At 39.3% G+C, this 72089-nt stretch overlaps 3 protein-coding genes, 1 long non-coding RNA gene, 1 other non-coding gene and 1 pseudogene across 7 annotated transcripts; 3 read left to right on the forward strand and 3 right to left on the reverse strand.

The window, feature by feature from the left end:
* Window positions 1-15689: 15689 nt before the first annotated feature.
* LOC123722930 (uncharacterized protein K02A2.6-like) lies at window positions 15690-19900 on the reverse strand. Its single transcript, XM_045685487.1, has one exon. The coding sequence runs from the start codon at window positions 19833-19835 to the stop codon at window positions 15690-15692; it is 4146 nt and encodes a 1381-aa protein (XP_045541443.1). The 5' UTR covers window positions 19836-19900.
* A 17281-nt stretch (window positions 19901-37181) lies between these two features.
* LOC123723295 lies at window positions 37182-38284 on the forward strand. Its single transcript, XR_006756711.1, has 3 exons — window positions 37182-37493; window positions 37705-37791; window positions 38038-38284. It is a non-coding gene; the product is annotated as an uncharacterized LOC123723295 (long non-coding RNA).
* A 4-nt stretch (window positions 38285-38288) lies between these two features.
* LOC123723290 (putative nuclease HARBI1) lies at window positions 38289-40004 on the reverse strand. 3 transcript variants are annotated; one of them, XM_045685870.1, is made up of 6 exons: window positions 39859-40004; window positions 39536-39777; window positions 39222-39406; window positions 39006-39138; window positions 38793-38934; window positions 38290-38702 (listed from the first exon to the last, which is right to left on the reverse strand). In XM_045685870.1, exons 2-6 carry the CDS (start codon window positions 39773-39775, stop codon window positions 38572-38574), a joined length of 831 nt encoding a protein of 276 aa, XP_045541826.1. In that variant the 5' UTR covers window positions 39776-39777; window positions 39859-40004; the 3' UTR covers window positions 38290-38571. The 3 variants fall into 3 exon arrangements, with proteins under 3 accessions (XP_045541825.1, XP_045541826.1, XP_045541827.1); XM_045685869.1 differs by having other exon boundaries at window positions 38289-38702; window positions 39536-40004; XM_045685871.1 differs by having other exon boundaries at window positions 38814-38934; window positions 39536-40004.
* An 8324-nt stretch (window positions 40005-48328) lies between these two features.
* On the reverse strand, window positions 48329-49042 carry LOC123722858 (annotated as a pseudogene).
* Window positions 49043-54907: 5865 nt separating this feature from the next.
* Window positions 54908-55014, forward strand: LOC123723420. Its single transcript, XR_006756744.1, has one exon. It is a non-coding gene; the product is annotated as a U6 spliceosomal RNA (small nuclear RNA).
* Window positions 55015-57667: 2653 nt separating this feature from the next.
* LOC123723186 lies at window positions 57668-69635 on the forward strand. The gene is made up of 2 exons (XM_045685749.1): window positions 57668-57832; window positions 67972-69635. The coding sequence occupies exons 1-2, from the start codon at window positions 57712-57714 to the stop codon at window positions 69021-69023; spliced, it is 1173 nt and encodes a 390-aa protein (XP_045541705.1). The 5' UTR covers window positions 57668-57711; the 3' UTR covers window positions 69024-69635.
* Window positions 69636-72089: the final 2454 nt, after the last annotated feature.

A 72089-nucleotide genomic window follows, 5' to 3' on the forward strand; every position in this document is an offset into this window, starting at 1 on the left:
TGCCTTTTCTCGGCTAAACCGCATACGATATTGTAAAGCACGAATGTATTCGTTATAAGTGTTATTATTATTATTTTCATATAATGAATTAGGAATATGTGGTTTATAACCGTATAATAATTCGTATGGGGTAAAACCAGTGGTACAGTGAGGAGTAGTATTGTAGGTTAAAATAGCAGTGAATAGATAACAGTGCCAATCATTTTGATTTTCGTTTGTAAACGACTTGAGATATTCTTTTAAGGTAGCATGAGACCTTTCTAATGCTCCATTAGTTTGAGGATGATAAGGAGACGTAAATAGAGCTTTGATTTTTAAGAGTTCATTTAATTGTTTAAATAAATCTGAGGTAAAACAAGTACCTAAATCCGTTAAAATCATTTTTGGAAAACCGAATAGAGACATAAAATGTACAATGTTACGAGCTATCTCGTCACTAGTAGATGTGACCATGGGATAAGCGCTAGAAAATTTAGTAAGATCATCTTGAAGAGTTAGAATGAATTTGAATTGTTGGGGCCCTGATTCTGGTAAAGGACCTACAACGTCAAGAGCTAACCGCTCAAATGGTCGTGTGGAAGTAGTAGTTATTTCCATTGGAGCTTTGTTTGATCTACGTAAAGGTTTATTAATTTGGCACAATTTACATTTCTTTACATATTGTTCAATGTCAGAGCGCATGCCTTTCCAATAATAGGCTGCTTTAATTCGCTTATACATGCGATTTGATCCTGGGTGACCTGCGATAGGAGAGTCATGATTTTCTTTTAATATCTTTGGAACTTCGACTGGAGTAGGATAAATTAATTGATTTTTGTAAATATGAATTGTAATATTAGTATTATGAAAAATATAAGCAATCATATTATAAATTTTAACATATGATATTTTAGAAAAAGGATCTGAGAAATCTGATACAGCGAGATCAGTAATATCTGCATCTTCGCTTAATATTTGGTTTCTTAATTTTATTAGTAAATTATAAACATCTTTGAATTTGGTTTCTTCGTAATGATGGATTTTAGTAAATAAGAAATAGTATGTTTTGTCTTTGTCATTAATACGTTTTACTGTGAACGGCTCGCGTTCGGAATTTAGTAACTCAGCAGAATTATCGAGTTGCGATAATATTTCTTCACAATGTGGCAAAGAATAATCAAAGTCTAAAGAGACTGGACATGCAATTGTTTTAAACTTGGATAAGTGTAAACCTTGTGAACATTCTTCGATAACAGTGTTAAGACTTGAAATATTTTTTGTAAATTGATCTTTGAAATATTTTTCATAACTTGAATTATTTAAATTATTAATATCAATTGTATTAATTGGATATCGAGATAATGCGTCAGCGTTAGAATTGAGACGACCCTGTTTATAAACGATTTCGTAATCGTATTCTTCGAGCTTTAGGCGCCAACGAATGAGTCTACTGCCTGGATCTTTGACATTAAATAGCCAAACTAAAGGGCGATGATCAGTTACTATTTTAAATTTTTGACCATATAAATAAGGACGGAAAGTTTTAACTGCAAAAAAAATAGCTAAAAGTTCTTTTTCCGTAGTAGAATAATTACCTTCAGGTTTGTTAAGCGTTCTGGACGCATAGGCGATAGGTTTATCTTTACCTATGTCACCTTGTGAAAGAACTGCACCTATGGCGTAGTTAGAGGCATCCGTAGTTAATACAAACGGAGCAGAAAAATCTGGATATTGAAGCAGTGGTGCCGTGGTAAGCTTATCTTTGAGAATTTGAAATGAACTGTCCTGCTCAGAGGTCCAGTTAAAAGGAACATCCTTCTTTAATAAGGCCGTAAGAGGCTTGGTTAACTTAGAAAAATTTTCAATAAAACGTCGATAATATCCGACAAGACCTAGAAATGCTCGAATTTGTTTTACATTGACTGGAGTTGGGAATTCAGAGACAGCTTTTACTTTATCAGGATTTGGAGAGACACCTTTGTCGGTGATGATATGACCTAAATATGCAACTTCGCGACGTAGAAATTCGCATTTATCAGGCTGAAGTTTTAAATTGAATTGTCTGAATCTATCAAACACTAATTTAAGCTTAGACATGTGAGATTCAAGATCATGTGAGTATATGATGCAATCATCTAAATAAACATATGCGTGAAGACCTTGAAGACCGGATAAAACCGTATTCATGAGACGCTGGAAAGTGGCTGGAGCATTCTTTAATCCGAAGGGCATCCTAGTAAATTCGTAGTGCCCAGACATGCTAGAATTAGTACTAACAGTGAATCCTGTCTTTGGCGCATCTTTGGCGCTCATCTTCAATTGATGAAAACCACTTGCTAAATCAAGTGTGCTGAAATATTTGGAATGACCTAATTGGTCTAGAATATCAGTGATAAGAGGCAGTGGATAACTTTCGGAAACAGTGGCATCATTAAGTTTACGATAATCAATAACAATTCTCCATTTCTTTTTGCCAGAGGCGTCCATTTTTTTCGGGACAACCCATACTGGGGCGCTCCAGGGCGAATTAGAAGGGCGAATAATGTTTTGTTCTAACATTTTCTGAATTTGAGTGTCAACTTCGTTTTTGTGACATTCAGGAAATCGATAAGATTTTACGTGAATAGGAGGCGTATCCCCTGTATTGATATTATGCTCGATTGCGTTTGTGAAGGATAATGGTTCACCTTCGATATGGAAAATATCAGTGTATTGAGAGCAACATTCGAGAAGAGACTTTTTCTCTTCTTCATTTAAATGAGAACAGCGAATTAAATTTAGTACTTGATTGAGACGATTTGATTTAGTAGTAGATATAATATTAATATCGCGACATTGATCTGAGTTAAAATTATTGCGATCTAGAAAAGTCAACTCTACGTAATAGTCTTTGACTTCAATATCAGAATCAGTTGTATTTAAAACTGATATATTTATTTTACCATTGGGTTTAATTTTAACAATGGAATTGGCAACGTAAACACCTTTGTGTATGACGTGATGCAATACCAGAGCTTCATTGTCGGGACAATGTTCATAAATGTAATTTGATATGCCGCATTCAATAACCGTTTCAGAGCGCGCGGGAATTATATAAGTTGGTTGTGTATAAATAATAGGTATAGAATATTTTTTTATTAATAAAGACTTTGAGGCGTAATTAATGTTTGCTTTAAAGTAACTGCAAAAGTCGCTACCAATAATGCCGTCGTAGTTATCTAAGTTGACGTCATCGGTAGTAACGTGAAATTTGTAATGTAATGTTTCATGACATAAAATAAATTTTAATTGGAATGTACCTAAGATTTCGACCAACTGCTCTGAGTTATTAATGCCTTTTAATTTTACTTTTTCGGAAGAGAGATTTGGAAATTGTTGTAAACTAGATTTTTTTATTATACTGATACTAGCTCCTGTGTCAATAAGGAAGCATAGCTGCTCTGTGGCATGTTTAGTTTTAATAAAAACATGAGGTAACGATATCTTTTTATTCTTAGCATTTATTTCGCAAATAATTTCAGAGTTAAGATTTGGTAAATTAGAAATAGTAGATATAGTAGAACTCAATTGCTTTGATTGAGATGTATTTGATTTAGTAGAACTCAACTGCTTTGGTTGAGATGCATTTGATTTGGTAGAACTCAACTGCCTTGGTTGAGATGTATTTGATTTAGTAGAACTCAACTGCTTTGGTTGAGATGTATTTGATTTAGTAGAAATAGTAGATTTAGTAGAACTCAACTGCTGTGGTTGAGGTGTATTTGATTTAGTAAAAATAGTAGATTTAGTAGAACTCAACTGCTGTGGTTGAGGTGTATTTGATTTAGTAAATTTAGTAAAATTAGTAAAATGTATCGTGTCTTTGCATATATACGATTTCTTAAGACACGAGTCGGAAATCGCGTTTAGTTTAAATTTTCATTAAAATCGCACAAGTGTACTTTTGCCTTAACGTTTGAGTCACGCGATGTACATTGTTCCGGTTTTGTAAGCGATGCATTTTCGCGACGCTGTTCATTGAATTTGCGCTTGCGACATTCCGCGATCGTGTGACCCAAGTTTTTGCAATAATTGCATGACTTAATGTTAGAGTTTATATTGGAATATGAGTCACGCTTCTTATAATACTTGGCGTTATAATTTGAATTCACATGAAAGAAGCTTTGCGGTTGCTGTTTATTTACATTATTTTTTTTATTTTTGAAACATTCCGAAGAATTATGACCTGTTTTGTTACATATGTGACAATGTTTTTGATGTTTAATTAAGTGTGTTTTTGATAAATTGTATAACTTTTCTTCCTCTATAGCATGTTGTACTGCCTCGTTGAGGTCAGTCGGATTCCTACACCTAACAATGGTTGATATTGTTGAATTTAATCCCAGAAGGAAGGTATTGAGTGCGAGATCTTCCATGGCCGCTATTCGACCCGCAAGTTCGCCCTCATCTTTGCAACTATAATGTATATCTGACTGTATTCGGGTTAAGATTGATTCTAGCCTCAGAGAAAATTTAGTAACGTCTTCTGTGCTAAGTTGTTTGCAGTTTTGTAAGTCTAACAATAAATGCGTAGAATGTTTTTTTTCTCCAAATGTATTTCTAAGGAATAATTTTATTTCTGACCATGTATTAAACGATTTTAGACTACACGCTATTTTAGCTTTTCCGTCTAATTGTGAAATAATGAATTTACATAAAATACTTTGTTGTTCTGCTGTTGCTAAAGACATTGCGTTGTCGCAGTCAGTTAAAAATGCGGGGAGCAGATCTCTGTCCCCATTATAAGGTTTAATGAATTTAGTAAGAACTGAGAGAGTAACTTTTTCCGTCATGATTGCTTTGGAACTTTCTGATCTAGTAGGTGCCATTAGCATTTATGCAATTTGCGGATAGAATAGAAAAATATATGTTTATACACACAAAATTCACAAGAAATGGTAAATCATAAAAATAAACACATCAAAAATGGTAAAATAGCAAACAATAAAAATAGTAAATAATTAAAATCAAAATTGGTAAAATATTGAAAATAGTAGAATGTAGAAATATTATAACATTTGAAATAGTATAATATCAGAAATGGTACAACATTGAAAATAGTATAAAATTTGTAAAACTTGTAAAACTTGCACTTCTGAAAAACTTGTATCAACGTTGTTTCACTGAACACAAAATAAATAATTTAGAATCACTCACTGTATGATGATTAGAAGGTGTGGCTTCATGAGGAGTGATCAGTTGGTGAGTCGAGTTGCTAACTCGCCTGCAGCGGGCTCACGTTGTATAGTGGAGGCTGACCGTCGTGCAGCGGATCGGAGTTGCGTGGAGCGGGCTCACGCTTTAAGCGGAGGCTGACCGTCGTCCTAGTAGTGTGTTGGTAGAGATCAAGACGCAGGCTTGAACTAGTCAAGGCTTACTGTCGATCTTGCAGTGCCGGAGCCGGGATTCAGATGTCAGAGCCTTAAATGTTAAGACTTACCGACATCCCACTTCTGACACCAATTGTTTTGCGGGCGGCGCTGGGGTTCTTTTTAAAAAGAAAACCCAAAACTTTTCCACACACTTTTTAATTGAAAACTTAGATGGTCTCCGAATCCGGGTTGTCACCTCGAGCTCTAGCAATCGACTGAATTATTTGTATAAATTATTTATAAAGAAAGCTAAATCTGCTGATGGCAGATATTGCACAGTAATTACAACAATGGAAAACTTCGTCTTCAATATATTGCTGATTAATCAATACTTCCATATTGTGAAGGGTTATAACAGCACGAATGTGAGCTTTATTCTCACAACGTAACGGCGATATTCCAATCGAATCTATAGCGAAAGAATTTGTTATTAATTCATTAAGCTTCTCGCCGTCAGAGTGAGCGAGATGGAAGATACTACGCGCTGAGGGAGTGTGAGTGCGACCGCTGTAGCCGTGAATAGACCAACCTAACCTGCATCGAGTAGCATAAGGTTCATTTTTGCTCCCACAAATTATTTGTAAAGGTGCAATAATATGATAATTATCTTCGCCTATTAACAATTTCGGAATTACATTCTTTTTACAGACATAACCCTTTATACATGTTAAATGTTTACAATTAATGTTATTTATAACAGACAAATTTTGCATAGGTAAATTGAGCTTTGAAACTTTGCGTAACTGAATTTTACAATTATAAATATTATTACTATCGGTACTGCTAATGTCCACCGTAACCTTAGGCGTGTCCGCCTGATACACTTCTATACCGAACGCGTCGACGAATCTTACCGCACTAGATTCGCTAGCCACTAGGCCTAACTGGTCCGCTAAGTTCGCGTCTATCACTGACACCGAGGCACCATCGTCCAGTAAGGCATGCGATATAAGTTCAATTCCGGACGGACCGCGTAATTTCACTCTCACCACTTTTAACAACACTTCGTCGCGCGGAGCACTGGAACCAGCGGCTAGATGGGCCACCGTGCCCACCGCGGCGGGCGACGGCGACTGCGCTGACAGGGACTCCGGCGCCGGCAGCCCGGGCGGTTCGCGCCCAGTAGGCGGCGCGGGCGAACGCGAGCGATCAGCGGCTCGCGCGTCGGACGGCGCGTATACAGCTGCTTTATTAAAATGTAATAAGCGATGATGTTGAAGTCCGCAGTTATCGACGTCGCATGGCGGTGCATTGCATTGCATGGCGGCGGTGTTTCGTCGATGTAAACAAACAAAGCAAAGACCTTGTGATTTTACAAATTTCCATCTGTCCCGCCGTAATGCACGCCGAAATATTCGACAATCCGTTAATTTATGTACAGATTTATTACAAAATTTGCATATCTCATTAGCATTATAGTCTGTAGTACTCAAATTAAATACATTGTGTCTTTTTCGTGTATTGTTTTCTGTCTGTTGACTATTATAATTATCCAATGGAATAGTTCCCACGCTTAGTAATATCTGCGATTCTTGTTTTAAAAATTCGGCTAATAATGTAAGCTTAGGTAAATTATCTAAGTGTTTACTGTAAGCATAATCTGTCCATTTACTAAGCAAAGTGCTGGGCAATTTAAATATAACTGCATTTATTAACTCTGGACTTCTTAGATATTCTTCCTTATTTAATGCTGCTAATTGCAACTGAATTAATTATTTTAGTGGAAAATTCTACTAAGTTGCTTTGATAAAATAAGGGTAATGGTGGTAGCTTCTTTAGCTGTGTTGTGATTGTGTGTACAATAAAATCAGAGCGTCCAAACCTCAGTTCCAGTGTGTCCATCACCTGCGAGGGCACCGTGTTGCCGATGAGCAGGTCTGCCACCGCCTCCTTGGCTGCGCCGCGAAGCGATCTTCTTAGCCGCCACAAGTTTTCACTGTCACTAAATTTACATATTTTCGTGGACTCCTCGTAAGCATTTTTGAAGTGAAGCCACTCAACATAGTCACCGTGAAATTCGGGAAGATCTCGTGGGGTGGCGAGGCGGCATAGGAGCTTGTCCTCTCGCTGTGAACTCGTTTGGGTCATCATCTCCTTCAGTACGTGTGGCAGTTGTTGGACGTCAGATGTAGCCTCCCGTGAAGGCTGATCGGTGGTCAGGAACGTCGGATATGTCCGAGCACGCGGCTCGAGTGCTGCACAAGGTTCCCCTTGGCTATGGTCCAACCATTCCCTTACACTGTCTCTCGTACGTTCGTCTGCAACAAACCGACTTTCGGTGACGTCATCAGCCACCTCCTCCTCTTCCAATTGTGCTAGATCTGCCTCCAGCTGCTTTTCTATGAGCTGCATTCTTATCTCGGCCTTCGCCTGTTCAGCTTTTAGTTCCAATTGCTTCCGTCTAGCGCTAGACGAAGATGAACACGATCTTCTTGCTGTTGCCGACCTGAACGTGTTTGCGCTGGGTGGCCTCTTTGGTGTCTCCTCCTTGGCAGCCTGGGTTCCTCGCGAAATTATATCATCGGCTCCACGAGAAGGCTGATGTGCTGCCTCCGGGGCAGGGTCCGAAGCAGACGCTTGCTGCCGCCGCCGCGTAGTTGGCATCATTTACCGTTTTATCCACGCGAAATTAATAAACAATAAGCTCCACGGGAATCAACCAGTTCAAGATCCGGCTCGAAGGACCAAAATTGTAAAGGATGGCGGCGATGCAGCTAAAATGAAACACAGGTTTTCAACATGGGTGCGCACAGTACGTTCGACGGACGACATTCGACTGCAAAGTGCCGTCCACCCTCCAAAATCAGTTTATTTTTTATATTTAAAAACTACTAACTATTTTTACATCTACCTCGGTAATACTTAGTAGGTTACAGATAACATATAGTATTTTATGGAATTAATGTAGAATACAACAAAAGAACACAATATAAAGAAATTAAACAAAATTATATGTTACAATATCAGTAAGGTCAAATCACAAATAAAAACATTAAGACGGCTTTTAAGTTCCATCGTCAACCCTCCATAAGAAACAGTTCTTATCTTTATTTTTAATATTAATGCAACTTTTTGAATATTTGATTGCTGGTGGTAGATCTAAATAAGATCCACCTCTCATAGGAGAATACTTATTAATGTTAATTTCAACATGACTCATTGATAAAAATGACCATCCAGATTGAGTATGCTGAAATTCAGTAAACTTTTTATTCAATATATTCATAACTTTTTCTAATAATCTATTCAAGTCTGAGTTCTTATAAACAATAATATATTTAGTATTAAATGATTTCAATTGCTTTTCATCTAATTTTGGCAGTAAAAAATAAGCAAACTACTCAAAACATCATGCTCTTTCAATGATATATTGAATAATTTCAATAAATCTGTTTGATTATCATTCAGGATCGCCTATGGACTGAGGTACTCGTCTTCCTGAGTGACGTTCAATCGGTATGTTACTAATCTGTTTTTGAAGGCAGACGCGACAATATTGATATTTTTTTTTTTATAAGAGAAGGGGGCAAACGAGCAGCGGGAACACCAAGGTGTTCATCGACGCCCATGGACATCTGCAATACCAGAGGAATCGCAAATGCGTTGCCGGCCTTTGAGATGGTGATACGCTCGCTTCTTGAAGGACCCTAAGTCGTACTGGTTTGGAAATACCGCCGAGGACAGACCATTCCACAACGCGGCCGTGCGCGGCAAGAAATTTCGCGAGAACCGCACTGTTGTGGAATGCCAGCCGTCCAGATGGTATGGATGGTACCTGGCGGTCTGTCGGGTCGTCAGATGACGAAACTCGGCGGCAGGACGTTCCAAACAGTTCTTCGGAACACTCCCCGTGGTATAAACGATAAAAAATGCAGAGGGAACTGACGTCCCTCCGCAAGGCCAGAGTATCAAGCCGATCGGTAAGAGCACGGTCGTTGACGATTCGAGTCGCTCTCCGTTGTATGCGGTTAAATGGAAGAAGCTGGTATTGGGGTGCTCCCGCACAGAGGTGCGAGCAGTATTCCATGTGGGGCCGAACTTGCGCCTTGTACAGTTGTAGGCGGTGGCCCGGCTGGAAATACTGCTTCGCCCTACTGAGCACACCCAGCTTTTTGGAGGCCAGCTTTGCCTTGTCTTCCAAGTGACCGCGAAACTGAACGTCACTCGATATGTCAACGCCGAGAATACCGATGCTGGCTGAGGCAACCAGGGGAGTGCCCTCAAAACAAAGATTTACGACAAAGGGTTGTTTTTTAGCGGTAATGGCGCACACTTGTGTCTTTTTGGGATTGAATTCAACGAGATTTCGTCGACCCCAATCCGAAACTTCACCCAGTAGGGTCTCCAGTTCAGACACAAGTTTGGTCCGGTTCTCATCGGCAGTAGCCCGAGAAACACACGAGAAAACACACGAGAAAACACACGAGAAACGTGCTATCGTCTGCATAACAATGAATGTTGCTGAATTGCAGCATGTCATTGATATGCAGAAGAAACAAGGTGGGCGACAGTACACAGCCCTGTGGGACACCAGCGTTGATTGGTTTCGGGTCAGAGCACGCACCGTCGACAACGACCTTAGGCAGCCCGTAGGAAGGCAACTTCGCAAGAAGTGCTTTGTGCCACACCCGATCAAAAGCTTTGGCCACGTCCAAACTAACCGCCAGGGCCTCCCCCTTGCCCTCGATTGCCTCCGACCATCGGTGCGTGAGGTACGCAAGAAGATCACCAGCTGAGCGACGTTGTCGGAAACCGTACTGACGATCGCTAATCAGCTGATGCTCCTCTAGGTACCTCATAAGTTGGCAATTGATGGTCGTTTCCATGACTTTCGAGAACAAGGTGGTAATGGTGATCGGCCTGTAGTTGGACGGATCTGAGCCATCGCCTTTTTTTGGGATCGGGTGGATTATGGCATGATTTCGGGACAACGCCTAAGGAGTAGGAGAACCGGAACAGGCGCGTTAAAACCGGTGCCAACACAGGAGCGCAAGTCTTAAGCACGATGGGGGGTATCCCGTCAGGCCCACTCGACTTATGAATATCCAGAGATTGCAGCGATTTCCGCACTGATCTCTGGATAAACTGGATTTCGGACATAGAGGTCTCGCCGCATGGGATTTTCGGCGGCGAGTTACCTTTGTCATCCAGAGTCGAGTTGGCCGCAAAAAGAGAGCCCAGAAGATCGGCCTTCTCTTTTGCGGTGTGGGCCAGCGAGTCATCCCCCCTGCGCAGGGATGGTAAGGACGGCATACAGAAATTCCCCTGCACAGCCTTGGCAAGAGACCAGAACGCACGAGTTCCCGAAGGAAGGTGCACTAGCCTCCTACCAATGCTGGCCACGTGTTCGGACTTTGCCTTGGCAATCACTCTTTTGAAGGACCTGGAGGCAGAGTTATAGTTCTTTTTTAACTGGCTGGTATTTACATCCCTAGCTGCTGACGCCTCAGCCCAGGCTCGATAACAATCCTGCTTGTAGCGCGCGGCTAATTTGCAGGATTTACCAAACCAGGGCCGTGAACTGCCCCCGATGGGCACAACTGAAGACGGAATAAAAAGATCCATCCCCTGAAGCACCACATCAGCGACAGAATCAGCAACAGCGTCGGGATCATCCAGCCTGAAGCAAACTCTCTCCCATGGGTAGGATGCAAAAAAGGACCGCATCTCATCCCAGTCTGCTGACCTATAGTGCCATACTCGGCGAAAGCCTTTCGGTTTAAACCGTGGGCGACGCGAGATGGGCACTCTGGTCCGGATCAGGCAGTGGTCCGACGAGCCTAAAGGGGCTTCGACGGAAACCTTATAGCTGTCCGGATGTGAGGTCAGCAGAAGATCCAACAGGGAAGGTGTATGATCTTCGACATCTGGGATTCGCGTGGGCGATTTGACCAGCTGCGTCAGATCATAAGACAAGGCAAAGCCGTGGACAGATCTCCCCGCATGATCGGTGGTACGAGAGCCAAGCCAATCGGCATGGTGGGCGTTGAAGTCGCCTAGTACCACGATTTCAGCGGAGGGGATCTGTGCCAGAACGGAATCTGTAGCCGTTTGGACTTGCTCCATGAGTCGGTCTGTTTCGGCATTACCGCTATGGGACCTATAAAGGCACGCATAGACCCGCGGATGGTCATCGCCATCTACGCGCAGCCACAAAAGTGATAGGTCCCTACCTTCAAGAAGGCTGAGGCGACGAGAACAGATATCCTCTCTGATGTACACGCATACCCCAGCCCGGGGCAAAAAGGACTGTTCTAATTTGTATCCGGGGCAGGACAGATACGAGGTGTCCGCCGGAGAGGATATCTGCGTCTCGGTTAGAAAAAGCAAGGCCGGCTTGGCCGTCCGGAGATGGTAGTGGACGGCCTCCAAGTTGGAATGGAGCCCCCTGATATTGCAGAGGTCCACGGCGTAGGTGTCAGGGGGAGCTGAAATTGCCTTGCTTCGTTTGCCCCGACCTTTACAAGCGAGCGGAATGGTGCCCCCCCCAGAATACGCGGGGCGGCCCGCGCGCTTACCCCCAGACTCCGAGCGGGAGTTCAAGCGTAAGCGCGCGGAGGGGGATTCTCCAATACCAGGGGTATTGGTACCCCCCTGGGGTATTCTCTCTTCCGATCCCACTGCCATGCTGTATTAAGGGGGGGGGGGGGGGGTGTTAGGCCTCCGGCACCACACTCATCAGACGAAACGCAGAATTGCTTCCACTTCACGCCTGTCTTCTGTGTGGTCGTGGTATTTCACCGGGCGAGCCGGCCAATTCGTGCAACTGATGTTGTTGTTGCTGGCGTCTACCACTGTTAAAACTGCTGTTGCTGCTGTTAAATTTGCGAACTGCGTATTCAATAAACAGTTAGATTTATGTAAATTTGTTCTCTTATGATGTGAAAATAGCCTTTTCTGGAGAAACATATTGCAATTATTACAATGTATAGATCTTGTTAAGTCATCGGGAAACACAACTGTAAAAAAAAGAAACACTTTTGAAATATTTTGATTATGCAAAATACAAAAAGGACACAAAGTTTAAAAGCTATTTTGTTTACAAATATAGATAGTCAAATAAAATACTGATTAAATACAAAGATATAATAATCATACCGGCCTATAAGTGTTATGGGGCTGTTTATGAAATCTTTTTAACATATTAGAAAATAAGGGTACTTACGTTGTTTGAAGTGAGGTGTTCCTTTCCAAGTTGTGACTCTCCTCAGGAAAAAAGCGTAATGTGGATCTGTCTCCCAATGCACGAGTTAAATAGTATGATCACACATTGAATCTCCTTTTAAAGTGTGTGTAAAGGTTTCTATTCATGAAGATTCTTTTCTAAATATGTTCAAAAAGCTAAGCTTGCATATTGTATTACTCACACGTTGAATCCTTATGTGTGTGTAAACAATAATCTTTATCTAAGAAGACATAACGTAGATAAAGGTCTAGAGTACACGTGCCCATGTGTTAGATAATTGTTTAATTTAGATACATACAGTGCATGAGTTATGAATGTCAACATAGACAGATCATCTAAAAACAGGCGCCACATCCATTTTTGGTTAAGAAGCAGTGTCGGAATATATATTTAAATTAAGATATATTTTGAACCTTATTGTTTATGATCAAATTATTATAAAAGACGGTTGGATGTAAATCGTTGTCTTAGTCTTCTTCAAAGCAGTCACCATGGCGGTAAGTTTTTGAAAAATAAAATTTGTAACTCTAATAATATTTTATATTTATAATAATAACATCTGAGAAAATTATTCTTAGTCTACTTACACTTGCTTGCTTGATTAATGAAAAACCCTTAAAAAGATATACTAGCTTCATATATTAAAATGAACACTATGTTGTTTGTTACAGTATCCAAATAACTGGTCTTATACACCATCATATTCACCACTCTCACCACCGGCGTCTGGATCTGGTGGGTTAGCGGATCCAACGACTGTACAGCGAATAACTCACGACATAGAAGATGATAATAGTCGTGGGCAAGATGTTACCACTGATTTCGTGAATAGATAGAAAAAATTTGGCATCCAGCATTAGAACGACATCATCCGGATCCATTTCAATATTAAAACAATAATGGGTTGATTCAGCTGACATTGATCTGCATAGTTTATAACGATGGATGATGTCGGATCATATCTCATTATAAACGTCACCGCTTCGCGCGTCGGTAAAGTTAAACATTAAACACGACACAATTATGCATCTGATTGATGAATGAACAGCTGAATAATGAAAAGAATTAGGGCAATCCAGATACGCTGAATGATGGCGTATCTGGTTGCCCTAATTCTTACCTACTACTGCCGACCTGATTTCGCGGGGAGTAAGTCTCGAGGATTTAGTTTTATCTAAGTTGTGGTGGGAAGGTCCTACATTTTTACACGTATTAAAATTTTAATTAATTTATTTATTTATTTTATTTATTTATTTGTGTGTAAACCTTAACCTTAACCTTTTGTAACAACAAAAGTACATGTGTTCATACATCACTTTTAGACACTATTACAACAGGTTTCAGGTAACATGTAATTTCACTTACAGATAAACACAACTTATATAATGTATCGGTGCATAAACAATCAAATAATGAAACAAAAGACTATCTATGTAAGTAAAGCAATTAAACAAACAACATTAGAGAAATGATCAAAGTTAATTTAAATTAAGTAGTTATTTTTAAATGAAACCACAATTAAAAACGCGTATAACATAATTTAGAAAAAGAAAACAAAACAAAATAAAATGAAATGTTAGGTGTCTGCAACTTTATGAGAATTCAATACTCCGACGATTTTTGATTTAAACTTTGGTAGACTATCGTGGAATATATCGATGGAGCTATCTTTGCTAATAAAATATTTCAATAATCTGCTCAACCTCGGGATTAGAGAATAGTGGCCCAAATTTGATTTATATGTTCTGTGAATGAGGATGGACTTTGCGTGACGTGGTAAGCGAGTTGGGACATCAAAGGAAAAACGACTAAGCAGATCTGAATTATCTAGTAGATTGTTTAATAGCTTGTATAAAAATAGCATGTCCTGTAACGTGCGCCTGTCGGATAACTTCATAAGGTTAAAAACTTCAATTCGGTTGGTATAAGGCATTCGTTTATTTAGTCCATTAAAATAGAAAAAAGTAAATCGTCTTTGTATAGACTCGATACGGTCTTTATGATATATGCCTTATATATATGATATATGCCTGATAATTAGGGTTCCATACTACTGAGCAATATTCAAGCCTGCTTCTTACGAGTGCCGTGAACAAAAGTTTTTTAGTGCCTAGGTTTTTGAACTCCTTGCAGTTTCTAAATACAAAACCCAACATGCACCTTGCAGATTTACATATGTTTTCAATATGCTGATTAAAACTTAATTTGGCATCGAATGTGACACCTAAATCACGGACTACTTCCTGTTTAGTTAGAGGTACACCATGGATTTCGTAAACTGTTTGGAACGATTTGCGATTTCGTGTAAATCTTATATAAGAGCATTTCTGAGGATTCAGAGCCATATCATTTTTACGGGACCATTGAGCTAGTCTATCCAAGTCTTCTTGGAGAGCCCTACTATCACTAGGCGATCTTATTTCTTTCGCAATCTTTAGGTCATCAGCAAAGATATAACATTTCGACTCGTGGATGCATTCTAGGACATCATTGATATAAATATTAAATAAAATTGATCCCAGTATAGATCCCTGAGGGACACCTGATGTAGATCTATAAGGCTGTGATGCATGGCCTTTCACAACAACGAAAGATAACCTGTCTACAACATACGATGAAAGCCACGACAGTACTGACCCTCCAAAACCAAAGTTAGCCAGTTTTTCCAAAAGTAGCGAGTGATTAACTTATCGAAGGCTTTGGAGAAGTCTGTATATACTGTGTCTACTTAGACACGAGAGTCAATTGATTCTGAAAGAAAGGTTACAAAGTTGGATAAATTGGTAGCAGTAGATCTACATTTAGTGAAACCATGTTGTGCATCAGAAATTAATCGCTTAACATGATGTAATATTTACAATGAAACACGAGTGCTCAGTCCAAGATGTTTATTGCCAACTGGCGTATAAAATAATCACATTAAATAAGGTACTTACACAAAGTTGTTCTGTAGCTACCTACATTACACTCCTCTACACTAATTAAGAACTATCTTAAAACTATCTTACAACAATAATTACAACATACTTAATCCTAAGGAATACTAACTAAGAATTACAGAACATAAATAATAAGAGTCTTAACTTAAATAAAATAAAATACAAAAATCTTAATTACTTAGGCTTAACTAATCGGCACTGCCTAATAGGGCGAACTCTAAGTGCGGCAGCCGCGGACACATGTCCTGACCCGCCCGGTGAAGCCGGAGCGGGCTGCGGCTGCGACGCCGGCGGCTCGGCCACGCGCGGCGCCCTCTCTCCCGTCGGCCCCTCCGATTCTTCCTCCTCCTCCGACCCCGCGCCCCCGGGGTCTGATCCTTGAGCGTTCGCACTGTCTACCTGTTCACCCAACACAGACGGGGCAGACGCGAGCGATTGCCTGCTCTCGCTCGGTCTCCTACGCAACTGATCGATATGTCTGTGCACCACCCCACCGTCAGATCCTCTTACCTTAAAATTACTGCTTCCAAGAACCTCTACTACCTGCCCCGGAATCCATTTCTCCCCTTTCAGGTACTGCCTGTACCAAACCGTGTCAGACTTGTCGAAAGTCCGGTTGGCCCCGCCGGCCGCCTCCTGCTGACGTTGTTGTGCGCAACGCACTTTGCCCTCCCGATCCGGTCTAATTACATCGAGGCGGGTACGTATCGGTCTGCCGAGTAAAAGCATCGCCGGGCTCTCGCCAGTCGTACAATGTTCCACGTTTCGGTAGTAAAGTAAAAATGACCACAGAGCCCTGTTTATGTCCCGCTTCTCTTGCAGCGCCTTTTTAATTATCCTCTTAAGTGTTTTAACCGCGTTTTCGGCTAACCCGTTCGATGATGGGTGATAAGGTGGAGTAAAAATGTGTTGTATGCCGTTATACTTGTTAAAATATTCGAACTCCTTCGAAGCGAACTGCGTACCGTTATCAGTGACGATCTGCTTCGGTATACCGAATCGGCTGAATAATTCATTTAAACGATCAATTAAATAGCTCGCCGAAACCCCCGTCATGTGGAAAACTTCGATCCACTTGGACATCGCGTCCACCACCACCAAAAATGTTTTCCCCCCGATTGGGCCCAAGAAATCTAAATGGAGGCGAGTCCAGGGGCGCGATGGCCAGGGCCACATGCGCGGTGTCTGCCGTGGCGGCGCGTCCGCCTGCGCCGCGCACGCCTCGCACTCCCGGCACGCGCGCTCCACCGCTTCGTCGATGCCCGCCCACCATACATAGCTGCGGGCGAGCGCCTTGGACTTTACTATGCCCATGTGGGGTTCGTGAATAATTTTTAAAATTTTACTTTTACATTGTTCTGGCACTACTAACCGGTGCCCCCACATAACGCATCCTAACTCCTCGTATAACTCATTTCGCCTATTCCAGTACGGTTTCATATTCGTTAACTCGCAATGTGCAGGCCAACCGTCCCGTATGTATAGCAATACTTTAGCCAGTATTGGATCCCGTATCGTCTCGTTTTTTATTTCATTGTAGTCTAAACATAAAGAATCTTGAATACAATGTAAGTACGTTTGCTCAGGCGGTGTCGGCTCGCTTTGTTTACAGTCGATCGGCAAACGTGACAGACCGTCCGCTCTATTTTCATCGGTTCGCACATACTCAATGTCGAACGAGTAAGCCGACAGAATAATCGCCCAGCGCTGCATACGACTGGCTACCATAGCAGGGATACCCGTGTTCGGACCGAAAATAGATACCAAGGGCTTGTGGTCTGTCCGCAGCGTGAAATGTCGACCGTATAAATATTGATGAAATTTATTTACGCAAAAAATTATAGCCAACGCCTCGCGATGTATCTGTGAATAGTTCTTTTCGGCATCGGTCAGCGTCCGCGACGCATATGCTACCGGGCGCTCGCCGCCGCTGCCGGCGTCGATCTGCGTCAGCACGCCGCCGATGCCCCGCCCACTCGCGTCGCACGTTACTACTAATGGCTTCTTGGAATCATAATGGGCTAGGGTGTCCACGCTACTTAGAATTTTTTTTATTTTAATAAACGCATTTTCACATTCCGCAGACCAATACCACTCTTTATCTTTCTTTAATAACTCATATAACGGAACCAACCTGCCACTCATATTCTTTATAAATTTCCCATAAAAATTCAGAATTCCTAAAAATGACCTAAGTTCCGAAACATTACTTGGCCTAGGTAGCTTTGCAATAGCCTCGATTTTAGATGGGTCCGTTTTGATCCCGTCTTTACTGATTACGTAACCCAAGTATCGAATTTCGTTGACTAGGAAAACACATTTGCTAGATTTTAACTTGAGACCCGAATTATGTAGTCTACTAAAGACTTCCTGTAATGCCTCCAAATGCTCGCTTATTGTTTTACCGCCTATGATGACGTCATCTAAAAATATCTCCACATTAGAAATTCCCCGTAACAGATTGCACATAATACGCTGAAAAATTCCCGGACTGGACGCCAAGCCGTAAACGAGCCTATTATACCTATATAGCCCCCTGTGCGTATTGATAACGGTGTATTTTTTTGTGTCGTCTAGTTCAATCTGATTGTAAGCCTGCGACAAATCAATCTTGGAAAAGAAGCAAGCCCCGCTTAACCTAACCATTAAATCCTCGATCCGCGGCAAGGGGTACCGATCGATCTGCAAAACCGGATTTAATGTCGCTTTGTAGTCAGCGCAAACCCTCAAGGATCCGTCCGCTTTATTTACCGGTACTAGAGGAGAGGCCCAGTCGGAGCAGTCGACGGGCTCGATGACGCCATCGCGCAGCATGCGATCCAGCTCGGCGTCGACGCGCTCGCGCAGCGCGTACGGCAGTGGCCGCGCGCGGTGGAACACCGGCGTTGCCCCTTCCCGCACGCGCAGCGTCGCCTGGCCACCCGTAAAGCGACCGAGTCCGCCACTGAATAATTCCTTATACCTAGAACATAGTTTATTTAACTCAGTAGACCATGTTATTTTCCCATTATTAACGTCTATCTTATGACAACCACTCAACATTGGAACTCTTATATTTAACTCAGTGAGCCACTGTCGACCGAGTAATGATGTATTACCACCAGTGATAATAAATAATTCCAACCTTTTTTTGTGGTCACCATATCGGACCATTGGTTTGATTAAACCTAACGGCTTTATTTTTGAGCCGTCATAAAAATTTAAAATTAATGCACTGTTTTGTATACGATGATGCTTAAAGTATAGGTTGTATGTGTCAGCACTTATACACGATACAGCCGAGCCAGTATCCACTTCCATATTAATAGTAACCGCGTCAACTACGACGGGGAGACTCACCGGTCTGTAATCGTTGAGGCAGAGGTGGTGGAAGTTCTCCTCCAGGCTCTCCTCACTGAGGTCTTCTGCTCCCGCGTAATTCAGCAAGGCACGGTCGCCGGCCCGCTGTCCGCCGGAGCCACGTCCGCCGCGCTCGGGACACGCGCGCCGTAAATGTCCCTTCCGCCTGCACCAGCTGCACATATAATTACGGAACCGACATACTGCATACCGGTGATCCGACGACCCGCAGCCTGTACAAACTGCATACCGGCTTCCGACCCTCTCGTCTGCGGCCGCACCGCCACGCCACCTCTCCGCACCTAGTGTCCCGCTCTGTCCGCTCGTCGCTCCTCCACGCAAACCAGGTGCGCTGTCCCGCGCTCCCTTGCCTCTTATCACCCTGGGAAGAACACCACGCTCACCGCCATGACTTATCGCATTCACTGCTTGTATTGCGTGACTGCCACCGTCCAGAGGCTTCTCAACTGCCGCCGCATCCCGCTCTGCCGCTTCCAACGTGCTTGCTATTTTAACTGCCTTCGTATAGGACAAAGAGTCGTCTTCGGCGAATAGGCGCTGCCGTATGACATCACTGCGGAGGCCACACACAAATTGATCACGCAGATTCTCGTTGAGGTTGCTTCCAAACACACAGTACCGTGATAATTTCTTAAGTTCCGCCACGTATTCCGATACATTTTCCTCGGTGGTCTGTCTGCGCTGCCTGAACTTATATCGTTCGGCCAGCACGGAAGGCGTCGGTTCCAAGTGTTGTTGCATTAAGTCCACCGCCTCCTTGAACTTGAGCTCAGAAGGTTTCTTGGGACTAGCCAAATTTACTAAGAGCTCATAGGCTTCCTCCCCCATTACTGCGATCAATGTCGGCAGCTGAACCTCCGGCTTGATTCCGTTGGCAACGAAGTACATCTCGAGCCGATCCACGTAGGACGCCCACGCAGCACTCCGCATTTCAAAAGCGCCTATTAGTCCCACCGACATTTCGAATGTAAACAAGTGTAAACACCGTGCAACACCCTAAACGGCTGCACACCGCACAAAATATCACACCCGCACGTCTTCCATCCCATCCTCGTCGCCACTGTAATATTTACAATGAAACACGAGTGCTCAGTCCAAGATGTTTATTGCCAACTGGCGTATAAAATAATCACATTAAATAAGGTACTTACACAAAGTTGTTCTGTAGCTACCTACATTACACATGACAAACAAAAATTGGACGCAACATGGCTTCCAACATTTTCGGCAAAACTGAAATCAGTGAAATTGGTCGATAATTCGTTATATCGCTACGGTCGCCTTTTTTGTAAATTGGCACAATTCTGGCTTGTTTCCAGATGTTCGGATAGGTTCCCGATTTTAAAGACTCATTATATATGATACTAACAGGTAGCGAAAGGGGTTCTGCAAACCTTACCAAAAATATAGGAGGCAAATTATCAGGGCCAGTACCTTTGGTTAAGTCAAGTCTTTTTAGTTTCTTAAACACCTCGAATTGAGTAAATTGGACAGAACAAAGAGAAATGCTAGAAATCTTGCTATTTGCGCCACCACTTGTTGAATAATTAACATCATATACTGAAGAAAAATGTTTCGCAAATAAATTACATATGCCAACTCCATTTGATGCTATTTGGTCACCTAGAACCATTCTAGAAGGGTAGGTGTTCGGAGATTTTTTTAAGTCTTTTAGATGGGTCCAAAAATATTTCGGATTTTTTGAAATATTTGACTCAATCCTTTCAATGTAGCGCTTGTATTCTTTCTTAAGTAGTTTATTACAATGCTCACGTAGGTTGTTAAATTCTATATTATCAAGAGTTTTTGTTCTTTTTATATTTCATTCTAGTTTTATGCTTAAGTCTTAATAAGTTTATAAGGTTTTTAGTAAACCAAGGTGGATATCTACTATTTCTAGGTTTAGATTTGGGTACGTATTTTTTTATTACATTGTCTAATTCAGAATAAAATGTCAATAGCATTGTATTTACGTCGTTGCACTTTGAAAGGACATCTATCCATGCGATTCTGTTTAGGTCGAAAATTATGTTGTCATAGTCAGCTTTATAAAAATTATACCTCTCATTATAGATCTCCTTAACTACTTGCTTTTTGTTGGAAATTACTGTAATATTTAACGGTGGGTGGTGACAATCAACGATACTAATAGGGTTACTGGTTTCTTTAATTAAAAGTTCAGTTGTGTTGCATAAAACGAGATCTAAGATTCGCTGGTTAGAGTTAACAATGCAATTGAACTGGTTGAGGTCATTTTCCGCAATAAAATCAACAAACATTGCATCTAGGCTACTGCTAGGGTTACCAGTGGGTTGCAAATACGATACTCCCGGTTGTTGGGACCACGTAAGGTTAGTAAGATTGAAGTCACCTGCCAGTAGAACATGATCATTTTCTCTCATGACAAAGTTCGCATGGGAGACAAAATCTTCTAATTTATCTTTAGTGACGGGAGGTGGAAGATATACTGCACAGATTGCGATACGAGTAGGTTTACCCGAAATTTTAACATCAATAGTCACCCATAAATCCTCACAACTACTATCCCACACCATCATACGATGCGATGATATGTCATTACTAATTGCTATTAAAACTCCACCCCCGTTCTTCCCTTCCCTATCTCTCCTATAAACGGTGTATCTACTATCAAAAATTTCTCCATCGAAAACACTATTATTCAGCCAACTTTCAGTCAGAATATAAATATCATAATTGTTGTTCAATATATTAAGTTTGACTTCCCGACATTTGCTGCGCAGACCTATAACATTCTGATAATAAATTTTTAAATAGTTCATAATTAACACCTTACAAACAAAAACAATATGTGGTTCCAAATTAACGTAGGAAGCAAATAAAAATAATAAAATGGAACTAAATTAATACAGATAGTTCTTATTAAATACTGTACGCTAAGTCAGTGACTTTAACTGGTCAGCTTCACGGATAGTTCTGTGCTCTGACGTCTCCGTTTTCCTCATGAATATGCGACTATTTTTTACCCAAACGAATTTGTAATTTAGTTTTTTTGCTGCTTCTCTGGTCAGGGCATGTAATTTTTTAAGTTCTGGAGCGAGGTGCTCAAGCACATAAATTGAATTTTTCTCACCTCCGTAACCAATATGGCTGGTGTTCAATTTGTCATTGCGGTTCTTCCTATTGTACTGCATTACACTTGCGAGGAAAGCATCTCGACTCCGAGGACTCGCAAAAGTAACCACTACAGAGCGCGGTCGTTTGCTTTCTGGATTCATTTTGGCAATCCTTGTACACTTGTTTATATCACTTTCGGCGAGCTTATTACCAACCACTTTGGCGATTTGAGTAACGACGTTTATCAAGTTTTCTGCTTTATGTTCCGGTAAGCATTGAATTTCTAAATTGCTTCTTCGGGAGTACTGCTCGAAAATACTTAGTCGATTGCCTAAATCTTTTACTGTACTTCTCAGCTTTTCGTTTTCCTTTTTCAAATCATCATATTCAGTTTTTATATGGGTAATTGATTCCTTCATATCATTGAATTCTTTAAATATTTCTTTGTATTTTTCTTCAATTATTTTGGTCATCCTCATCTCCATATTGCCCAGGAGGTCATCCATCGTTTCTTGCATTATAGCCTTAACATTCTCTAACGTTAGGCTATCAATTGATTTTGCGGCCATATCGTTTTTATTACGTCGCATGGTAACATTAGATGTGGTGCTATCTTGATCAATATCGAAGCCGACAGTCCGTGTCAGGGAGATAGGACCATCAGCTTTCGGCGGCTTAGAACGACATGCTGGGCAAACCCAGGAGTTTTTGTAGTCTAAGGAAACACTTTTGTATTTTTTAGCTGTGGTACTTACACACTCAAAATGATACTTTAAGGAACAGGTATTACATTTGAGTTGCTCCGGAGTGGAAATATCGCGCGCACATCCAGCGCATTTCTTAATGTTTTGTACCTTGGTACTCATATTAGGTTAAAGAAATGTTTTTAGTAAAAAAGATCGTAAGAGACTGATCTTCAACCATAAGCTCTTACAATACCTTATCAATTGTTATTGCTTAGACGAGACGCTGGCACACAACTATCACTTAGTATGCGTCAAGAGAGACTGCACATATTGTAATCGCAGGCACCTCCTTTTAATAACTCCACGCCATCAATAAGCAAATATTGGATAATTCGTATAATTCTTAATGATCACTGTTACATTATGTTTACGTAAAAAACATATGCTTATTATGTTTTAAATCTTAATAGTTCAAAAAATTCTTGTATTTTTCGGGTATATCAATAATTGTTCAGCCTAGTTTAAAAACATTTAAAACTACACAAAACATTTGTTTATAGTAAACACTTTAAAGTCACACCTTCCTTATAACGCACAGAAAAACTATAACTATTACTTTAACTATAACTATTTTTTAAGATAAAATTACGAGCACGGATTTATAGAAGTTGTTTACGCACGGCGGTACGGTTCCGAACGGTTTCATTTTAACTACACATATAAATTCAAATGCTGAGTTATTACCTATTGATTTGCCTGAACTAAAATCTAACGCTACAAATTATACATTTTTAAATCAAAATATTAATACAGACGAAACATTCTTTCCATTCAACAGATTCTCTAACTTCAATCGTATGATTAACGCGACTGCTTATGTACTGCGCTTCACGCACAACAGCCGGCCGCGCCACAGAACCGATCAGCTGACGGGTGCGATCAATGTCGATGAGTTGAGTCGTGCAGTGATTATGCTAGCTAAGTTATCACAAAGGGAGTCATTTTCTTTGGAGTACAATTTGCTAAACAGTGGAAGGAATGTTAAGTCTAGCAACAGACTTTCAAGTCTAAATTTATTTTTTGAAGAAAAGGACCTAATTCGCGTAGGTGGCAGAATAAAAAAATCTTTAGATTTTAATTATAATAAGAAACACCCTATACTTCTTTGTTCTAAGCACTATTTTACTCGCTTGTTATTTATTCATGAACACAATAAAGCTTTACATTGCGGGCCGCAGGCGCTGCTGTACCGCTTACGCGAGCAGTGGTGGCCGCTGTCCGGTAGGAATCTCGCGCGGAAGGTGACTCATCAGTGCGTCGCTTGCACACGGGCTAGGGGAAAAACGCTAAGCCCACTTATGGGCAACCTGCCTAAGGAGCGCTTGACGGCAGATTTTCCTTTTATTCGCACAGGTGTAGACTACGCTGGACCAGTGTACGTTTTAAATCGTAAAGGTAGGGGTGCTAAGTTAGTAAAATCCTATATCTGTCTTTTTATTTGTTTTACTACTCGCGCTATTCACTTAGAGCTTGTCAGCGACCTTTCCACAGATGCATACCTCCTCGCTCTCAAACGATTCACTTCTCGACGTGGAAAACCATGTCAAATTTTCTCAGACAATGGACGAAATTTTGTAGGTTTAAACAATGAGTTTGCTCAGTTTTTATCATCTTGTAGTAAAGACGTTGTAGATTACGCAAATAGTCAAAATATTAAATTCTCGTTTATCCCTCCTTATTCCCCGTATTTTGGTGGCTTGTGGGAAGCGGGGATCAAATCATGTAAGTACCACCTGCGGCGAGTGCTCGGCAATGCTCATCTGACGTTCGAAGAATTCGCTACCGTACTCACACAGATAGAAGCAGTGCTAAACTCACGTCCGCTGGTACCTCTGTCTTCGGATCCCTCTGATGGCTATCCCCTCAGCCCTGGCCATTTCTTTATTGGCCGACCTCTCACGGCACCGGTGTGTGAAAATGACCTGCAACACTTACCTGTACACCGGTAGAGCCGCTACCAGAGAGTGGAACAGCTGCGGCAGCAGTTTTGGATGCGCTGGGCTAGAGAGTATATCTCGGAGCTACAAATCAGAGCTAAGTGGAGGGAAAATACGGCAGAATTGAAGCCTGATACGCTTGTCCTTGTCAAAGACGTGGCTCTTCCGCCGTTGAAATGGCCACTTGGTCGCGTGGTGAAGACAATTCCTGGTGAAGATGGCATCTCCAGAGTGGCGGACATCAAGACAGCATCAGGCGTCATAAGACGGTCTTACACAAAGATCCAATCAAAGTGCGAAACCAATATACGTACTTGTCGCCTATTGGCTAATTACCCCCACCCCGCTATCCTAGATCATTGTATCAAAAACCAGAATACATTTCAAATACGGAAGACTATACGTTGGTTTGATTTCAAAGTTCCAAATCCTCAAACGCCTCAACACTTTTAGTTTTTTCCAAACCTTATGTAGCTACACACACGCCGCTACATAAACTGGTCCTTCGAGCCGGATTTGGATCGTGGATTTGCAATTTTACGAGGATTTGGATTGATCCAGGAGCACATTCCCGTCACCGCCCGGTGAGTACTTTTGTGGTTGTTCCCATTTTCACAAGTCACCATTATGCCTTTAATGGATAGGGACAAGTCTCCATATAAAAATACTACAGATGAGAAAGCTGAGCAGGTCATTCGCGACCTCATCAGGAAAAGAGGTATTCTCAAGGGCAGGTTAACGAAGTTTGTGAATCATCTACATAGTTTAGTAAAACCGCTGGGTCAGGAGTCCAGGATAGAATTAAAATTGCGCATGGATGGGGCAGGCATTCTATTTTCAGAATTCAATTCAATACAATCAAAGCTCGAGGAGACTGTCTCTGAGTGTGATATCGACGAGCAGTTAAATCAGCGTCAGCAATTCGAGGACTGTTACTACAGCACACTTTCAAAAGCTGAATCCCTTCTTGGTGTCGGTAGGGAGGTCGCTGAATGCTCTAAAATGTGTTCTCAAAATCAGTCGTCAATTAAATTACCTGTCATCACTTTACCTACCTTCGACGGTTTATACGAGCACTGGCTAGAATATAGGGACACATATTTATCACTGGTGCATAATTCGACGGATATTACCGACATACAAAAATTTCATTACCTAAAATCGTCACTAAAGGGAAGTGCTGAAATGGTAGTTGTAGTATTGGGAGACTAGTAAAATTAAACAACATCTTATGAATGCATATTAACGACTGACTTTATTAATCTAACGTCTTTACAACTCTCATTATTTATATGCCACATGCCCTTTCTTTATACACAGTGAATTTAGAATGAAAACAAACAAAATTAGTTTACACTGTTTATCACATCAATCCATTAAACACTTACTTAATCAACAGAATATATTATAACAAACCTTATTGACTTCCTTATTACATATATTCATATATATTAGGTCCTTACATATGAAATTGGCGTTTTGTATGGGAGGAACAAAAAGTCGAATATTTTTTAATAAAATATATTTAATTAATCAAAGTATGAACCATTATTTTCTATGCACTTTTGCCATCTCATAGGTAGTTCATTGATCCCTTTACTAAAAAAACCAGTCGGACGGGAATCAATAAAATCTTTGAAGGCGATTTGGACTGCCCCATCGGAGTTGAATTTTTTCCCTTGCAAGAAGTTATCCAAATTTCGAAAAAAATGGTAATCTGTTGGAGCAAGGTCCGGGGAGTACGGAGGATGTCTTAGACTTTCCAATTGAAGCTCTTCTAATTTAGTAGCCGTCTGTTGCGCAGTGTGTGGTCTAGCGTTGTCGTGAAGCAGCAGTGGCGTGGAGCGATTGACCAGCCTAGGTTGTTTAGCCGCTAGCTTTTCCATCATGGTTTGCAATTCCTGACAATAGATATCAGCCGTAATAGTCTGGCCAGATTTGAGAAAACTGTAATGAACAATACCGGCACTAGTCCACTAAACGCTTACAAGTAACTTTTTTGGGGTTAATTTTCGCTTGGGGCAGGATTTGGCTGGCTGGCCAGGATCCAACCATTGCGCTGAGCGCTTCCGATTATCGTAAAGAACCCATTTTTCATCACAGGTAATGATTCAGTTTAAAATACCTTCATTATTGTGCCGGTTTAGTAATGTAACGCAACAGTCAACGCGCGTTTGCCGGTTTGCTTCAGTCAATTCGTGAGGTACCCACCTTTCAAGCTTTTTAATCTTCCCAATTCGCTTCAAGTGAATTAAAACAGTTTTATCACTAACATCGCAGCCTGCAGCTAACTCGGACGTGGTTTGCGATGGATCCGCTTCCACAATAGCCTTCAACTCTTCATTATCAACTTGAGTCTCAGGCCGTCCACGGGGCTTGTTCTGCAGATCGAAATTTCCAGAACGAAAACGTTGGAACCAAAAACGAACTGTGTTTTCTTTTGCAACACGACCGCCATACACATCATTCACCCTTCGAGTCGTTTCCGCAGCACTAGTGCCACGGCGGAACTCGTACTCGTAAATAATGCGATATTTTAAGTTTTCCATTTTGTAAAATGAGTGACGCAAACAGAAAAAAACAGAAGAAAAAAAACAAATGAATGACGGTCATCGAACCACAAATACATGAGTCTATAGCTGTACAAATTTGAATTTGGAATTCCTTACCAAAGAGGAGAAATTCGTGATTAAAGTGGCCAGTACGAAAAACGCCAATTTCATATGTAAGGACCTAATATATTGTATTTCATTTTTTTTTTACTAATTTTTTTTTTTTTAATTTTTGTATTTTTTTTTTTGCACGAGACAAAAAAAAACAAATAGAAAGTAATAAAAATGTACAAACAGTTATGATTACTGATAACACAATAAAAATTATGGAAAACGCTTAGGTGGACGAATCTGCCTTCCCGATCGAGTTACATAGTTACTATCTGATGTATTTTGTGATAGATTTTGTTGTGAAACTGAGTCATCATTTTCGTTATCTAACGGGAATGGTTGTATGTTATTATTGTTATTGTTAGATGTTACAGGTAACGAATACGCGTTGTAATCATTAAATGTATGTTTTTGTCCGCTTGTGTATGTCCTTATGTGTTGTCTGTTACGGCGGTAGTGTCCACCATCCGGCGTGCTTACCCAATATGAGCGCGGCTCAGCCGCTTGATTGAGCACGCGAGCGTGCACCCAGCGAACCCTGCCGCCGGTACTAGGCGCTTCGCGAATCCGTACCTGTTCCCCCGGCTGCAATGACCTAAGTCGTTTAGTGTGTTGATCATAATATTCTTTTGCTTTTTGAATTTTTTGTGTTCTCATTTTCACCACTTGTGATTGTTTGGGGATTGATGGATGTAAGAGTTTTTGTACTATCGGTAACCTGGTATTTAACCTACGATCCATTAAAAGTTGCGCAGGTGAAAACTTTTCCCCTGTAATTGGCGTGTTTCTAAAATTAAGTAATGCTAAATATGGGTCTTTTTTATCATTTAAAGCTTTTTGCAATAGATTCTTGACAGTTTGGACATTACGTTCCGCAAGGCCGTTCGAGCGTGCGTAATACGGTGAGCTAGTCACATGTTCAAATTCCCATTCAGTTTGAAAATTTACAAATTCATTAGAGGTAAATTGTTTAGCGTTGTCAGAGATAAACTTCTTTGGTATGCCGTGCCGAGCGAAAATGCTTTTTAATTGACATATCACCGTGTTACTATTTAAATCATGGAGCGTTACGACCTCGACGAATTTTGAATAGTAGTCTACTACTAACAAGTAGTTTTTATTACCCATGTGAAATATATCAGTGGCGACCACCTGCCACGGTGTTTCGGGCACCTTGTGTGGGACGAGGGGCTCGCGGGGCTGTGCGGGTGCGCGCTCCGAACACGTCTCGCAGCCCGCGACCGCACGTTCGATCTGTGTTGACATGCCCGGCCACCACATTACATCTCTAGCTCGCATTTTACACTTTTCTATGCCCAGATGTCCCTCATGTATGCGATCTAACATCTCTTTTCTTAAACTCTCCGGTATTACAATACGATCACCCCTGAACACGATCCCTTTTTAGCCGACTTCAAAAAGAAGGAGGTTATCAATTCGACTGTATTTTTTTTTTTTTTATGTGTGTTACCGCGAAACTCGGCCCCTGGTGGTCCGATTTTGATAAAAATTATTTTAATCGAAAGGAAGTGCTTGCAGGTGGGTCCCATTTTTTTGTTTTTTTTTTTAAATAACTAGAAGACTAGTAGATTTTGAATATAGCTTCAAAATTTGTTGCGGAAATTAGGGACATTTTTGCTTTCAGCGCTTACGTAGGCTAAACTATAGGACCTACATAAAAATGATGTATGGCGAATTGTAGCTCTTTAAATGTGCTAAATAAAAGTCCGCGATAGCATATATCTATCTTTTATAGTTTTCTCACAATAACCATTTTTTTCTTTAGAAACATTAATTAAATTCATGCCCTATTTCCGACGCTATTATTCAAGTTCAGTATTAACCCTTATGTAAATAAATATGTTCATTATCAAGAGAATTTAATGTAGATTATATTTGCAATTGAAACTATATCATTCTGTCTAATAGTTTAGGAGATATCGTAAGAATAAAATTACGCGGAAACGAAAAATGCTACATCGCGTTACAATGAATAGCACAAATTTGCTTTCTGGGCTTACGTAGGTCAAACTATATGACCTACATTAAAATGATGTATCGAGTAATTATAGATCCTTAAATTTGCTAAATAAAAGTCTCAGGTGGCATATATCTATCATCTATGGATGTCTCACAAAAACCATGTTATTATGAACAAACTTCGATTAAATTGCACACGAAAAACAGCGTCGTAAGCTTACGGCGCTATTATATTATATTCGATATGAATCCTTATCCAAATAAATATGTTTGATGGCTAGAGTATTAAATGCAGATTACATTAGCCTTTAAACTATGTAATTCTGATCAATAGTTTGGAAGATATTAAATTATTAAAAACTACGCGCATTCGAAAAATGCTACTGCGGCGCGCGGCTGGACAAAATTAAAGGCACGCTACGATGTATTAGTTCGTTAATTTTCAATTTGTATACCGATTTTGATAATTATTTCATTGTTTAAAGGATAAGTGGTTATCTGGTGTATTCTAAATTAGTTTTTGAATTGAAGTACACACATATTAAATAGGAAAGTCCTTTTCTTTATTTGTCTTATTTATGTCCTTATACGTATTAAGGAAATTTGTAAAAAAAACTATCTCAAACAAAATGCGCTTAAAAGTAACTTAAAAAAAACAATTTCAAACAAAATGCACTCAAAAGTAACGTAAAAAAACAATTTCAAACAAAATTCACTCAAAAGTAACATAAAAAAACAATTTCAAAAAAAATGCATTCAAAAGTACCATAAAAAACAATCTCAAACAAAATACACTAAAAAGAAACAAAATAATGTCATGAAAACTTCTTTCTTTCTTTCTTCTCTCTTTCAAAAACCCTCTAAACTCTAAAGAAAGTTCTCTTCTTTCTTGTAACATGTCTATATTGTATAATTATTGTTATTTTGGAGTCGGTTTCGGCCTAAGTAGAGACATAAACGTAAGTATGTCTAATACATCTCAAATATAAAATGTCACCTATTTACTTCGGCCGACACCGACTGCGAAATAACAATAATTATACAATATAGACATGTTACAAGAAAGAAGAGAACTTTCTTTAGAGTTTAGAGGGTTTTTGAAAGAGAGAAGAAAGAAAGAAAGAAGTTTTCATGACATTATTTTGTTTCTTTTTAGTGTATTTTGTTTGAGATTGTTTTTTATGGTACTTTTGAATGCATTTTTTTTTTTGAAATTGTTTTTTTTATGTTACTTTTGAGTGAATTTTGTTTGAAATTGTTTTTTTACGTTACTTTTGAGTGCATTTTGTTTGAAATTGTTTTTTTTAAGTTACTTTTAAGCGCATTTTGTTTGAGATAGTTTTTTTTTGTTTTGAAGTCGGCTATTTTTTTATAGTATGTAGCTCATCCTTAACTAACCAAAACTGTTTGCATTTACTGTTAACTAAGTTTTTTGTGTGAGGCCAACCAACGTGGTTATATTCCCTCACTTGTTTCAAAGCAATATCTTTGTCCGTTTCTAATTTAATCTGTTGCAATTTGTCCCCGCTAACGTTACAGTTTTCGTACAATAAGTTAACATGTATGTCTATCTTGGTGTGCATATCATCATCGCTCGACGCAGACTCGTTCGGTGCACGCGACAGCGTGTCCGCTATGAACATTAAAAGTCCCGGCACGTAACAAATTTTTAATACGTATTTTTGTAATTGTTGTGTATGCGTTTGCACAGCGCATGTTTCTGAACTGGCGGCTACGCCCGCCGTCAATGTGACAACATTTTGAATAAAGAGTCTGCGCTAAGCAAGCAATCGTTTCATTACTCCAAATACGTAACAGTGGCGACGAGTGAGCGAAATACCCACTTTTGAAAAAAAAAAAAACCCAAAATGTTAGTAACACATTTTGGTGTTTTATCGTGCTTTGATCATAGTGAGCAAATGTGGAAGACGTATAAAAATCGCATAACGCAGTGGTTTATCGCGAACGACGTGAACCATTTAACCGATGCGACGGGAGTTAAACGACGAGCTATACTGCTTAGTGCGCTCTCCGAGGGGACATACAAGTTAGCAGCAGACCTAGCACTACCCAAAGAACTCAACGAGGTGCCCTACGAAGATATTCTAGGACTCCTAGATGCATCGAAGCGGGGCACAAAGCGGCCGCCTGTGAGGCGCCCTGTAAATGCACAGTGTGTGCCACCACAGGGCGCCCGCACACGCACGTGATGGGGGGCGACAAATGTGTACCCCCCACCGTGAAAGGAAAGATGCCCAAGCTGCGTCCTAGCCCGCCGCAGCCTAGCCCGCCGGCCGAGGAAGCTATGCAGGTGTCTTAATGCCCGGACACCTGCATAGCGAATTCCTGCAGACCAACGCCAACCACTGCGCCCGCGCACAGGACCTGCTCATGCAGGTTCTGGCGGAGTGGAGAATTGCCGTTGCGGTCGTGGCCGAACCCTACGTGATCCCCCCCCACTCCAACTGGGTTGGGGACACGGAGGGTCTGGTCGGCATAGTGGCGCCGCCGGCGGGCCGACAACGCCTCTCCCTCAGGGAGAGGGGTGCCGGCTACGTGGCGGCAAACTGGGGGGAAGTAGTTCTCATCGGAGTCTACTTCTCCCCAAACAGGAACCTCTCGCAGTTCGAGAGGTTCCTGGATGGCCTGGAACCGGTGGTGCAGAGGGCATCGCCGGCCCAGGTCATCGTGATGGGGGACCTCAACGCTAAGTGCGCGGAGTGGGGGTCCTCCATCACCGACGCAAAAGGGGCGCTTCTCCGGGACTGGGCTACAGTAATCGGCCTAGCCCCGGAGAACCAGGGCACCGCCTACACGTGCGTGCGCGGGCGGGGTGGCTCAGTGGTGGACGTAACGTTCGCCACCCCTGCCATCGGTGCACGCATAACGTGTTGGCGTGTCCTGGAGGAGGTGGAGACCCTGTCCGACCATTTGTATATCCGGTTCAGGGTCTCCAACGCGCCCTGCGGGCGTCAAACCCGGGCGGTGGGCGGAAGAGGCGTGGGAGGCTTTCCGAGGTGGCAGCTCTCACGCCTCGACACGGACCTAGCGGAAGAGGAGGCCGTGGTCCGCGCATGGTCGGCGGACCCCCATCAAGGATTGGGGGTCGAAGAAAGGGCCGTCGGGTTCCGCCGGGACCTGACGGCCATCTGCGACGCTGGGATGCCCCGGGCGCGACGCTTTGCGCCCAGGGAAGGCGTTACTGGCAGCACGCAGGACCTTGCGGTCCTGCGCGCTGCCAGTAACGCCGCACGGCGCGCCTTCACCCGGTGCCGAAGACGTCGGCATCGGGTTGATGGCGAACTGGAGCACCTTCAGGCTGAAGTGCGGGCAGCCAAGAAGGTGCTCACCGCCGCCATAGGGGCCGCCAAGGACGCTGCTTATGCGGAGTTCTTGGCGACCCTTGACGCGGACCCGTGGGGGCGCCCGTACCATATGGTACGAGCTAAACTGAAGAGGGCGCCCCCCACGGAGGATATGGAGCCGGCCGTCCTCAGCGCGGTGGTTGAGGGGCTGTTCCCTGACAGCCCCCCATTCGAACCATCGCGCATGGCACCGCCAGATGCGGAGGAGGAGGACACCGCCCTTGACGCTCCTCTGGTAACAGAGGAGGAAATGGATAGGGCGGTTGGCCGGCTCAGGGGCCGGAAGGCTCCGGGACCGGATGGGGTGCCCGGCAAGGTGCTCCCCATCGCCCTCAAACACCTCGGGGCCCGCCTCCGCTGCCTGTTCAGTGATTGTCTGGCAGCGGGGCGCTTCCCTGGGGTGTGGAAGGAGGGACGGCTGGTGCTCATAAGGAAGGAGGGTCGACCCGCACACTCTCCTTCCGGGCACCGGCCACTCGTGATGCTGGATGAGGTCGGGAAGCTGCTTGAAAGAGTGGTGGCTTCCCGCATCATCCAGCATCTGGAGAGGATCGGGCCGCAAATCTCCGAGAACCAATTCGGGTTCCGGTCGGGGCGATCGACCTTAGACGCCCTGACCGCCCTGAAGAGGTTCACGGAGGACGCGGCCCAGAGGGGGCAGGGGGCTATGGCGATATCTCTGGATATTGCCAACGCCTTCGGCTCCCTCCCCTTCGCAGTGATAGAGGAGGCACTCCGATTCCATGGAGTGCCCCTCTATCTCCGGAGGGTTGTAGGACACTACCTGCAGGGGCGGGTAGTGTCCTACATAACAAGGCGAGGAAGGGAGGAAAGGCGGATGGCCTCCGGTGTTCCCCAGGGGTCTGTTCTAGGACCCCTGCTATGGAACATCGGTTTTGACTGGGCCATCCGCGGAGAGGTGCTGCCCCGGATGGCGGTTATCTGCTATGCAGACGATACGATGATCGCCGTCCGGGACACCACCTGGAGGAGATTGAGGCGGAGGGCTGAGGCCGGAGCCTCCCTGGTGACCCGGAGAATCGAAGCGCTGGGCCTCCGGGTGGCGCTCTCCAAGACTGAGGCCCTATGTTTTAAAGGGCCGAGGTGGAGGGTGCCGTCGGGGGCAACACTCCGGGTCAACGGGGACGAGGTCGGGGTCAAGGCCAGTATAAAGTATCTGGGCCTTGTCCTCGACGGGGGGTGGCGTTTTGGGGAGCATTTCCGGTCGCTAACCCCCCGGCTCGTAGGCGCGGCAGCAGCCCTCTCGAGGCTCCTTCCGAACCTGAGGGGTCCGGGTGTACAAGCAAGGCAGCTGTACACCATGGTCGTCCGCAGCATGGCCCTGTACGGCGCGCCGATATGGGCAGAGGCCCTAAACGCGTCGAACAGGGCCCTCCTCCGCAGGCCGCAGCGCGTCATTGCAGGACGTGCCTGCAGGGCCTACCGCACGGTAGGCCACGCGGCGGCCTGCGTCCTGGCCGGTACTCCCCCATGGGAGATAGAAGCGGGAGTGCTGGCTGAGGCATACCGGGCGCGGGTTGAGCGAAGAACCCGGGGAGAATCTCTCGCCCCGGAGGAGCTCGCCCACGCCCGGGAGAGGAGAAAGCGGAGGACCATGGAGCTCTGGGTGGAAGGCCTAGCGGACGTCGAATATGGCGTCCGCACAGTAGAGGCCATCCGCCCACAGCTCCCGGAGTGGTGCGGAAGGGGCCACGGGTCCCTCACCTTCCGACTCACGCAGGTGCTGTCCGGACACGGTTGTTTCGGACAGTATCTGCGTCGGATCGGAAGGGAGGAGACGGCGTCGTGCCATGGGTGCGGCGACGACGAGGATACGGCGCAGCACACACTGGAAGTGTGCTGCGCCTGGACAGAAGAGCGCCGCACCCTGGTGGCGACGATAGGTGGGGACCTCTCACTTCCTGGCGTTATACGCGCCATGTTAGGAAGTGAGAGGTCCTGGGACGCCGTTGCCTCCTTCTGCGAAGAAGAATTGATTTCGCAGAAGGAGGCACAGGAGCGGGAGCGCGAGAGAGACCCTCTGGCGCCCCCGCTCCGACGCCGTAGAGTGGGGCGAAGGAGGCGGCAATTCGCCGCCGCCCTTCACCCCACAAATATGTGAGAGGAGCCCCCCCCCGTGGGCGACAACGCAGGCGGGGTCACGGAAGTAAGCTCACGCGTTCCCGTGGCCCCGCCATAATGCGTCGGAGGGCAGTCAGGTTTTAGTGGGTATTCCGGTCGCCTTCTGCGGCCGGCGAGTCCCACACTCCCTACGCCATTGCACAGCCCGGCGTAGGGGTGCTTAAATGCATTTCCTGACGTTAAAAAAAAAAAAAAAAAAAAAAAAAAAAAGGACTCCTAGATGCATATTTCACTCCGAAACGCGTCGGCTTCGGCGAGCGGTACAATTTTTACGCTGCAGTTCAGCAACCCGCGGAGTCGTTTATACAATGGGCGGCTCGTCTAAGGGGTCTCACGGCTAATTGTGGCTTCAGCAACTTAGAAGAAGTTCTCCGAGACCGCTTCATCATGGGGATGCTGCCGGGGCTCGAGAAAGAAGAAATCTTTGGCAAGGATCTGAGTGGCCTGACCCTGGCTAGAGTGGTGGAGCTGGCCGAGAACATACGATGCGCGCGAGCGGGAGCCGCCTGCGCAGCCGCTGCGACCAGCGTCGTCGTCGCCGCGCCTACAGAAGTATTGTGTAAAACAGGACAGCCGAACAAAAGTGAACTAAGCGTGAGTGAGAATAGGTCGGAAAAAGTACAATGTTCCGTGTGTGGATATTTTAACCACAGGTTGTCAGAGTGTCGTTTTGTTAATTATACGTGCAAAAAGTGTAAACAAACAGGGCACCTCCGACGTATGTGCAAGAAGGTGAACCTGGTGACGTCAGCCGTGACGAGGGGAACGGACGAGAACGATGACGATGGTGAGTTGTATCATATCCGTTCTTTTAGGGGTGAACCTATGGTGGAGTGCGTTAGGTTAAACGGGGTAACTTTAAAATTTGAAATTGACAGCGGGTCCGCTGTAACGGTCATCTCCGATATTACATGGAGACGGCATTTTCATAACGTGTCTTTATCTCCGTCAAATAAAAAGTTAATGGGGTACACAGGCGAAAGAATACATTGTTTAGGTGTTATGCGCGATTCAAAAATGTTATTCGGTGGGGTTAACCGCGCTATAGACGTATATGTAGTACGTGGTGGTGGCCCGGCACTTCTCGGCAGGGATTTTATCTCAAAATTTAATTTAGAACTAGCGCCGGTGAAATATTGTGATTCATCGCTTTCAATAGAACAGCTTCAGGCTCGTTTTTCCAAAACGTTCGCGGACACTTTAGGTTCTTTCAAGAAATATAAAATAACATTATTTTTGAAAGAAAATTCGAAGCCAATTTTCTTTAAGGCGCGACCTATTGCATTCGCTCTAAGGGAAAAAGTTACCGATGAGCTAAATAGGTTAGTCGATCTAGGTGTCCTAAAACCGGTCGACTATTCCGAGTATGCATCCCCTATAGTGCCAGTTTTAAAAAGGAATGGCTCCGTGAGAATATGCGCCGACTACTCGGTTAGTATCAACAAACAGTTAGTAGTCGAGCAATTTCCCCTACCGACGGTGCATGAGTTGTTTTCGAAGCTACACGGCGGCGAACAGTTTACAAAACTAGACTTGTCAAGCGCATATAATCAGCTGTGTCTCGATGAGGAGTCGCAGAAGTTGACGTGCATAAACACGCACCGGGGGCTGTATCAGTATACGCGACTCGTATTCGGTTTGTCCTCGGCCCCGGCGATATTCCAGCGCGCCATGGAAACCGTGTTGGCGGGTTTAGACGGGGTGTTGTGTCTCCTCGATGATATCTTAATTACAGGTAGTAATAGGGAGGAACACTTGACGCGACTTAGTAGCGTATTGCAGAGGCTCGAGGAAGCGGGGCTAACATTACAAAAAGAAAAGTGCGAATTTTTTAAAGACGAAATTAATTATTTAGGCTACGTGATAAATAAGAACGGTCTTAAAAAATCACCGGAAAAAATTAAAGCAATAATAGATGCACCTAGACCAAGTAATGTTAGTCAGTTACAATCATTTTTAGGGCTGGCTAATTACTATAGGAATTTTGTACCCGGTGCATCAATGATGTTAAGTCCATTGTACGAGCTACTGAAAAAGAATACTAAATGGAAGTGGACGAAGATTCACTCGGATGCCTTCTTAGCTATAAAGAAATGTCTAGCGTCGGATTCGGTTTTGGCTCATTTTAACCAAAAGGCCAAACTTATCTTAACGGTCGACGCGTCCCCCACCGGCCTCGGGGCAATATTGTCGCAAGTGGGGGACGACGGCGTCGAGAGACCTGCGGGGTTAGGCAGTAAAAAACTAAAAACGAAACGATCGATCGTTTCGTCTAAGCGATAGCGTCTCTCGTTTTTCCGTGTAAGGCTAGGCAGTAACAGACGACAGTCGCTTTCGTGCAGACGAAGGTGAATCGTCAAAAAAAATAAATTATTGTCTATACTTGACGATCAACATTGTGTCATTTGAATTTGACGTATAAAGGTCAAATATTCTCGCGGTAAAAATACAAAAGTTTAGTGAAGTGTTTGTGTTTCAATTTACGTTTTGTAAAATGAATTCTTAAAACGCAAGCAATGAGCAAATCGCCATAATGGTGGAATTTATGGAAAGGTACGTCAATAACGTATTTAAAATGGTAAACACCCCGCAGGGAAGAGTGAGGCGCCAGGAACTTTGCCAACTATTAAAGATGTTGCTGGGTAAGGCAGGTAGTGATCCTGACAAGTCTATGGAGCAATGGATCAAGGTTGGTTCTAATGTAATAATGATTGTAAACATAAAACAAGACATTCATTCTGAAGCATGTTTGTTATGCTGGCAGACACATCCTTTTTTATTTTACTTATTCTTTGCAAGTGCCCTTGCTATTGAATCATGTATTTAATAACAATAGTTTTGTAGTTTCCATTTTCCTAGCTACGAATATCACATTTCATCACCCAAACTTTATATTTTAGGACTACCAGTAGAGGAACAGTCAAATGAGGAGCCTCCAGTTGAGGAACCATCTATCCAAATACAAATTTTGGAGCAGATCACTGACAGTAATTTATTACAATCCTGTTATTTCATTTAGAAAACAGATATGCAAATCTATTCTTCAGTTGGTAACTGTATTAATAGAAAAATATTTATTTAGTACCTACCTCAATTTATTTGCCCATGTTTCTGTTTAATCATTTGGGTAAAATAAATTAACTAAAATCAATTGATACAATTTAATGTTTAGTTTTATCTTATTATATACAGTTTAAACATTAATATTTACTAACTTTATCATGATATTTCAGATGATGAACAAAATGATATATATGTTGCCTCCTCTTCAAGAGTATAGCTGCCCCATCATCAGTTCAAAGGAGAGGGAAATGGCATCCAGGACCCTCACTCACTGGCTTATTAATGTAATGCTTATGCTTTGAGATGCAGTCTCAAATGCAAAAACATGTAACATTTACATTGGTTTTGGTTGTAACTTGTGTAATTAATGTTTAAGTGAATATTGAAATAAAAAATAATTGTATATAAATAAAGTTTATTTTTAATTTGTAAAACATTCATCTTCATCATATTTCTTCTTAAAAATACACTTTTAGACATTATTGTGTGGGCTTCTTCAACCAAACTAAAAACTGCCAATAATTAGTCTATTCCTAACAGCCCGCCCCACAATCACATCCAGCCCGTTTTCAACAACAGTTGGTTGTGTAAGAGCAGTGGACAAAAGTACTTCTGCATCATCTGTAGGAGTTCCTCTTGAATCTATGAGCATGTTATGCTGATAATAAAGGATACACTGACCTAACAAATATCAAAATCTATATTTAACCAAATGCCCTTTCTATGCAGTTTCGGGCCTTGACATGCACTCTAGTGTATTTCTCTCCTCTAGATCCTGGTTCTGCATTCAGAATAGGTGTCATAAGGTAGATCCTTTGAGGGTAACCACTGTCACCTAAAATGTTATAAGTAATATTAAAGTTACAAATAATATTTAACATAGAACATCACCTGTTGAATATTTTTCTACTAAAAATGCAATTACCCAACAACCAAACTGACTTGCCAGATAGTTGCAGAGCCTCCATATGGCTTTGCAGTCTGCTACTTGCCCAGATATGACTGTTGTGACTTGCACCACCAAACTTGGCATTAACATTAGTGATTCTGAGATCACTGTCACATACCTAAAATATTTAATTGAGATTAATCTTTAATTATCTTATAATTATTATAATAAACATAAAAAGGTTCATACCATTTGGACATTAAGAGAATGAAAGCCTTTTCTGTTATAAAAACAAAGTACATCTGCAGCTGGACGAACTATGGCCACATGGGTGCAATCAATGGCACCAATTACACCAGGAAAATTAAACTTAGTATAAAATCTGTAAAATAATATTTGTAAGTAGTTGTATGTGCTCAAGGTAATAAAAATAAAATGACGGAAGTTATATATAGTAACCCCTACCCTTGCTTAATTTTAGTTCTTTGTGTGCTTGTTTGTGGGAATTGTATCCATTTATTTGAAATCTCATTCAGAGCTTTTGTCACCTCTCTGATACACCGACTTACACTTTTTTGATTCATATGTACCTCATTAGCAACACCTTTCTGATATGAACCCATGGCATAAAAGTTCAATGCTGTCAGCACCTAAAATATAATAATTGTGTCAGTATAAGACTCAAAGTGACTAAAGTTAACATTAATCATATTAAATACATAATCACCTTTTAACACACATATATTAAAAAAAACATATATCATAAGAAATCAATTTACCTTAAGTTCCAGTGAAGTTGTTTTCGAACCTTTTAAACTGGTATTGTGCCTGAGCTCGTCACACAACGAGTGGAACTCTTCCTTATTCAGCCTGTAATGAGCTCTAAACTGCCACTCCGGAATTTTTTGGAGTAACCGTTCGCGATTCTTTAATCTTTGTAGAAGCATACGCTGCCGAGACATCTTTTTAGCTTCGGCATCTGCAGCTTCTAACATCAAGGCGTTCCACATGCGAGACATATCTATAATATGCCAAATCATAAATTGTTTACTTTATTCAACTAACAAATCATTTATAACATAATACCAAATTGATTTCTCACCTTAGAAGTTTTATTTAATATTTAATAATAGTTTAAGATATTTAACTAAAGTTGATTCGGTTGACTTCGCGGCAAAACGAGACACCTTTGTCGATCGTCTCAAAAACGAACGATCGTGTCGCTTTTAAAACGATTGGAAATGTCATTTCGTGTAACTGCCTAAGAATTTCAAAGGAATTGGTCGAAAAACGATAGACGATAGACGACGCTTCGTCTTTCGTCTTTCGTGCGTGTTACTGCCTACGGTTTTAACGCGTGACGTCAGACGTCAGTCTCTCAACCAATCACAATCGAACGACAGTCGCTTTCGTTTCGTTTTTGTTTTTTACTGCCTAACCCCGCTGTCTCTTTTGCGTCGCGCACGCTAACGCCCGCTGAACATAGGTATTCACAAATACAAAAAAACTATCTCAAACAAAATGCGCTCAAAAGTAACTTAAAAAAAACAATTTCAAACAAAATGCACTCAAAAGTAACGTAAAAAAACAATTTCAAACAAAATGCACTCAAAAGTAACGTAAAAAAACAATTTCAAACAAAATTCACTCAAAAGTAACATAAAAAAACAATTTCAAACAAAATGCATTCAAAAGTACCATAAAAAACAATCTCAAACAAAATACACTGAAAAGAAACAAAATAATGTCATGAAAACTTCTTTCTTTCTTTCTTCTCTCTTTCAAAAACCCTCTAAACTCTAAAGAAAGTTCTCTTCTTTCTTGTAACATGTCTATATTGTATAATTATTGTTATTTCGCAGTCGGTGTCGGCCGAAGTAAATAGGTGACATTTTATATTTGAGATGTATTAGACATACTTACGTTTATGTCCCTACTTAGGCCGAAACCGACTCCAAAATAACAATAATTATACAATATAGACATGTTACAAGAAAGAAGAGAACTTTCTTTAGAGTTTAGAGGGTTTTTGAAAGAGAGAAGAAAGAAAGAAAGAAGTTTTCATGACATTATTTTGTTTCTTTTCAGTGTATTTTGTTTGAGATTGTTTTTTATGGTACTTTTGAATGCATTTTGTTTGAAATTGTTTTTTTATGTTACTTTTGAGTGAATTTTGTTTGAAATTGTTTTTTTACGTTACTTTTGAGTGCATTTTGTTTGAAATTGTTTTTTTACGTTACTTTTGAGTGCATTTTGTTTGAAATTGTTTTTTTTAAGTTACTTTTGAGCGCATTTTGTTTGAGATAGTTTTTTTTGTTTTGAAGTCGGCTATTTTTTTTTTCTTAAAATGTTTGTTTTATTTCTCAATTTTTAGTGAATTTGAAGTTTAATTACAAATTTCCTTAATACGTATAAGAACATAAATAAGACAAATAAAGAAAAGGACTTTCCTATTTAATATGTGTGTACTTCAATTCAAAAACTAATTTAGAATACACCAGATAACCACTTATCCTTTAAACAATGAAATAATTATCAAAATCGGTATACAAATTGAAAATTAACGAACTAATACATCGTAGCGTGCCTTTAATTTTGTCCAGCCGCGCGCCGCAGTAGCATTTTTCGAATGCGCGTAGTTTTTAATAATTTAATATCTTCCAAACTATTGATCAGAATTACATAGTTTAAAGGCTAATGTAATCTGCATTTAATACTCTAGCCATCAAACATATTTATTTGGATAAGGATTCATATCGAATATAATATAATAGCGCCGTAAGCTTACGACGCTGTTTTTCGTGTGCAATTTAATCGAAGTTTGTTCATAATAACATGGTTTTTGTGAGACATCCATAGATGATAGATATATGCCACCTGAGACTTTTATTTAGCAAATTTAAGGATCTATAATTACTCGATACATCATTTTAATGTAGGTCATATAGTTTGACCTACGTAAGCCCAGAAAGCAAATTTGTGCTATTCATTGTAACGCGATGTAGCATTTTTCGTTTCCGCGTAATTTTATTCTTACGATATCTCCTAAACTATTAGACAGAATGATATAGTTTCAATTGCAAATATAATCTACATTAAATTCTCTTGATAATGAACATATTTATTTACATAAGGGTTAATACTGAACTTGAATAATAGCGTCGGAAATAGGGCATGAATTTAATTAATGTTTCTAAAGAAAAAAATGGTTATTGTGAGAAAACTATAAAAGATAGATATATGCTATCGCGGACTTTTATTTAGCACATTTAAAGAGCTACAATTCGCCATACATCATTTTTATGTAGGTCCTATAGTTTAGCCTACGTAAGCGCTGAAAGCAAAAATGTCCCTAATTTCCGCAACAAATTTTGAAGCTATATTCAAAATCTACTAGTCTTCTAGTTATTTAAAAAAAAAAAACAAAAAAATGGGACCCACCTGCAAGCACTTCCTTTCGATTAAAATAATTTTTATCAAAATCGGACCACCAGGGGCCGAGTTTCGCGGTAACACACATAAAAAAAAAAAAAAAAAAATACAGTCGAATTGATAACCTCCTTCTTTTTGAAGTCGGCTAAAAAAGAGGCGACGGCGATCATATTCGGAGTGCGTCGGTTTCACCAATACTTGTATGGTCGAGCGGATCCTTTTGTCTTACGAACCGACCACAAACCGCTAATTACTATCTTTGGTCCGCATAAGGGTATCCCGGAAGTGTCGGCAAATAGGCTGCAACGTTATGCAATGTTTTTAAGCGCATATAACTATGTAATAGAATATGTTCGCAGCGCCGATAATACCGCAAATTATCTGTCGCGCGCGAGTCTGCCGGGGGCGGGGGAGCGCGGCGCGAGAACCACAGAGGCGGGGCGCGCGTCGTGCGCAGACGCCGCCGCGGCGCTGTGCGATAGGGCCGCATACGTCTGTTTCGTCGTGGACGGAACGTTGCCTATGACCGTCAGCGAATTACGTCACGAAACAGCTAAAGATGTTATTTTGTCCCGTGTCATGAATCATGTTTTAAACGGCTGGCCGAACAAAGTAGTCGATTTAAAGTTGAAGCCGTATTTTTTGTGTCGAAATCAATTATCGGTAGAAAACGGCTGCTTAATGAGAGGGCACAAGGTTATTATTCCAAGCTCACTACGTAAAAGAGTAATGGACGAATTACATACGTCCCATTTAGGTGTAGTAAAAACCAAGGCCGATGCGAGGTCGAGATTTTGGTTCCCGGGCGTCGATGAAGCGATTGAAAACTTTATCGGGTCGTGCGAGGTGTGCACCCGGCTGAGGCCGTCACCGCCGCGGGCGAAGCTGGTGCCGTGGAGGTTCCCTCCTCAGCCATTTTACAGTGTGCACATCGACTTTTTAGGACCCTTGAACGGTCTTACGTATTTGGTCGTCGTAGACTCGTACACCAAATGGGTCGAGGTATACGACATGAATGCGAACACAACGTCGTGTGCAGTAGTTGAGCGGTTGTACGAGTACATTGCGCGTTATGGGTTACCGAAAACGATAGTGAGCGACAACGGGCCCTCCTTTGCCTCGCAAGAATTTTCAAGGTTTTGCGCAGGCAATGGGATCAGTCATCTTACTACACCGGCGTACCATCCGGCTAGCAACGGCCAGGCAGAAAGTTCGGTAAAGGTTGTAAAAAAGGGTATTAGAAGCAGCATCATGTCTAGTCGTACAGCGAAGGAATGTAAGTTACGTCTCCTAAAGTTCTTGTTCGATTATCGGAACTCGATTCATTCCACCACAGGTTTCTCCCCGGCTGAACTTGTATACGGATGTAAACTCAGGTCGCGGTTGGATTTAATTAATTCCAAAGAGCCGTCGTCCTCGTTCGGCGCCCTTGCCGATGTTGTGCATGATAGGCAGCAGGCACAGATCGTAGCCCATGGTGGGAAAAATAAAATTTCCTTTTCCCCAGGTGAACAGGTATTTTATAAAAAGTTTAGTGGTAATAATAAATTCACCTGGCATAAAGGTACGGTGTTACGGCGACTGGGAAAAGTGTTATATGTTATACAGGATAATGCTACTTTAGTTACCACTAAAAACACAAAAATCAATTGTGGTTATGCAAAGCCGACGTTACTGCTACTAATGTAAACTCGCGGGATGTTGACGATGACGATGATGAAATAGTAGTGAGTATCCCAACATCGCCAACATCCTCCGGACATCCAGGAGTCGCACAGGGCATTAGTGATGGAGAACAGCCTGAGGGGGAAGGTGAGGAGGCGTGCTCGCCGCCGCACACACCGCTTATCAACCATCCTAATGTCACAGTAGCTAGGGGTGTTAGGCGCCCTGCGCAGTCCGAAGAGGATGATTGTTTAGGCTAGCTTAGAAATTAAATTTGTTATATGTGTCATAAGCTCTGCATGTCAGTATTGTGTAATTGTATTGTTATTTTCTTGTTAATTTGTTGTTGTTTATTGTTTATTCTTTATTTTGATTTTTAATTATTTATAAGGTCACATCTAAAGGGGGAGGGATGTTGTGTATGCGTTTGCACAGCGCATGTTTCTGAACTGGCGGCTACGCCCGCCGTCAATGTGACAACATTTTGAATAAAGAGTCTGCGCTAAGCAAGCAATCGTTTCATTACTCCAAATACGTAACAGTAATCTCAATAGCATCCTTTGCAACCTAACGGGAGTTTCGTTGAGCGGCTTTTTAAAGATAGATTCAAGCGGTTTATGATCACTCTCAACTGTGACTAGTCTGTGACCATAAATGTATTGGTGAAATTTTGTACAGCCATAAACGATAGCTAACATTTCTTTCTCGATTTGCGCCCAGCGCGACTCGGGCGCAGTGAGCTATATGTTCTAAAAGTTGACGTTCATTTTTCTGTAGTACATAACATATGTTGCAATGCAACTTAATATGCCTATCGAAGAATGTTTGTGTTTTGTACTTTTTAGAACAATGAGCACATTCTTAATTTCCGCTTACATGTTTAAATCTATAATGAATATTGAAAGCATTAAGATTTTTGAATATCTTCTTGCATTCCCTGCATTTGTGTTGTTTTCTCCTATTTTTTCTTGTCTTAACATTTCTTTTTTTTGGAGTAGAAGACTTTTCAGGGTTCTTGTATATTCTTGGTTTAATCCGCTTTTTCTTCACAGGATCAATTACCAATAAATTATTGGCATCATTTTGGGTTCGACCTTCTTTTATCACACTTTCAACATTCATTGCATCAATTTTCAGCTCACCAACCAGGGGGTGAAACTTCAATACAAAAGTATGAACAAAAATTAATGTATGGAAAGCAGGGCAAATTAGTAATTGTTACTTAGTTTGAGATAGATGGAGACAGTTAGGCCAGTGACAACGAAAGTATTGCCATAATTTAAAAAAATCAAAGAAATGGTAGATTAAATCACCGTTGTTACTGATAAATAAATACGATTATTATGAAAAATAATTTCTTGAAAATGCTGTAATTAAACAGGTATAAAACAGGTATGAATATATAAAAAAAAACAAGTTATAGTATAAGTAATTTAGTTAGTAAGTTTAGTATAATAATAATAATAATAATTCATTTATTGCAAACTGTATTACATTGTTATAAAGTTACAAACATTTATAAACAGCTACAACACAGTTAGATACCCCTTCGGGCGTGCAATATGATGATAATGATGAGGTATATTTTCGTGTAATAGAATGAAGTAAAGAAACAAAAACAGAACAAATACAACAAGAGCAAGAACTTGGGAACGTCTATCAACAATAATAATAATATAGTTAATAAGTGTAAAACACAGTCGCCTTTTTTTTTGATAAGTGAATTGCAATGTTAACAAGAATTTGCTTGCGGGTCGGTCAAGTCCGTATCTATTGCCACTATTTAGTTTTTTTATAGTTAAAAAAAATCGTGCATCGAGTAGAAGGCTTGATCTAACAACCAGTTTTTAGATTTATTTTAAAAACTTTACCGTTCATAGATTTTATTTTAATTGGCAAATGGTTAAAAACTCTTATAGCAGTGACATATGCACTTTTGTAATATATTTGACTTTTTATGTTAGGTAATTTAAGTTCATGTTGGTGAAAAGGACGTAAGTTACGGCTCTCAGCAGATTTAGGTTGAAAATAATGATGATTACTTTTTGTGAACAGACATAACTCCAAAATATAAATGCAAGTCAGCGTTAAAATTCTTTTTTCTTTAAATATACTTCTTAGGCTTTCTCGATTTTCCATACTATATATTATGCGAATACATTGCTTTTGAAGTACAAATGTTTCTTGAATATTAGTTGCATTGCCCCAAAAAACTATGCCGTATAAAAGCAAAGGATACACGTAACCAAAATACGCATTCTTTGTTACACATACTTGTGTTGATCTCGATAGTAACGAGAGTACATAACAGTAGCTAGATATTTTCTTATTAATTTTGTCTACATGTAGTTTCCAACTTAAATGTGGGTCAATTTTTATGCCAAGAAAATTTACGTTGTCTACTTCTTCTACTTTAATATTATCACATGTTATGTTTAAGTTAAGTGGAGAAGTTTTATAATTTCTTAAATGTAGTATTTTAGTTTTAGATAAATTTACCGAAAGATTAATAGACTTGAGAGACGTTATCATTAATTTTAAGGATTTATTAATTTCATTTTCAAAATCTACTTTATTTAAATTTTTACCTGAGAAAAAGACAGTAGCATCATCTGCGAACATTACACACAGATGTTTGGTGACGTTAAACAGATCATTGACATAGATCAAAAAGAGAGCAGGACCTAATATGCTACCTTGTGGTACACCGAGATTTACTTTTTTAAGCTTAGATTGAACAGTTTCAATGCTTTTTGTAGTTTTATTGTAAGTTGTTAAAATAGTTGCTTGATAGCGATCCTCTAAATAAGTCTGAAACAGTTTAAGGGCGATTCCGCGAATTCCCAAATTTTCTAGTTTCATCAGTAATATTTTATGAATTACGCAATCAAATGCCTTAGACATATCCAAGAATAATGCTACGCTTGAGTTTTTATCGTTCATGTTTTTCCAAATGTCATTCATAATTTTAAATATAGCTCCTGATGTATTTTTACCCTTTTGAAATCCGTATTGATTAGTATTTAAAATGTTATTTATTGCGAGAAAGTTCATTAGCTGATTACATATCACCTTCTCAAATATTTTTGAGAAGCCTGGTAAAAGTGCTATAGGTCTATAGTTGTTCAAGTCTTGTTTCGATCCCTTTTTGTATATGGGTTTGATGAGCGCAGTTTTGAGACAACTGGAAAATGTTCCTGTTTCTAGCATCAAGTTGACTATAAAAGTAATAGGTTCAGAAATAAAAGATATACTTTGTTTAATTAGATACATGGGAATATGATCGTATCCATAACTGTTTTTAGGCTTTAAGGTTTAGGCTTAAGGCTTTAATTTAAGAATACTACTTATATCATGAGTGGTTACTGGTGACAAGAACATACTTTTATAGTTAGATACTTTGTCATTAATTTGAAATGAATTTGGATTTACGCTTTTTTGATTTTGCGTAATAAACGTATTGTTAAAAATTTCAGCTACATCCGTTGCATCTCTGTAGATTTGATTTTTATAATGAATGCTTGGTACGGAGGTGTCAATAAGGTTATTTTTATTCTTTATCAAGTCCTAAGTTGCTTTTATTTTATTAACACTTGATTCTATATAATTTATACTGCTTAATTTCTTTGATTGTATAATAACTTTTTTTAATGTTTTTTTTGTAAGTTTTGTACCTATTTGATTTAGTAAATAATTTATTTTTAAGTGTATATCGATATAACCTTCTCTTATTCCTAATGGAAATTTTAATTCCTTTCGTTAAGCAGCTCATTTTCTTTTTTTGGGAAATTTTAATTTTTTCTATGGGGAAACATAACATAAAGATTAAATTATAAATATCAAAGAATGTTTTGTAAGCTGAATTTACATCAGTCTTTTCATATACGTCACTAAAATTTATTTGAGCTAGATAGTTGAGAAAAATTGGTAAATTTGTTTTGATGTTTCTTTTATAGATATAACACGTTTTATTTCTAAAATTAATGTTGCACGGTATTTTAATGATTTGAGCAGTGTGATCAGATAAACCCAGATTTAGAACTTGGGATTTGTATTTGTTCAAATTTGTAATGATATTGTCTATACATGTTGCAGAATAAACTGTAATCCTAGTTGCTTCTTGTATAGTAAAATGTAGGTTATATTTTAGTAATGTATTAGTGAAAATATTTGTTCTAGCGTTTTTTTCCAAGATATTGATATTAAAATCACCCGCTATAACTATTTTATTTTTAACACTGCGTAATCGTATTGTTAGCTTTGAGAGTAAAGTATCCATTTTTTCAATAAACATGTTAAAATCACTATCTGGAGTTCTGTATACGCATATTATAACAAGGTTGATTTCAGTTAGTATTATACCACATATTTCAAAATGGACATCGACTGACAAGTCACAAAGATAATCTAACTTCTTTTTTTTTTTTTTTTTTATAAGAGAAGGGGGCAAACGATCAGCGGGAACACCAAGGTGTTCATCGACGCCCATGGACATCTGCAATACCAGAGGAATCGCAGATGCGTTGCCGGCCTTTGAGAAGATGATACGCTCGCTTCTTGAAGGACCCTAAGTCGTAGCGGTTTGGAAATACCGCCGAGGACAGACCATTCCACAACACGGCGGTACGCGGTAGAAAGCTACGCGAAAACCGCACGGTTGTGGATTGCCAGCCATCGAGGTGGTGTGGATGGAACTTGGCGGTCTGTCGGGTCGTCCGATGACGGAACTCGGCGGCAGGAATTGTTCCAAACAACTCTTCTGAACACTCCCCGTGGTAAATACGGTAGAAAATGCAGAGGGAACTAACGTCCCTCCGCAACGCCAGAGTGTCGAGCCGATCAGTAAGAACTCGGTCGTTGACGATTCGAACCGCTCTCCGTTGTATGCGGTCAAATGGAAGAAGCTGGTACTGGGGTGCTCCCGCCCAGAGATGCGATCAGTATTCCATGTGGGGCCGAACTTGCGCCTTATAGAGCTGAAGGCGATGGCCCGGTAGGAAATACTGCTTCGCTCTACCGAGCACACCCAGTTTTTTGGAGGCCAGCTTGGCCTTGTCTTCCAAATGACCGCGAAACTGAACGTCGTTCGATATGTCAACGCCGAGAATACTGATACTGGCTGAGGCAACCAGGGGAGTGCCCTCGAAACGAAGATCCACGACAAAGGGTTGTTTTTTAGCGGTAATGGCGCATACTTGTGTCTTTTTGGGATTGAAATCAACGAGATTTCGTCGACCCCAATCCGAAACTTCACCCAGTAGGGTCTCCAGTTCAGACACAAGTTTGGTCCGGTTCTCATCGGCAGTAGCCCGAGAAACGTTAGCGCGGGCCGTGTACAATGCATCACCCGTGCTATCGTCTGCATAACAATGGATGTTGCTAATTTGCAGCATGTCATTGATATGCAGAAGAAACAGGGTGGGCGACAGTACACAGCCCTGTGGGACACCAGCATTAATTGGTTTGGGGTCCGAGCATGCACCGTCGACAACGACCTTGATGCTTCGACCCTCCAAAAAGCGGTAGAAGTTTAAGTAAGAAGAAAGTTTCACTAAGACATATTATATCTAACTTAGTGTCTAATGAAAGTGCTTCTAAGTCACATAATTTACTTTTTAAGCTTTGTATATTCGCATGAAAGATACTTAATACATTTTCACTATCGAAAAAACTGGTTGTCAGAATTATTTTTAGTAAGATCTTTACTTATTTTTTTGAAATGAAAAGGAATAGTTCCCTTTTTAGGCGAAGATACGTTGTTCTCGACACAATCAGAATTTTTTAATATTTTTCCCATTGAATCTACTGCTACATTACGTTTTACATTACAGTTCATTTTAGCAAAATAATACGGAATTGTACCTGGCTTGTAAAAATGCTTTTTATTTAGACCCATTCGTAGCAATTTTCGACGCAAGAAGTATTTGTTATATAGTCTTTAGTATCTATTTAATTGTTTAAGGCATAAAGTATATTTTGTTTAATATTTACATTATCTTGATCGGGGACATTAATAAACGAACAATTTTCGCAACAAACACTTAAAGAATTCAACAAATTATTTAATTTACGCTCATTTATAGAACGACTAGAAATAATTTTTGTTATGATTATGTTTTGCTCCATATGTAGTTTCAAAAATGTATATAGTTCCGCGAATACTTTATAGGGGTTAGTATCAGAACTACCCAAAGAGAGAATTATCCAATCATTTTTATTCAATTCTTTAAGTGGTTTTCTTAAAATAATATCTGATGGTGTATCCGGATACGTAAAGGCTGTTATGTCGTAGTTACATGGGTTCTTATAGTTAGATCTTAATTTAATCAAAGCTGCAGCAGTTCCCGAAGCTTGTTGATCACCTAGAATGTATATCTTATTTTTCTTCTCCAGGTCTTCTTGGCCATCCAGATTTGGGTCTTTAAATGCCGGTCGATTTCTGTCTACCCCATCCGTTCTCAATTTAGAAGCGGTATTACTTTCAGTAATATTTCCCTTGTCCTTGGCGTTCAAGTTATTTTGATCATGGTGAATTGGCTCAGTTTGTAAGTGATTAGCGGACACCTGTTTAGTAGGTTCATTGTTGGTTGTTTCATAATTAGGGCTGTCTTTCGAACTATTGGAATGATCAAATTGTTTCGTGAAGAAAGTGACTTTATACACAGCTTTTTTTAATTTGGTGTTTTCTAAGTTAAGTTGGATAATTTTATTTTCGGCACTGACAAGTTGTTGACGAAGTTGATCTATTTCGTACTTTAAGTCCGTTATTTGAGAATTTTCTACCAATGAAGTGTCGATGGAGCTCTTTGGAGAGTCATCAGTTGATGGATTACTGTCACTTTCAGATCTGCTAAGTCTTATTAAAGACAATTTGTTTTTGTGAGATTTATTTCTCAATGTTATATTTTCATTTTCATTGCACGTATTTGAAATTTGTGCTGTTTTAGAAGACGGATTTTGCACATTGGATTGTTCTGGAGAAGAAGTAATTAACAATGTCTTCTTGACTTTTTAGCCGACTTCAAAAAGAAGGAGGTTATCAATTCGACTGTATTTTTTTTTTTTATGTGTGTTACCGCGAAACTCCGCCCCTGGTGGTCCGATTTTGATGAAAAATATTTTAATCGAAAGGAAATGCTTGCAGGTGGGTCCCATTTTTTTGTTTTTTTTTTTAAATAACTAGAAGACTAGTAGATTTTGAATATAGCTTCAAAATTTGTTGCGAAAATTAGGGACATTTTTGCTTTCAGCGCTTACGTAGGCTAAACTATAGGACCTACATAAAAATGATGTATGGCGAATTGTAGCTCTTTAAATGTGCTAAATAAAAGTCAGCGATAGCATATATCTATCTTTTATAGTTTTCTCACAATAACCATTTTTTTCTTCAGAAACATCAATTAAATTCATGCCCTATTTCCGACGCTATTATTCGAGTTCAGTATTAACCCTTATGTAAATAAACATGTTCATTATCAAGAGAATTTAATGTAGATTATATTTGCAATTGAAACTATATCATTCTGTCTAATAGTTTAGGAGATATCGTAAGAATAAAATTACGCGGAAACGAAAAATGCTACACGAAAAGCACAAATTTGCTTTCTGGGCTTACGTAGGTCAAACTATATGACTTACATAAAAATGATGTATGGAGTAATTATAGATCCTTAAATTTGCTAAATAACAGTCTTCGGTAGCATATATCTATCATCTATGGATGTCTCACAAAAACCATGTTATTGTGAACAAACTTCGATTAAAATGCACACGAAAAACAGCGTCGTAAGCTTACGGCGCTATTATATTATATTCGATATGAATCCTTATCCAAATAAATATGTTTGATGGCTAGAGTATTAAATGCAGATTACATTAGCCTTTAAACTATGTAATTCTGATCAATAGTTTGGGAGATATTAAATAATTAAAAACTACGCGCATTCGAAAAATGCTAGTGCGGCGCGCGGCTGGACAAAATTAAAGGCACGCTACGATGTATTAGTTCGTTAATTTTCAATTTGTATACCGATTTTGATAATTATTTCATTGTTTAAAGGATAAGTGGTTATCTGCTGCATTCTAAATTAGTTTTTGAATTGAAGTACACACATATCAAATAGGAAAGTCCTTTTCTTTATTTGTCTTATTTATGTCTTTATATGTATTAAGGAAATTTGTAATTGAACTTCAAATTCACTAAAAATTGTGAAATAAAACAAAAATTTTAAGAAAAAAAAATAGCCGACTTCAAAAAAAAAAAACAATCTCAAACAAAATGCACTCAAAAGTAACTTAAAAAAACCAATTTCAAACAAAATGCACTCAAAAGTAACCTAAAAAAACGAATTTCAAACAAAATGCACTCAAAAGTAACATAAAAAAAACAATTTTAAACAAAATGCATTCAAAAGTACCATAAAAAACAATCTCAAACAAAATGCACTAAAAAGAAACAAAATAATGACATGAAAACTTCTTACTTTCTTTCTTCTCTCTTTCAAAAACCCTCTAAACTCTAAAGAAAGTTCTCTTCTTTCTTGTAACATGTCTATATTGTATAATTATTGTTATTTTGGAGTCGGTTTCGGCCTAAGTAGGGACATAAACGTAAGTATGTCTCATACATCTCAAATATAAAATGTATAATATTATATTTACTTCGGCCGACACCGACTGCGAAATAACAATAATTATACAATATAGACATGTTACAAGAAAGAAGAGAACTTTCTTTAGAGTTTAGAGGGTTTTTGAAAGAGAGAAGAAAGAAAGAAAGAAGTTTTCATGTCATTATTTTGTTTCTTTTTAGTGCATTTTGTTTGAGATTGTTTTTTATGGTACTTTTGAATGCATTTTGTTTAAAATTGTTTTTTTATGTTACTTTTGAGTGCATTTTGTTTGAAATTCGTTTTTTTAGGTTACTTTTGAGAGCATTTTGTTTGAAATTGGTTTTTTTAGGTTACTTTTGAGTGCATTTTGTTTGAGATTGTTTTTTTTTTTTTTTTTTGATGGGTTTTTTATACATAAGGCGCATTTCCATTTTTGTTTATTTTCGGAAGACATCAAATAAAATCTTTTTGTACTAACGTTTGTACATTCAATCTCATAATGTTTTTGACAAACGAAACATGTAAGGTATTCTTTTCCCTTTATACTATTTCGGCATTTTTCACAATAAAATTGGTTACTTTTCCCCTTAGTTGCCATGTTTGCTAATTAGCCTCTTATATTGATTTGTAGAAACGATCCTTCTTAATGTAATTGGTGATAACAAGAATTTTTTGTCTCTTAAAATTTAATTTATCACAAAATCCAAGTGAAAAAACATAGAAAAAAGTGTTACCGTGCGGGGTCTTGAACCTTGATCAATTTCGTTAGAAGTGCTATGCACTAGAAATTGCGCCAAATTTACTTATGATTATTCGATGTAAAATTACTCCTTATTCCAACTCAACATTATTGAATCGAATGATTCAATGGTGTATGATCTCAGGTATTTAGAGTTACCGCCTTTTTCACTATTTAATCTTTTTAACATCACATTTAAAAACACTGCTTATTTACTTATCAGAATACTTCAGATGGTTATATTCTTAAAAATTAAACACATTTGACGTTCAATTTACTCAATTGTAACAGTAACTTTGTTTTTAAATAAGTTTCTTTGTGTTTTACACTCACACGTATTTAAGGTTAAAATTTTATTTATACTTTGATTTAATGCAAGATAACACTGTCACTTCATTTTTGATGGTTTTACTATGTTTTCATTTGATAAGAACGTTTAGAAAAGCACTTAAATATTTTAAAAATTTAAAAATAGACAGAGGTAATTTGCTTGACACCGAACGAACTGAACGAACTCTAACGAACTCAGTACTCAACTATAGTAAATGGTTAAAAAAAAAAATTATAATTAAGTTAAATTATATGTATTTATAAGTAAGTCATATATATATATACATACGTGACTTACTTACAATGTAGCACAGGGATATTAATAAAAAATAAAAAAAAGATAACTAAAACCTGTGCAGAAAAGAGTACGGACCAAGCGTCTGTAGATGTGATTTTATAAAATAAAAAAAAAATAAAAAATGGTAATAATTTTTAGGCAGGCTGGTAATACAAGTGACAGTTGCATTATAAAAATCAACGCAAGTTTTCAAAACTTGACGGTGCGCTGTTGTGTTTGATCAATTTTTGCTTTTTCGGAATACTTGTGCTCTGTTTGGACTATTTGATATTTGCCTTTACGAATTGACCCCGCTATTAACTCTGGACTGATCTTTGCTTATTATTATTGACCTTGGCGCTCTGACTACTTGATTTCCGATTGTTCAACGGTTTAGCTTTGTTGAAAGGTGACTAACAGCATCAAACATGCAAAGAAAGTGTTATTTTGCTTGTGAATTTAATGGTAAGTTCTAAGTTTATATATCCTACTTAGCCTACTTATCTTCTATTTGTTACACTTACTATGAATGTTGGCTATCGAAAAACTTCAAGCATAATCTCAGACTGAAAACGAACTTTTGTTTGTTGGGCTCTTTTAGATGGTGTTAAATGATAACTGCTGCGCATGATCAACCGCAAACCGAAGGGTTGCAATTGCGTTACTGCAATCTTTTAAAGATGGCCCTTGGCTACATAACACACTAGGCAAAACACAAAATTTCAAGGAGGAAATTTGCAAACGTACAAACACAATATGGCACTGTCGCCTCAACAAATACAAACAAGTGTGAAGAACAATTCAAATGAACAAGTAGATAACAGTAATAAATGCAAGACGAAGAAAAATAAAATCCTTACTAATATATTAATACGAGTATTATAAATGCGAAAGTAACTCTGTCTGTCTGTCTGTTTCGCTTTCACGCCAAAACTACTGAACCGATTTAAATGAAATTTGGTACACAGATAGTCTAGAGCCCGAGAAAGGACATAGGCTACATTTTAACGCGAAAAAAGGGTTGTAAGGGGTTGAAAGTGGGGGTGAAAGTTTGTATGGAGTTATCGTCATTTTTACAGGTAGAAGCTTGAAACTTGTACTTGCTTCGGCAGTACATATACTAAAATTGGAACGATACAGAGAAGATTAGCATGGCCCCTGCGCAAGGATGACACGCAAAATCGTGAAGCGTTCCACATTTTTCCACGGACCTGCTCGGTTGTCCGAGTGGGCGGAGAGGTGAACTCCGACGTGGCGCGTCCCCGGGTGGTGGATAGGGGAACGCCCCGGCCTTATGCCGGGGTAGGGCTTCGGCCCCGCGAACCAAACACTGTTAGGTTAGCTAGGGTAGCTTAGGCTAGTTAGATTAGGATGAGGGGTTGGGGTTGGTGGCTGGGTCTGTTACCCCGCTCGCCGACAGCCATGTGTATATATATGTATACATATATATACACAGGCGACCGGGGTTGCCGGCTCACCACACCGGCCACAGCCCCCCAGCGGGCCCACTTGTGGGCTCGCCACTGAGGGCGGCGTCTCGCCGTAAGGCGAGAGTCTTTTAGTTTAAGTAGGCTAAGTAGGTTAGGCTGCGGGCTCATTTATGGGCTCGCAGAATAGAGGGAGGCGAGCCCGAACCGAGTAGCTGTAGTAGGGCAGCGAAAGGTGAGGGCGAACCTGTAGGTTAGTTAGAATAGGCTAGATTAAGCTAGGTTAGTTAGGCTAGGGTGCGGGCCCATTTATGGGCTCGCAGAAAAGAGGGAGGTGAGCCCGAACCGAGTAGTTGGTGACAGACAGCGAAAGGGGAGGGTGAACCTATAGGTAAGGTAGAATATGCTAGGTTAAGCTAGGCTAGTTAGGTTAGGGTGCGGGCCCACTTGTGGGTCCGCAGCAGCGAGGGCGGCGAACCCAAACTGAGTAACTGCCCTTTTCAGGGCAGCGAAAGGGGAGGGTAAGCCTAGCGTGGAGGGTGGCACGACCCATTAGGGTCGGGGCCGCCGGTCGGGACGTGGGAGCACGACCTCGGTGCACTCTGCTTACAGAACTGTTACTCGATGGCGTGTGATCCTGCGTCCCATCGCGTAATCCCGGTGACCATCACCGGGACCGCGGGCCCCTGTCTTGATCAAGACGGGGGCCAAGAGGCGGGGTCTCTATAAACCCTAGGCGGCACCAGCGGGGGAGGCGGGGATTCCGAACCTGCATTGCACGGTGCCGTCTTCAAGGAGCGCCTAAGGGCGCAGCGCCCCCTTTGGGGGCGCAGAGAGGGCCCCTCCCGGGGCGGTCAGTGAGGCGTCGCGGTGGCAAGCTCACGCGATCCCGTGGCGCCCCACATTATGGCCATGAGGGAACAAGGAGGTTTAGTGGGTATGCTCCCATTCGGGGAGAGAATCTCACATAACTCTCGTGTCTTCCCCGAGGCACGGAGTATGCATTAAGCATTCCTCCTTGTATAAAAAAAAAAAAAAAAAAAGGTAGAAGCTTGAAATTTATTTTTAAGGCTGCTAATTTGATATAGATAAATATGAAATTAAATTTTTAAGTTTCCCGGTGTTTTTAGTCGACTTACCGACTTCAAAAAGAAGGAGGTTATCAATTCGACTGTTTTTTATGTGTGTTCCGCGAAACTCCGCCCCTGGTGGTCCGATTTTGATAAAAATTATTTTAATCGAAAGGAAGTGCTTGCAGATGGGTCTCATTTTTTTCATTTTTTTTTTAAATAAGGCTAAACTATAGTAATAATCTGTTCAAGTCTGAGTTCTTATAAACTATAATATATTCAGTATTAAATGATTTCAATTGCTTTTCATCTAATTTTGGCAGTAAAAAAATAAGCGAACAACTCAAAACATCATGCTCTTTCAATGATATATTGAATAATTTCAATAAATCTGTTTGATTATCACTCAGGAACGCCTCTGGACTGAGGTACTCGTCTTCCTGAGTGACGTTCAATCGGTATGTTACTAATCTGTTTTTGAAGGCAGACGCGACAATATTGATATTTGCGAACTGCGTATTCAATAAACAGTTAGATTTATGTAAATTTGTTCTCTTATGATGTGAAAATAGCCTTTTCTGGATAAACATATTGCAATTATTACAATGTATAGATCTTGTTAAGTCATCGGGTTACACAACTGTGAAAAAAAGAAACACTTTTGAAATATTGTTGTTTATTCAAAATACTAAATTACGACGACGTTCAAAAATATTTAGTAAATAAAAGAACACAAAGTAGTTATGTATGCTGAGACCTCTATGAATGCCCGCGTCAGCGCTATATTCTGAAAACAATTATATTACTTTGTAGTTATCATCTCCTGACTCAACAAACGGATGTTGATAACATTCATAAGGGTCGAGTTTCCAGTAGTATTAGATTACTCTAGAATAAGAACAATAGATTCATAACTTTAGTCTTAAGCCAACTCTGGAAGCGAGCATACATACTTTCATTAGAACTTGTAATTAAATATAAGTCTAATTAAAATAAAGTTTGTATTTTTAAAAGGCCTACCGGCTCCCACAAAACTTGACTGGCGCAGCCGGTAGGATTTTCGCGTCGCGTTTTGCTTAACATCAGGAAAATTCGACGAGCGTTATTTATAACGTTTTCAAACGAAAATCCTTCGAACCAAAGAAATTTGTCAAGAACGGCAGGCCAAGGCAGAAGCTCCAGAATTAAGACTCACCGGAGGGACATGGACAGCATGTGAGTAGACCCAATCGCTATTCCATCTGAATTTACTCCATTCCTTTTCCACAGTAGTTATAAGTGTCTAGAAGTACGTAGTGTATATTCCAAAAATTGAATTATACTATTTATTTCTTTTATTTAGAACATAAGTACAATTGAATTAAAATTTTATAAAATATTTAAATACGATTAAAGAAATAAAAATGAATAAAATTATGCAAATTCCTAAAGAGCTGTCGGGAATCATTCCTAAATTCGATGGAGACGAAAGCTTATTAAACCTATTTATTAGGAAATGCGAATATGTAATTAAATTAAGTAGAGTGGTTACGCCGTTTTTACGTTTGGTCGTTGCATCCTTTCCCGTCCTTTTCCCGCACAGTACAGGTGAGCGAGAAGGACGCGCCCCGCAATCGCGCGTTTTGAAAAATATAATGGCTGAAATCGTCGTCGTTGTGCGTGTGCCGCTCCGCAACTTTTACTCGAAAAAGTCTTTAAAATGTGTGAAAGTTCGAGCTGGAGGTGTCCAGAAGCAGGAGAAGACCGGTGAAAAGAGACAAGGTACTGTGCTTCCTTCCTTTAGCAAAACTGCCTCAATTATCGTATTCCCGCAGTTTTGTACTCGTCCCACCGTGCAACGACCAACTATAAGAACCTTTGCATTACCGCGTTCACATTTTGGTCCAAACGAGCCGGGATTATTTGTTAAAATCTGCGCTAGCCATTATCTAAATTCGTTTCGTTTCGTTTCGTATTAAAACCGCGTACAAAGTAGTTCGTACACCCGTGGCATCGGTTCGCGCGGTTACCTACCTACTTGTATAAATTTTCGTTCATCCCGCTATATCTTAGTTAATTCGCTAACATATCGATTTAGTTCGCTTACATTTTGATTTAATTCGCTTAACCCGCATTTTTAAACCCATTCAAGTACTTAAAATTTGTCTCTTAAAGTCGTGTAAATACATTACACAAACCCTCCATTTTGTCGTTTGAAATTACGTAATAATATTATACTTGCTTATAAGTATATATCTAATGTCAAGTCGTTGTAATTAAAATTGTGTTCATTAAATCGCATTAAGTGTACAATAAGTAGTTCATCCCGCGTATGTATCGTTTTCGTTTCGTTTAACCTTCCTATACCCGCGCCAAATGTTTTAACACCTATACCCGCGCACGGTGTGACAGACCGTAACTTTGACTCCTATTATCTGGTTATTTTTCTATTAAACTGTTTATATTTTTTTTACTTTACAGGAACTATAGGATGTAATAAAACAAAAAATATCCCGTTCGGCAAGAAGATAGCATAAAGTTCTCTTAATGTTAACATTATTCAAGATCTGATATCAGAAATGATAACCAAAAAATCAACATAAAGTTAACATAAAGTTAACATAAAGCTCTCTTATGAGCCATCTAGTGCCATCTTTTAGAGATCATTAAAAAGATATCATAAAGTTAACGTTTTTATGTTAAAATTAAGAGGCTAGTGTAAAATTAAAATCGACATGGTAAATAGGTTTAATTATTGTTTATTTGATAACACAATGAATAATAACGATATGACATACCAATATAAATAATCTTATTATTAAAATTATAAATACTTTTACGGCTCAAGTAATGATATAGGAGTTTTAAATGTTGGTGGTGGTTGCTGATCCTTTTGGCTCACGTACGTGGCAGGTGGCATTGGTATATTATTTATTCCGCTATCTGAAAATAAAGTGTTTTATTAATAAGGAACAAAATAATTATATATAATTGAACAACTTTATTTGTTACATAACCTCATTATCAGAAGAACTTGACGATATTATCCTCTTTCTACTTTTAGTTTCTTACTTTTACATCTTGTGTTGAATCCTAAAAAAATATCAAATTAGAAATTGAAAATATTCATTAAATTTTAGCGCATTCTAAATTTTATCAGACACTTTTACAAAGACGATGCTGATAAGTTTTTTTTTTTTATTATGTATGAATGTATGAATTAAATGAACAAAATTGTATACAAATGTTTAAAGTTAGAAATATTTTAAAAAGTAAAATATTTAAACTGCATTTAATTAAAATAGCGACGAGCATCATCTTACAACAATTTTAAATAATTTAATTAGTTATAAAATATGAAAAAATGTGTTTATAACCTATATTCATACTTACTTATTTGTTTATTTGTTCGGCAATTAAATTCTTGATAACTAACTGAATAATAAGAATCACAAATACTATTAATTATATTTTCAACCAGTATGTTAAGTCAAAAATATTACGTTTATGTTGTAATAATTGAATAAAACCACTTAGCAATGCCGAACGAATTACGATGCAATTCACGCTTGTCAACAATCACTCTTTAATGGATGAGTGAGAGGTCCGTATAGAACAAAATGGCCGCTGTTGTCGCGAAAAGTACTAACAATTCAATTTTTCGTATATTTCAATTTCGAATTATTTTTGAATTGAACACCAAATTTATTTTTGAAAAAGTAACTAGAATTGTTTTTTAAAAATGATTATTAAGGAAATTCAATAAATCTGAAAAAATTTTAAAGTTTTATTAACAAAAAAATATGTTCTCGAAAAGTCATCATTTAGTTATCATTGAGATTGCTTTAAAATGACATCGACAAAAAGTTATCGAAAAGACAACATTTTGCTGAGCTCTAAAAGTCAACATGTTTCAGACAACATTATGTCATCTTTCTGACTTTTATGCCGAACGGGATCATTTGTTAGCATAAACTATGTAATACTGTAATGACTATCAGTCTTTCCATAACAGCCTTAAAAAAGTCACATTTTTTCGTATAGTCTTGAAAAACAAACATAAAACTCTTTATTCTAAAAACAAACATAAAATACCTTATAATTCTTTAAAAATCACATATTTTGAGATTAATGTAAAATAAAATTAGTTACATATTACAGTTTTCAAAGCAGTCAGAACATACCATAACAGCATGTTCTAAACAAAAATATTTGGTACAAGCGGCGCAGTTGTACCGTGTTTTTCTATTTTTTTTTGATTCGCAATATCCACATCGACCAATTTTATTATTGTTAGATGCAGCTGCAGATTCAGGGCCATCTAATTTGCATATTTCATTGAGCCTCAACCTCAGTGTCCTTGGCAGAGAAAGAGTGAGAGCTCGTCGCCGAGGAATTAGTAATTCGTAAGACAGTGTTTCCAAAAACATTCTGCGGCTAATCTTCTTGTTAGCATTATTCAAAAGATATAAAACAAACGAATTTATTCTTGCCACGTTCATCAAACTGTAAAATATAACCATAGGCCTAGGTGGCCTATGGTAATATCTTTTGTGCCATCATCAATCTTCTGACTCTGAGAATCATTCTCTCAGTCCGAAGACTGAATTTTATCTTCAAAATTACGTTTTTCTTCTTGGGCTGGACTACCATCTTCAACTTCGCTATCAAATTCATCATCATATTTAGAGTCTGAACTTTCTTCCTCCAACGACTATCGAATACGTTCTTCATTCATTTTTGAAGCATTTATAACCTAAAAATTCATAAATCGAAATAGTAGTTGTAAACAAGTAAAATGCAAGACAAATCATTACATAAAAACAAATAAATAACATGTATATACACATAAACAAAAAAATATGACTTACGTAAAAAGTTGATCGTGTACCCGCGTCGGTGTCACAGACCGATCAGACCGTATTAGGCCTAGGAATGCTGCTCGCACTACTTCGTGCCACGTACTAATCAAAAGCGAGCCCCAAATCGTGCAGCTAGCAGAAAGCGCGAACTCTCAAAGTTCTTGGAAAAAAAAATATTTACGAAAAACTGTTTCGTCGGTCTCACAGACATTTGCGCGGGTATAGGAAGGTTAAATTATCGTTCGCACACCGGCCGGGTAAGTTATTATAAGCCCCGCGCCGCCCGCTCGCCGCGTTAGTTGGCGGTATTCGTATATTTCGTACCGCGATTATAGAATAATTAAATTGAATAGAATAATTACAATAATTATAAAAAAACAATTTCAAACAAAATGCACTCAAAAGTAACGTAAAAAAACAATTTCAAACAAAATTCACTCAAAAGTAACATAAAAAAACAATTTCAAACAAAATGCATTCAAAAGTACCATAAAAAACAATCTCAAACAAAATACACTAAAAAGAAACAAAATAATGTCATGAAAACTTCTTTCTTTCTTTCTTCTCTCTTTCAAAAACCCTCTAAACTCTAAAGAAAGTTCTCTTCTTTCTTGTAACATGTCTTTATTGTATAATTATTGTTATTTCGCAGTCGGTGTCGGCCGAAGTAAATAGGTGACATTTTATATTTGAGATGTATTAGACATACTTACGTTTATGTCTCTACTTAGGCCGAAACCGACTCCAAAATAACAATAATTATACAATATAGACATGTTACAAGAAAGAAGAGAACTTTCTTTAGAGTTTAGAGGGTTTTTGAAAGAGAGAAGAAAGAAAGAAAGAAGTTTTCATGACATTATTTTGTTTCTTTTTAGTGTATTTTGTTTGAGATTGTTTTTTATGGTACTTTTGAATGCATTTTTTTTGAAATTGTTTTTTTATGTTACTTTTGAGTGAATTTTGTTTGAAATTGTTTTTTTACGTTACTTTTGAGTGCATTTTGTTTGAAATTGTTTTTTTTAAGTTACTTTTAAGCGCATTTTGTTTGAGATAGTTTTTTTTGTTTTGAAGTCGGCTATTTTTTTTTCTTAAAATGTTTGTTTTATTTCTCAATTTTTAGTGAATTTGAAGTTTAATTACAAATTTCCTTAATACGTATAAGGACATAAATAAGAAAAATAAAGAAAAGGACTTTCCTATTTAATATGTGTGTACTTCAATTCAAAAACTAATTTAGAATACACCAGATAACCACTTATCCTTTAAACAATGAAATAATTATCAAAATCGGTATACAAATTGAAAATTAACGAACTAATACATCGTAGCGTGCCTTTAATTTTGTCCAGCCGCGCGCCGCAGTAGCATTTTTCGAATGCGCGTAGTTTTTAATAATTTAATATCTTCCAAACTATTGATCAGAATTACATAGTTTAAAGGCTAATGTAATCTGCATTTAATACTCTAGCCATCAAACATATTTATTTGGATAAGGATTCATATCGAATATAATATAATAGCGCCGTAAGCTTACGACGCTGTTTTTCGTGTGCAATTTAATCGAAGTTTGTTCATAATAACATGGTTTTTGTGAGACATCCATAGATGATAGATATATGCCACCTAAGACTTTTATTTAGCAAATTTAAGGATCTATAATTACTCGATACATCATTTTAATGTAGGTCATATAGTTTGACCTACGTAAGCCCAGAAAGCAAATTTGTGCTATTCATTGTAACGCGATGTAGCATTTTTCGTTTCCGCGTAATTTTATTCTTACGATATCTCCTAAACTATTAGACAGAATGATATAGTTTCAATTGCAAATATAATCTACATTAAATTCTCTTGATAATGAACATATTATATTTATTTACATAAGGGTTAATACTGAACTTGAATAATAGCGTCGGAAATAGGGCATGAATTTAATTAATGTTTCTAAAGAAAAAAATGGTTATTGTGAGAAAACTATAAAAGATAGATATATGCTATCGCGGACTTTTATTTAGCACATTTAAAGAGCTACAATTCGCCATACATCATTTTTATGTAGGTCCTATAGTTTAGCCTACGTAAGCGCTGAAAGCAAAAATGTCCCTAATTTCCGCAACAAATTTTGAAGCTATATTCAAAATCTACTAGTCTTCTAGTTATTTAAAAAAAAACAAAAAAATGGGACCCACCTGCAAGCACTTCCTTTCGATTAAAATAATTTTTATCAAAATCGGACCACCAGGGGCCGAGTTTCGCGGTAACACACATAAAAAAAAAAAAAAAAAAAATACAGTCGAATTGACAACCTCCTTCTTTTTGAAGTCGGCTAAAAACTAAATTTGTCGTTAACGTCGCTTGCTCATATCGGTACTTGGTATCTCGTTTCTCTGTCGCTTCTTATTGTTTTCGCTTAAATTGTTTCATTTTTAAACATTTGCTTACATCTATTTTTCTATAAAAATGGCACCGGCCGATACCAGTTTGCAATTGCAATATGCTAAAAGAGATAGGATATTCTCCCGCATGCAAAATATTTTTGATCGCGTTAAAGATATTGATTCAAAATAATTTGATGCAGATTCGTTTTTGTGCGAGTTTGAAACTGTTGATTCATTGCGTGATGATTTTGAAAATGTGCTGGATAAAATAGCTACATTAGAGTTGAAGGCAAATCCTAATTACGTTGTTGATTATCAACCGCTTTCCTCGTTCGAAATTCTATTAGGCAGTGTGAAACGAGCTGCCAAAATATTGCAATCGCAATACTCTCACACTAGTGTTCAGCTGATAACTATTTATTAATATTCGATTTGTTAACAAGTAAGTATGAAGATAAGCGTCTCTGTGCCACTTCATACCTGGATCAATTATTTGATTTTAAATCCATTACTTCTGCAACCCCTAATAGTTTAGAATCATTCTTAGACAAATTCGCTTCGTCAGTAGCCGCTTTAAAAAACATAAAAATCGATGACCTCTCCGATTTAATTTTCTTGCATATCGCACTTAAAAAACTAGATACTGATACGGCGCGTGCATTTGAATCCAACCATTGTCATTGGCAGAGTTGTGAAATTCCAAAATTTTCAAGCTTGGTTTCTTTTATTCGCGAACATATTAAGGTTTTGGAACGCACCTCACCCGTGGCAAAGGTTGCTAACAACAACAGAAAACCATTTGATCGTAAACCATTGACTAAGCACGCTTATACTAGTTCCGAGTCGTCCGCATGTACTTTGTGCAATTGTAATCACGACTACATTTATAAATGTAAGGTATTTAATAACTACAAACCGAATGAACGCTTTAAATTCGTCAAGTCGAAAAATTTATGCATAAATTGTTTAAGTTCTGGTCATCGCGTTTCCGCTTGTGCCTCGACATCTTCATATAAAAAATGTAACGCTAAACATCATACTTTATTGTGCTTCGGAATCGAACCCGCTGCCGCGAGAAACGCTCAGACGGCCGCACAACAGAACACACGACTCACGGCCGCCGCGGCCGCACGTCCCGCTCTTACAAGCGAGTCGAATACGCCCCCCGCTCGCTCCGCAGGCACCGATGACGTTGCGCTTTGTGCGCTAGCGAATAGTCGCAGTATTACTCGCAGCGATTTTCGTGGCCCTTCCACAGTATTACTAGCAACCGCGCGTATTATCATTGTGGATTCTCGTGGTAATGAACATAGCGTTCGCGCATTGTTAGACAGCGCTTCTCAAAGCAATTTTATTACTCGTTTTTGTTGTCAAATTTTAGGTTTAAACACAAACTTAAGACCCGCTTGTTCAGTGGTTAAGGGGATAGGAGGTTCGAGTAAAGCCATTCAAGGTTCCGTAAAACTTAAATTTCATTCTCGTTTCGATCGTAATATTTTTTATAATATTGATTCGTTGGTTGTAGATAAAATTACAGAACGGTTACCGACCGCAACAGTCGATCCTTCGTTATTGTCAAATTTTAAAGATCTTCCGCTAGCAGACGATACCTACTACTGCTCGGGCCCGGTTCAAATGTTGATCGGTGCCTCTATTTTTCCGCATCTTCTTTTATCGAATAAGGTTCAAGGACAACCTCCGCATGTCTCACCGCTCGCGTTAGAAACGGTCCTCGGCTACGTCAATGTTGGTGACGCTCCGGTCCGCGTAAATAGTTACGAGTCCCTTTCATATTGCTGCACCGCAGATCCATTAGACTTCGTTATACGGAAATTCTGGGAACTGGAGGAAGTCGACGTCCCTCCGGTACTTAGTCCCGATGATAAATTGTGTGAGGAGTTTTACTCGAGTACTACCTCGCGAGCTAGTGACGGACGTTACGTGGTGGCTTTGCCTTTCAAGGTTGACGTAAGCTGTCTCGGTAACTCGCGTCAGGCAAGTGAGCGACGGTTTTATTGCTTAGAGAGAAAGATGCAGGCTTCTCCACAATTAAAGATCGCATATGACAATGTAATCCGCGAATACTTGGAAAAGGATTATATTTCGCCTATAAATTGTAATTCTTCACAAGGTTCGTATTTTGTTCCGCATCACGGTGTGATCCGAGAAGATAAGGTCACAACGAAGTTACGTGTAGTTCTCGATGGTAGTTGTAAAACCAGCACTGGTTTTTCTCTTAATGACCTATTATATAGAGGTGAAAATCTTCAAGGTAGTTTGTTTAACATAATTAATAATTTTCGTTTATTTTCGATCGCTCTTTCCGCTGATATTCGTCAGATGTTTCTAAGCATCGGCATAAGAGAATCTGACAGGCGTTTTCAACGCATTTTGTATCGTTTTTTACCGCAACAACCTTTACAGGTTTATGGATTTAATCGTGTAGTATTCGGTCTCAAATCTAGCCCCTTTCACGCGCTGCGTACTATTAAGCAGCTGGCGGCCGACGAAGGCGCTTCGTTCCCTCAGGCTAGGGAAGTCATCGATACAAGCCTATATATGGATGACTTCGTTTACTCAGTCCCATCTGAAGAGTTGGGCATTTCTACCGCTTTGGAGTTGATAAGTCTCATGAAAGCGGGACAATTTGAATTGGTCAAATGGTCTAGTAATTCACATTTAGTTCTAGATTCGATTCCGCCATCGCACCGTCTACCGGAAGTAAAAGAATTTGACGGGTCAGATCAACATAAGATACTCGGTTTGTGTTGGTCTCCCACGTCCGATTATTTTAGTATAAAAATTAATACTCCCATAAAAACTTGTACTAAACGTTCGATATTGTCGTGTGTTGCTAAAATATGGGACGTCATAGGATTTGTCGCACCTGTCGTTTTGTACGTAAAATTAATTATCAAGCAGCTTTGGCTGTGTAACTGTGATTGGGATGACACTCCGCCTAAAGATATAGTTAAATTATGGACACGTTTAAGAGAGGAACTTCCTTTGTTAGGTGATATAAAAATTCCCCGTCACCTTGGTATCGTCGCTGATAGTGTAATTACTATTTTAGCATTCGCAGACGCCAGCGAGAAGGCGTACGGGGGAGTTATTTATTTTCACGTTCAAAATAGGGACTCTAATACAATCAATTTGATAACAGCTAAATCTAAGGTTTCTCCAAAAAAGGTTGTCTCACTCGCTCGTCTTGAACTCTGTGCTATTCTTTTATTAACTCAACTTATTAAAAAGGTGGTAGACGCATGTCAAATTCGCGTGGTTTTTCGTAACATATTCGCATTTTCGGACTCAACTGTCGCTCTCTGCTGGGTACATTCCTCGCCTCACCGATGGAATAACTTTGTAGCCAACAGAGTTTCAAAAATACAAAATAATTTAGCGCCGCATAATTTATATCATATTTCGGGTACAGACAATCCCGCCGACTGTCTGTCGCGTGACACCACTCTTTCGTTTGAAGAGTTAAGCACTGTGCTTGCTCAAATTGAATCGGTAATGAATACTCGTCCTTTATGTTCAACGCTCTCTAGTGATCCTTCGGAACCCCTTGCTTTGACTCCGGCGCATTTTTTAAATCTCTCACCTTTACGGTATTTGCCAGCGGAAGAAATAGATGAAAGCCTTACTATTGTGGCTAGGCACAATTTATTAGACAAATTAATTCAATCGTTCTGGAAGCGCTGGAGAAGGGATTACCTCCATACGTTGCAATCGCGTCGTAAGTGGAACACGGCGGTGGATCCAGTCGTTGTGGGTTCTGTCGTAATTATCATAACTGATAATACACCACCGCTACACTGGCCATTAGGTGTCATAGAGGAAGTTTTTCCCGACTCCACAGGAGTCACTCGCGTCGCCCGGGTTAGGACTACGACTGGATCGTACTTGCGTCCCGTTGTTCGACTTTGTCCGTTACCTAAACAGTAGCGCGCTTAAATTACATTCGTTTTTTCATTAATCTTAGTTATTAGTCGTATTAGTTATGTAGGTACTTAGTTAGAAGTTAGATATCGCGTTATTTTCATCTAAATTTTTTGAAGGCGTTCCTTCAAGCCCGGGGGAATGGTTACGCCGTTTTTACGTTTGGTCGTTGCATGCTTTCCCGTCCTTTTCCCGCACAGTACAGGTGAGCGAGAAGGACGCGCCCCGCAATCGCGCGTTTTGAAAAATATAATGGCTGAAATCGTCGTCGTTGTGCGTGTGCCGCTCCGCAACTTTTACTCGAAAAAGTCTTTAAAGTGTGTGAAAGTTCGAGCTGGAGGTGTCCAGAAGCAGGAGAAGACCGGTGAAAAGAGACAAGGTACTGTGCTTCCTTCTTTTAGCAGAACTGCCTCAATTATCGTATTCCCGCAGTTTTGTACTCGTCCCACCGTGCAGCGACCAACTATAAGAACCTTTGCATTACCGCGTTTACATAGAGAAACAGGTAACCTAGAACAAGACATATATATTTTTCAAGTAATCACGTCTAAGTTAGCAGGCAAAGCCGCAACTTTAATTAGCGAACGACCTGATATTGAAACTTGGAACGAACTCAAAGCCGCGTTTGAACAGCATTTCGGTGATCCGCGTTCCGAGGAGTGCATAGCAATCGAATTAGAAACGTTGAAAATTAAGAATGGCGAGTCATATCTAGATTTTTGCAACAGAATTCAACATATTAAAAGCACATTGTTTGCGAAGGTAAACAGAATCAGTGACGCAAATCTGCGCAACAGTAAAATCACTATCTATGACCATATGTCGATGAATGTGTTTCTTTATAACTTACCCGAGGACCTATTACGCATCGTGCGACTAAAAGGTTGTACCTCGCTTGAAAACGCCCTAAGCATTGTCTTAGAGGAAGTAAATTTCTTATACCAATATCAGACGAGAAATAAAATGTTTAGATCACATAATAACACACAGCAAAAGCCACAAATAACACAAAATCCTTTTATAGATAAGAACGTTATGAAACCCTTCTTTTCTAAAGACACGCAACAAAATAACTTCAAATTCGGAATACCCCAGCAAGGTAACTTACAAACTAAACCTATCTACCAGGCGCAATATAGACAATCGCAGCCAAATTTTAAATTCGGTATCACACCAGGTACATATAACACAAAGCCGATATATCAAACACAACCTAAATTTACTCCAAGTAAACAATTTAAAGTACCCCAGCAACAATTTGGTTATAGACCACCATCCCATTTAATAAGACCACAGTTTCAACCTAAGTTGCAATCTACGGACGTTAGCATGCGTACCGCACCCCCTGTAAAGCCTCAAGCTTTGCACATGAACCAATTATACAACAACGAAGAAAATGACATTCAGTATGACGAAAATGAATACTATGTTGACGAAAATAATGAATATTACCCAGATGAAAATATTAACTCTCTTAGTGAACATAACGAATCTCTATTAAATGAAGACGAAAATTTTCCCATAAAAGCCTTAAACAAAAACCCGAAATAATATATATAAATTACTGCGACCCTAAACTAAAATAACCATATATAGAAATCCCAGAATTAAATGCAAGGTTTATGATAGACACCGGTAGTTCAAGATCGTTTATAAGTCCTGAAAAGGCTAACGAATACTTTCATAATTGTAAAGAATATGAGCCTTTTGAGGTAATCAGTACACACGCGTCAAGTTTCCATAATGAAGTAATTTTAACACAACTGTTTCCCATCTTTAATACGAATAAAATTCACAAATTTTACATATACGATGTAGACGGAAGATACGACGGACTAATAGGTAGCGATCTTCTCAAACAGTTAAATTCTAAAATAGACATGAAAAATCAAATACTATATACAGATTCCACAAAAATTCCAATTATTTACAATCCATCCAATGAAATTAAAATCGCACCCCGTTGCAAACAACGAGTTAAATTACCCACTAATATTTTAAATGGCGAAGTAATTTTAAATTATACGGAATTTTGTAATGGCGTTAGAATGCCAAGCGCACTTGTTAAATGTCAGAATGGTTACGCAACCACAGTAATTCAAAATACATTGGATAAAGAAATCACCTTAAAGATAACAAAACCCTTTGACGTAACCCCATACAATAGTAGAGCAGAAAAGATTAATATAAATAATTTACAAGACAGAAACGACATTCAAATAGATAAAATTTTAACGGAAAACCTAAATAGATTACGTTTAGACCACATGAACCCCGAAGAGCGCAATTGTATTAAAAAACTCTGTTTACAATATAAAGATATTTTTTATTCAGAACATTTACCTTTAACATTTACCAATGATGTCAAACATTATATAAGAACTCAAAACGAAGACCCTATTTTTGTCCGACCATATAGGCAACCACAAGTAATTAACGATGAAATTAATAAACAAGTAGATAAAATGTTAGCAAACAATATAATAAAACCATCTTTTTCACCCTGGAGTGCACCAGTACACTTAGTTCCTAAAAAGATCGATGCAAGTAACGAAAAGAAATATAGACTTGTTATCGATTATCGAAAACTAAATGAAATAACAATAGATGACAAGTACCCATTACCGAACATAACGGACCTCTTTGATAAGCTAGGACGTAGTTGTTATTTTACCACACTCGATCTAGCTAGCGGATATCATCAAATAGAAGTAGCCGAAAAGGACAGGCAAAAAACAGCTTTTAGTACACAGTCAGGACATTATGAGTTTACACGACTCCCCTTTGGTCTCAAGACAGGGCCAGCAACTTTCCAGCGCACAATGGACAATGTATTACGAGGTTTACAAGGAATACATTGTTTAGTTTATTTAGACGATATCATAGTATATTCAACAAGCTTACAGGAACATATAGACAAATTAAGAACAGTATTCGATAGACTAAGACAAACCAATTTAAAAGTACAACTCGATAAATCGGAATTTTTAAGAAAGGAAGTATTATATTTAGGACACACAATAACCCCAGAAGGACTTAAACCAAATAACGTTAAAATTAAAACCATTTTGAATTATCCTTTACCTAGAACAACAACAGAAATCAAAAGATTTTTAGGATTAATAGGTTATTATCGACGCTTTATTAAAGACTTTAGTAAGATAACGCAACCTATGACACAAAGAACGAAACTTAAAAAGAAACGTTCAATACCTCTTGATGACAATAAATATATACAATCTTTCAATAAATGTAAAGAACTTCTAACAAACGCACCTATATTAGAATACCCAGACTATAATAAACCATTTATTTTAACGACAGACGCCTCTGAGTTTGCATTAGGCGCTGTATTATCACAAGGACCCATTGGGCAAGATAAACCAATTGCTTATGCGAGCCGCACACTAAACGATGACGAAACCCGCTATAGTGTTACAGAAAAAGAACTCCTTTCAATAGTTTGGGCAATTAAACATTTCCGCCCATATTTATACGGTAAAAAGTTTACAATCATTACCGATCATAAACCCTTAACATGGTTAAATTCCCTTAAAGAAACAAATAGCAGACTAACAAGATGGCGCTTACGTTTAGCCGAATATGATTTCAACATAATACATAAGAGCGGTAAACAAAACTGTAATGCAGACGCTCTATCGCGTATTAAAATTAATGTCTTAGATAAAAGAGATAATTATTCCACAAAACCTAACGTAGATAAAAGTGAAGATTGGAATAAAGAAATACAACAATTAAGGAAAGAAATAGAAGAATTAGAAAAATTACAAAAGAGAACAGTTAAACAACCTTCATTCGAACCAATGTCTATTTCAGAAATAGAGTCCGAAAAAGCTATCACCATTAATAATAATAATAATAATAATAATAAACTCATTTAATCCATTCAGAAAGCAAACAATAATTGGAAAGAAAACAATAATAATGTAATATAAAAAAAAAAAAAAAAAAATTACTGACTCCGATTCTGAAAAGACGCTTTCATTAAAATCTCCATATTCAATACCTTACCCATCTAGTAGCACGTTAACAGCATCTGAAAAATCTTCTGACTTAGAAACCGCACATTCCGCGCAAGATACTGAGTCACAAGGCATTCCCATTTTGCAAGAAGCAATCGACACTAAACCAAATCAAATTTTAGTATTCAGTTGGAACATAGACCGATTATCTGTAAAGAATTTATCTCGTGAAAAACAAAAAATATTAGAAGTACACTTACCCTTAAATCGACCCGATCTCGTTAAACAGTTTCTAAAAGAATACATTAGAAATAAAATTAAATATTTTATCTATTTCGAAAATGAAGAACACCGCAAACAATTTACACAGTTAGTAATATTTTTATTTAATAAAGAACTTGTTAAATTTTACGAATGCACAAAACGTGTCGTCTTTGTAGAAAATGAAACAGAACAAAGAGACATAGTACAGAAATATCACGAAGGAAAAACATGTCATCGTGGTATTAAAGAAACTTAAATCCATATTAAACGTTCATATTTTTGGCACAATATGGCTCAAACAGTAGCCAGTATTATAAATTCTTGTGAAACTTGCAAAATCATGAAATATGACCGAAAACCAATAAAACCT

The sequence above is a fragment of the Papilio machaon genome, chromosome W (assembly GCF_912999745.1).
Source record: "Papilio machaon chromosome W, ilPapMach1.1, whole genome shotgun sequence".
Taxonomy (NCBI): Eukaryota; Metazoa; Arthropoda; class Insecta; order Lepidoptera; family Papilionidae; genus Papilio; species Papilio machaon.

Coding starts and splice junctions, on each gene's coding strand:
- LOC123723186 (XM_045685749.1), top strand. CDS start 57,712: ATGAATAAAATTATGCAAATTCCTAAAGAGCTGTCGGGAATCATTCCT. Junction 57,833..67,971: donor TGTAATTAAATTAAGTAGAG/TGGTTACGCCGT, acceptor GTTTACATAGAG/AAACAGGTAACCTAGAACAA.
- LOC123723290 (XM_045685869.1), bottom strand. CDS start 39,796: ATGATTTGGCATATTATAGATATGTCTCGCATGTGGAACGCCTTGATG. Junction 39,139..39,221: donor AGAACTAAAATTAAGCAAGG/GTAGGGGTTACT, acceptor ATTATTTTACAG/ATTTTATACTAAGTTTAATT. Junction 38,935..39,005: donor ATTCTCTTAATGTCCAAATG/GTATGAACCTTT, acceptor TAAATATTTTAG/GTATGTGACAGTGATCTCAG.
- LOC123722930 (XM_045685487.1), bottom strand. CDS start 19,835: ATGTCGGTGGGACTAATAGGCGCTTTTGAAATGCGGAGTGCTGCGTGG.